Below are 59,665 nucleotides of genomic sequence, written 5' to 3' on the forward strand. Positions count from 1 at the left end.
GTGTGGGGGGGGGGGATGCGTGCTTGTGCGCATGTGCAGAGGCCACAGGAAGATGTGGGTACCTTCCTCTGTCCCTTCTGTTTGTTCCTTTGAGGCAGGGTCTTCCTTTGAACCACAGATTCCCATCTTCTCTTCTATGCTGGACTCCAGCAAGACCCTTCTCGGAGCTGGAGTGGCAGGTGTGCACGGGATTCTCCTGGGGTTGTAATGTCGATGCTGAGCTCTGAACTCCCCTCCCAAAGAGTATCTGGCAAGTGCCCTTATCCAGTGAGCCATCTCTTCCCACCCCCTCATCTTCAATAGTTGGTTGAAAAATCTAAATAGAAGATCTATAAGGAAATAGAACAATAAAGAGACTGAACACTATAAACAACCTGGAGAAGAGATTGTGGGACTTTCTGCTGCTACGCGTGGTTTTCAAGTACATTTGGAACAGGCTATGAGAGAGAGCATAATTTTTTTTTTCTAAACAGCTCAGCAAATATAAAAATACTGAAACTGGAGGCTGGCAAAGGGCCTGCTGCAACACAAGTGTGAGGACCTGAGTTTGGGTCCTTAGCACCCATGTAAAAGCTGGGCTTCGTGGCACATGTCTGTAACTCCAGTGTTGTGGATGGAAACCAGCAGATCCCTGGAACTCATTGGCTGGCTCAGTAAGCTCCGGGTTCGGTTAGACCCTATCTCAAAAAACAAGGTGAAGAGCCAGCAAGATGGCTCAGCAGATAAAGAGCACTTACCTGAATTCCAGAAGCAGCTGTAATTCCAGCACTTCTGTGTGAGACAGGAGGCAGAGAAGGAGAAACATTCAGAAGCTCCGGGTAGCTTGGAGTACACCGTGCAGCAACAGAAAACAAGAGCGGCAAAGACACTGCCTCAGCAGGGTGGAAGGAGAGAACTGAGGTTGTCCTCTGTGCCTGGGCGTTGGTGGCGCACGCCTTTAATCCCAGTACTCGGGAGGCAGAGGCAGACGATCTCTGTGAATTCGAGGCCAGCCTGGTCCCCAGAGCGAGTGCCAGGATAGGCTCTAAAGCTACACAGAGAAACCCTGTCTCGAAAAACAAAACAAAACAAAACAAAACAAACAAACAAAAAAGATTATCCTCTAACTGCCATATAGGCACACAGGAACCTATCACCTGCCCCCATCCCCTCTCTCTCTCTGATACACACACACACACACACACACACACACACACACACAACACTGAAATCAAAATAGGCTCTTTGAACCAGATGGAATGAAGTTAGAAATCAATAGAGACTTGGAAAATTCACAAATAGGTGAAATTTAACACATTTTTAAACAAACAATGGACCAAGGAAACAATCACAGTAGAACTTTAAAATGCTTAAAGATGAATGGAAATGGGGCTGGAGAGATGGCTCAGCAGTTAAAGAGTACAGGCTGCTCTTCCACACGTCCTGAGTTCTATTCCCTGCAGCCCCACAGTGGCTCCCAACCATCTATAGTGGGATCTGATGCCCTCTTCTTAAAGAAGAAAAAGAAATGGATGGAAACAAAACATAATATCCCAAATGTATGGGAGACAAGCAAGGTGCTTCTCAGAAAGATTTCCATCCCTAACCATGTTTTATTCCCTTATAGGACCAGAAAGGGAAAAGAAACAGATAACCAAATAGAGAGGAAGATTAAGACAACCAAGATTAGAGTGGAGATAAATGATGATGGTTTAATTCTTCCAATTCCTTAAAGACTAAAATTGCAAGTTAACATGTACATATGTTTTAAACTTAACAGTTAATGTGCTTACTAAAAACTTACCATCTAAGCTGGGTCTGGAAGCACACACCTTTAATTCTCTGGAGGCAGAGGCAAACAGATCTCTGTGTCATATCTGTGAGTTTGAGGCCAGCCTGGTCTGCATATCTAGTTCCAGGCCAGCCAAGGCTACATAGTGAGACCCTGTCTCAAGAAAAATAATCAAACAAACAAATAAATATGTATTGTCAGTTCTCTCCTTCCACCCTGCTGAGGCAGTGTCTCTGCCGCTCTTGTTTTCTGGATGTGGCAGCCAGTGCCTGTAGTTCCAGCTACTCAGGAGGCTGGCTGGGAAGATCACTGCAGCATGGAAGCTCTGGGGCAACCTGGGCAACATAGCAATGTTCCCAATCAGCAAGGCAGGGCCTTTGCTCTGCCCAGTTCTCGGGGGTGGGGGTACCCTTGTGGTGCTGGCAGCTTTCATATCCACTGGTGCTGACAGTGAGTAGCAGCAGACAGCTAGGAGCAGCAGCAGGTGAGGCCCTCTATTGTCACAGCACTCCCGCAGCCTGGGACACTGGGTCTTACAATGACAAGCACTAGAACCTGTGTAGGCTTAGGAAGTTAGAACTCCTCAGTCCTTGCAGTTCTGAGGCCTCCAGTGTGAAGGAGTACCTGGCCCTCCATGGCAGCCATTGTCACAGCTCTTAGGCCTACATGCCAGGACCCTTAAGACTTGAAAGCTCTTGGAATGCTCCTAGCCACCAAAGCCTGCAGATTCCCCTCTCTGGCTCTTCAGAGCCTTCTATTCTTCTCCAGTTTCAGCTCTGTGCTCACTCTTACCTTGTCATTTTAAGAAAACACATGTGTGTATATGTGCAAGTGTGTAGAACGTGTGTGTGCATATTTGTATTACGCAGGTGCACATGTGTGCAGGTGAAGGACCAAGGACAACTTTGACTATCATCCTCAGAAATGCCACCAAAGGAGGGTTCCAAAGTGAGTTCCAGGGGGATAACAGGAGAACAGGAGAATAGAGGATGAATATGATCAAGATACATTATATATGAGTATGACAGTGTCAGAGAATACATTTTAAATATTTTAAAATCAAATCCTTGTGTTTATGAGGCATACACGTTACCAGCCAAGCCATCTCCCCAGTCCTCTCACACATTCCTTACAAGGTTTAACAGCCTTGGCTGTTCTGAAACTCACTCTGTAGACCAGGCTGGCCTTGAACTCATAGAGGCTCACCTGCCTCTGCCTTCCAAATGTTGGGATTAAAGGCATGCGACATCACTGCCCGGCTCCAACATCCTTCTTGCTCCTACCCTGGTCACTGTCCTGCTCAGTTGTGTCTTGTTGTTAGGGCCACTGTTGTGGCAGCCATCACTGGGTGACAGTCACTGCTGCCCTGCCACTTCTGCCAGTCTCACTGCCAACACCCGGTACTGCTCAGCTGGTAGCTTCTGTCACCTCTCGATTCCTTGGTTCTGCTGCTGCAACTGTGAATGCCACCAGCGTTGTCTGGCTCATCACTTTTTCAATGTAAAAGCCGATTGCTCCTCTGTCACCACTGTCACCTGCTTCCATTCACCAGGTTCAGCCAGTTCTACTAGTGATGGATGTTAAAAGTGGGTGAGGCCAGGCATTGGTAGCGCACGCCTTTAATCCCAGCACTTGGGAGGCAGAGGCAGGCGGATCTCTGTGAGTTCCAGGCCAACCTGCTCTCCAGAGTGAGTGCCAGGATAGGCTCCAAAGCTACATAGAGAAACCCTGTCTCAAAAAAACCAAAAAAAAAAAAAAAAACCAAAAAAAAAAAAGTGGCTGTGAAAAGACCATTCTACAAAGCTTGCTGTTGGGACTCGGGTTGCAACACCAGGGGCTGGGGTAGCTCGGATATGTGTTACATGGCCACAGAATGGGATCATGTGCCACTCAGAGCAGAGCTTCAGGAGAGTGATTTATATCAGCTATGCATTGTTCCTCTCACACCAGTCACAGCGTCCCTCTGCTAGCCCACCAAGAGAAGTGTTCCCGTTTGGCCTGGCTATATAGTTACAGGGAAAGTCTGGTGCAAGCTGTTTGAACTGGTCTTGTCTGGGGATGTACCTTCAAGAACCAGAGGGTTGCTTCAGCAGCAAGTGGCTGTAGTTGTCTTGCAGCTTCCTCAAGACACCTTTGACATATTTAAAGTAGCTGGTGCTGGTGTTAGTGCAGCCCAGCTGGCTGGACTGGCAGTCCTTTGCTTAAGGGAGTCAGATCACTCAATGCCCAACAGTATTCCATATTCATAGAAAATCAAAAGCCAGGAGGGCGTGTTAACACTGACTTTAACATGCCCCATGTCTCAGAGATAGGTAGCCCCAGCATTTGCCTCAATGAGAGACTGTCTCCTCAAACCAAAATCTCATCCAGGGATTGTGGGCACATGGCTGCAGTTCCAGCATTCTAAAGACAGAGGCAGGAGGATCACAAGTTCCAGGCTAGACTGAGTCTCATAGTGAGATCTCATTTCAAAAAACAACAAAAAGGCTGGACATAGTAGCACACATCTTTAATCCCAGCATTTGGAAAGCAGAGTCAGGGAGATCTGTGTGAGTTTGTGGCCAGCCTGGTCTACATAGCAGGTTTAAGGCCAGCTAGGACTACCTAGTAAGACCTTGTCTCAACAAGACACGCCCACACACACACACACACACACACACACACACACACACACACACACACTGTAATGTACATGATGCTGTTTTAAGAATAGAAAGCTCAGTTGGGAGAGTGTTAGACTGAAGAATAGAATGCTATCAGGCAGTGGTGGTACACACCTTTAATCCCTCTCTGAAGGCAAGAGCAGGTGGATCTCTGTGATTTTGAAGCTAGGCTTGTCTACAAAGCAAATTCTAGGACAGCCAGGGTTGTTATTCAGAGAAACCCTGCCTTGAAAGCAAACAACATCAAAGAATAGAAAGCTAAAACTCAGGGCTGGAGAAAGAGCACTGGCTGCTCTTCTAGAGGTCCTGAGTTCAATTCCTAGCAACCACATGGGGACTCACAACCACCTATAGTGAGATCTGGTGCCCTCTTCTGGGGTGCAGCCTGAACACTGCATAAATAATAAATCTTAAAAAAAGAAGAAGAAGAAGAAGAAGAAGAAGAAGAAGAAGAAGAAGAAGAAGAAGAAGAAGAAGAAGAAGAAGGAAACGAACAAAAGAAAGCTGAAATTCAAGTGTGTCCGGCCTCAGGGAACACCATGGTGTCTGTCTTGGTGGAAAAGTGTCCTGGATTTAAACCCCTAACTGCCACCTTCTAGCTCTGGCTTTCCCTGCATTGTTAAGTTCCTTCACCCTTGCTTGATTTATTTTGTATATAAAGCTGAGGTCAAAAGCAAACAAGGGCTGGGAAGGTAGCTCAGTTGATAGAGCACTTCCCTAGCATGCACAAAGCCCTGGGGCTTGATCCCCAGCACGCCTGAGGCACAATGACACATGTCTCTGGAGGCTGGAGGATCAGAAGTTCAAGGTCATCCTCAGATATTTAGAGACCTCATGGCCAGCCTGAACTACATGAGAGGCCCTGACTCAAAAAATAAATAAAAAAATTAAAAACTCACAAACCAAAAAGCATCTTCACCTAGTGGGATAGCTCTAAGTACTATGTAATTTGCTTTATAATAGTCACTAGGGATAATGATAACTTCTGATACAGACATGCTGGTGTAGAAACAGTAGAATGTGTTCTGTAGGGGAAAAAATACATTAATAAGTGTTAGATTTCCTGAGAGAATTTGTTAGCATTTCTTTCATAAAACAAAAGGTTGTTTTCTAAATCCCATTCTACATGACCTGAAAGTAAATGTTCCAAGATACACATTGTTAAAGACCAAAGAATTCAAATTTCATTAGTTATTTTAATGCCAGTGATGAAAAAAAATGCTATCCAAAAATAGCTTCCCCTAGGCTGAGGGATAGAGGCTTTTGTTAACATCTTTTCAATACAATTTGGAGGTTTAAAGATATTAGTTTTTTATTATGTGAAATCAAATAAACCAAAATAAAAACATGAATCAGATGAAGCAATATTTCACACAGCTTTAATCCAATGTGTGCATTGTCTCCACGGAAATAAATGCTCTGACCCACTGTAGGCGAGGTAACAGCTCCTCAGCCACAGATGGGAATTCATTTCCTTTCTGCTTCCTCTTGCTTGACATTCCCAGAACCCTCCCAGAGCTTGGAGCTATAACACTGCTCAGAGCTGTGATGGCTCTCAGCAGACACCAAGTGTCCCACGTCTTGTTTTAGATCCCGCGTAGCACTCCACTTTGTTTTACCCCTTTTTTAGATTGTTAATCCCAATCGGACAATAAAATACCTCCTGCTTGTGCCCTTAGCTGTCTGCCCACTCCATTCTTGAAGGCGAGCATGGCAAGAACCCTGTTGGAGACAGGAGGTGGTTTCCATGGACTACCTCATAATTACACAGCCCTCTCTGAAGCTGCAAGACACAAGGCCACTACTTAGTATCTGTGATGTACTAGACTCCTCGGCTACTCTATCTATCCTTCCAACCATCGCCACCACAAACATGCTTTAACTCACTCTCCACAGGTGGCCTCCTCCCCTTCCTAAAGATGACCTTGAGTTTCTAGTCCTCCTGTATCTAGTTATCAAATATTGAGGTTACAGGTGTGTATATCCTTGAATGGTACCCTCCTCTTTTTTTTTTTTTTTTTCATTTTTCTTTCCTGGCAAACCTACAAGTCCACCTTAAGCAAATCCATTCTTCCTTCCTTTCTGCCTTCCTGTTCCACCCTCCCTGGCCATCTCCATCCTCTCTTTCTCCTGGCTCCTCGCCTTCTGCTGACAGTGACTTGTCTATCCAATAAAAGCTAACATTTTCTCCAAGTCTTGCTTTCAGCTATAGCTGTCACCTCTCTCTGCCTCAGATCTCAGTCATTTGAGAATTTCAAATGCTGTCTTTACATGTTTTGTCTCTAGTTCCCTCAACTCATCCTTTTAATGAGGCTTCCTCTCCAACTCCATCTAAGACCCCATACAATGGGTGACCTTATCTCTAATTTGTTTGGCTCCAGTATTGCAAGTGTCAATTTCTCCACCTTTCCTTGTAAATGATTTTTAATTTAGGTATGTGTGTTTGCCCAAAGAAGGGATCAAATCCCCGGGAGCTAGTTACAGTTGGTTGTGAGTCATCCAACATGGATGTTGACCTATCCTCTCTAGCTCCTCCATAAACCTTTGGCTTCCAAACACATACACACAGACACAGACACACAGACACACAGACACACAGACACACACAGACACACACACACACACACACACACACACACACACACACACCACACCACACACTTATATATACACAAAAATAAACATAAGTGAATTAAGAAAATACAGAGGACGCAAAAACAGCCTAGCAACAATCCAAATGCATGCCAAATCCATACTGGGAAGCGGTGGCACCAGAGGTCATTTTCCCAATAAATAAGTTTCAAGCTTAAAAAAGTAGAAAGGGTTTTTCAATTAAAAGAGTCCAGCCAGGGAATAGCAATGTGTGAACTTTATTTGATCTTGATTCATACAAAGAAACTCCAAATTTCCCATCGTCTAATCACTTTTTAAATTTAAACATCGACTAGATACCATTAACACACCACGTGATGATAATTGTTATGAAACATTTGAAAACCGTTCTTCAAAAGCTTAGAGAGCTGCACACAGTTCAAGCTGGAGATAAAATAATAAAATTCTTGGGGATCCAGTTGAGCATACAGGAAATGGGGGAAGGGGAGAGGTCTAGACACTACTGTCCATCAGAACATGACTGTTCACACTGGATGATGGCCATATACTGTTCCCTGTTGTTGCTCATCTTTGCAGATGCTTAACATTTTTCATAGCAGGCTTAATGTTTTTTTTTTTTTCATAGCAGGTTATTTTAAAAAAAGAAATACAGTGAATCACTTTACAACACAGACCTATGGGGATTTTTGTTTGATCACTTTTATTCCCTCCATCACACCCGTGCCTTTAGCCACTGGTTCTATTTGTTTTACCTTTTAATTGCCACTTCATTCCATCTAATCCAAGCCAAATCTGGCTTGTGTACAGCTCCTAGCTACTTCTGCCTGCCTCTAAAACTGTATGGCCAGAGTGTTGTGTTGTTTTTAAACATACACACACACACACACACACACACACACACACACACACACACACACACACACAAACACATACAAGTGTCAGACAAAAATTTGATCACACCAGGTCCTTTGCTTAAAATCTGAAGATTGCTTCTCGATGACACAGAATAAAGATGAGCTAGTCGACACACACCTTGAGACCTGTAAGCTGTCTTCTGACCTTATGTGCCTGCTCCATGTTGGAGTGTTCTCTCTGGCCTTTCCATACTCCAGGCACTTCCTGACCCTGCCATCCTCACCTTCAGCTCAACATTCACACATGCTCTTCCTCTGCCTGCAACATTCTCCTCCCCCAAGCACATCTCAACTCTCAGACCTCCCCTCAGGTGCCACTTGCTGAGGCTACTCTTCTCAGTATTCTAGATGAGGTTAGACCAGCTACCTCCCATAAGAGCTTGTCCCAACTGAAGATTTAAAACAGATGCATTTTTTCAGAGTCTAGCTTCCCTGTTTTAATCTCAGAGAGGGAAATAGCCCTTTACTCTATCCCCCAAAGTCTATCATTTGATCTACCAGAGGGCCAATAAACATTTATTGATCTATTAATAACTGGCTTGATGAATAAGTACTAAGTAAATGAACTTGACTATAATACTGGTCAAGTCATGAAACAAAACTGCACTTTATTATAATGTTATACAGCTAACTTAACTGGTGTCAAAAGATTTGTAAATCTTTAATGTGTTTGTATGCAAGCAAAGAGAGGGAATTATGAGGATGATGTCATTGTCAGGGTCCCTCATAATGACCCAAGTACTTGACAGCAAAAAAGGACATGTCTCAGTATATCACCCACTTTCCAAGGAAGCAACATACATCCAAATGGAAGTGCTTCTGATACCAGCCTTGACTGTGTGCTCTTCATACAGAAAACCCAGATGGTCCAAAAGTGGACTCAAGACTGCAAGCGATTATTTAAAACTGGCTACATTACACAGTGCAAGCCGTCTCTAAATGCATACTAGCACATCTAGTCAGTAGAACCAAAGCTTAAACATTTTAGAGACTAGCTCTTCACAACCTGTTGAATTAATGAGAAAAAAAAAAAAACTACAAGCTCATGAAGCAAATTTTTATTTTAAAATTGTTAGGTTTTTAGTGCATATGAAAATATCTTATGACATGACACATACGGATGTTAGCACATGGAATAATAATAGAAAATATTTTAGGCAACTTTTGAAATCACTAATATGCTTATTTTCCTGTGAACGAGCCCTTAACTTAAATGAGTTTGATCACGGAATATCAAGGATATTTAGGATTTTCAAATTATTGCTTAACAGCTTCCTAATGAGGTGTTGTATTTCTATCTGATCTACACATAATAGTCTTTTCAACACACCAGTCACAGCAGTGGTCTTTTGTCTCAGCTCTGTTGGTATATGCTTTATATTCAAATACTCCGACAACTTGGACCTGGAATTGTACAGCACGTCGATAACCGTTTCCATGTCATCGGCTGAATCGATCATCTGGTCCTCTGGGAAGATGCGAGATGTGTACATCTGTTGTAACTTGTGCTCAGCGGCTGCGGCCAGGGCCAGGCTCCGTTTCAGATGCTCCCTGGAGGCCTTGATGTACTCCTTGTACTCGGGGTTGTTGCTGTCACCAAGAGGCCCCCGCAGAATCTCTGAGTGAATATCGTAAATTTTTCCCAAAATCTCCTCATATCTCAAATTCTGGGAGCCGTGTTCAGCGATTTCTTCGATGTCCTCGTTTTCCAACAGGCCTGAGAGCTGGGGCACGTCCTCAGTGTCTGTGGAGACATCCATGGTGCTGGCCCTTGTTGTTAAGGTGACACGCGTACTTCCCAGCCACGGATGGATGATCAGGGATGGCATCCTCGAGGACTCCGTTTTCATCCTGTTTTGCCGTGAGTCTGGCTCAAGACTGTCCTCTGCCTCTGAGTGGGACTCAGACTCCGGCTCCGACTCAAACTCAGGCTCAGGTTCAGGTTCAGGCTCAGGCACTATATGTCTAGCTTCTGGCTCCACCTCCAGCTCCGGCTCCGGCTCCGGCTCCGGCTCATCTTTTTCAATATAAGGTTCATCCGAGTGTAAAACAATAGAAACGTTATTTGGCCGGATGGACCAGAACGCCGTGCTTTCGGTTTCTTTTTGCCCGTCCATCCCCAGCGTGAAGCCGCTAGAAGGGAAAGTCGTCTTATCCTCGCTGACTGGCCTGATCAGAACATCGTGTTCAGAGGTAACTTCGTCAGGGGTGTGTATCAACATCAGGTCAGGCGACGACCTCGGTTCTGCGATTTCCACAGTTCTTGAGACCTCTGACTTTTTGTCGGAGCCCTGATCCCTGGTGGGAACACTCATTATCAGGTTCTGTAAAACTTGTACATAATGATTCAGATTCTGCTCTTCATCAGGCGACACAGTTATGGCTGGAGGGGAAAAACCAAACACACAGTGAGTAACGCTTATTATATAGGACGCATGACAGACTTTGCTAACCACAGCTCACTTTCTGTCCTAGCAAGAACAAGCAAGAAGCTCAGCGGCCACTGAAAATGCATGAAGGGACAAGAGTAGGACAGGAGTTACACAAGGATACCCTTTTCTTTTTCTTCTTTCTTTCTTTCTTTCTTTCTTTTATTTATTTATTTTTTTTCGAGACAGGGTTTCTCTGTGTAGCTTTGGAGCCTATCCTGGCACTCACTCTGGAGACCAGGCTGGCCTCAAACTCAGAGAGATCCGCCTGCCTCTGCCTTCCCAGTGCTGGGATTAAAGGCATGCGCCACCAATGTATGTTTGAATCATATACTTTATGATTCAATAGGCAATTTATTAAACCAAAATCCTTGATCATGTTGTCTAAGCCTGCAAGGTATTATGATGGGCTCATATTGGCTCACCAGAGTCAATTATTACATTTTTTAGGAGCCAGATGCTAAGTAAACACAATTAAAAGTTAAATCTTCTGGCTGGGTGATGGCAGTGGCACACACCTCTAATCCCAGTACTGGGGAGACAGAGGCAGGCGGATCTGTGTGAGTGTGCTGAATGTTATCTCTTAGATATGCTTGTACTGCAGTTATGTTCCTTTACATGCTTATACTTTCGTCATCCATACTAAACTGTTTAAACTGTTTACTGGTAGAATTATACAATGTCTATAATTTGCTTCTAAGTAAATTTAGGACAAGAATTCTGGAGGAGGACAGGGAGGCTAGGAGAAGAGGAGTGTGAGTGGATTTACTAACGACAAGAGATGTTAGGGAGACGGAGCCTTTGTGACACTGTTTCCATTTGTATATTTCATTTTTTCTACAAAAAGATGTTTCTAAAATTTTTGAGAAATTTTCTGTTTTGGGCATCTAGAAGCAAACAGTTGAGTTAACCATGCCCTATCTAAAATGTGCAGTCAAAAGATAGGCAGGAATGGCTTTGCAGAGGGCACTGCCTTGAAATTAGTCTAGGGTGCTCTTGATCTTCAGTAAATTAGCTTGTCTCTTAAACTAGCAAATGGGGTATCCAGGTAGCTATTAAATAAGTTAGGAAGCCAAAGGACAGGAAAAGGAGGTACTCACTGGATGTGATTTCTAAAAACATCTCAAGTACTCATTATCCTCCTCTGCAGTTACTCTGGAAACACCAAAAGGCCTGTTTGTGGTTGCCTAGCAACAGAGGCACCCTACCTCCTACCTTGCTTTTCTTCCTTGCAAATGTCTCGGATTATTCTATTCTTGAATCCATCCCCTCCCCGCATGCTTCCTACCTCTTGTTTTTGCCCTTCTAACACATCTATGCATTTCAGACTGGCCTTCCAGGTGCCGCTAATCATGGCCATTCTTGCAAATCAGTTTGAGCCCTGTAAAAATGTTTGCAGGCAAGATAATAGAATTCCAGTGTCCTTACAGACAACCCTGGCCACCATGAAATCCTGTTTTTCTCCATTCTACAGGGAGTTCTAAAGATTGAATAAATTTCTATTTCTTACAATGAACAAGCCAACCCAATAGAAGTTGAGCCACTTATTACACCTGGACTATTTCCTGTGGTTTACCCCAATACAACATAGCTATTTTTGCCGCTTGGATATCTTATCTAAGCTAACAGCATGCCCCAGACCATGGTTAAGGTTAAGAAGTCCTCCAATGCTGTGAAAGCAGATCAGTAGGTAAAGAAAATGCTTGCCTCACAAGCTTGAGGACCAGAGTTCAGATCCCCGGTACCCATGTAAGCTGATGTGGTGGTATCCTCTCGGCCCCAGCTAAGCTTGCAAATCAGTGAGCTCTGGGTTAAGGGAGAGACCCTGTCTCAAAAAAATAAGGTGAAGAAAAGAAAAAGAAGACACCTGATGTTGACCTCTAGCCTCCAAATAGCATGCCCACTGGTACATTACAAAATCATTCACAGACCCACATGTGGACATGCGTGTTGTAGGATATTTGTACACTGTGTGACTGTGCTTTGTGTAATAAAAAACTGAATGACTAATAGCTAGGCAGGTAGTATAGGCAGGATCTCTGGGGAGAGAAAGGAAGAGGAGGAGAATCTAGGCACGCAGGAGACACCAACAAGACATGAAGGGAATCAGACATACAGAATGAAAGAAAGACAAAAAGCCACAAAGTAAAATGTAAATTAATAAAAACAAGTAAATTTAAGCTACAAGAGCTAGTGAGACAAGCCCAAGCTAAGGCTAAGCTTTCATAAATAATAATTCTCTAATAATGTCTCTGTGTCATTGTTTGTGAGCTGGCGACCCAAAGAAAAATCCAATTTTACACACACACACACACACACACACACACACACACACACACGAATTTCTGCAGTGTAAGATGTCAGGATACTGCTCCAGGAACTCTGCTAAGCAGCCTGGAAACCTAGGGTTCTGCTGAAATCTCAGCTCTGAGAATGTCAGCTGAGCTTGAGTTTTTTGCAGTTTTTAAAATAGAACAGAAAAAATGATCACATGACAGAGACAATAGCCAAGAGATGCTAACAACTGTAGGAATGAAAATAGCTGAAATTCTGAAGGGTGCACTGGGAGACAGTAATTAAAAAGATTGCAATCACTCCCATTCATTGAGCCATTAGCGTGTGCAGATGCCACGTGAGTGGTATTTTGGTAAAAAGGAAAAAGAAGCTAGGCGGGGTGCCACACGCCTTTAAAATCCCAACACTTGGCAGGCAGAGGCAGGCAGATCTCTGAGTTCAAAGTCAGTTTGGTCTACAGAGCAAGTTTCAGGACAGCCAGGGCTGGAGAAACTCTATCTCAAACACCAGAGGAGGGGCACTCGGAAAGTAATCTGCCCATGATTATTCAGCTCCTGAGCGGCAAGGATGGGGTGTGAACACAGACTGCTTCACTTCAAAGCTAGCACAATGTTGTCAGAAAGACATGCCACAATGGTGTTGGCAAAGCAGTGGGGACATGGGACAGCATGATCTTGTGGAAACACCTGGATTTCACATGCTAAAGTAAAATACCATAAAGAATACAAATTCTTCTCCTATTTAGTTGTACCAAAATACTTAGAAACATGTACAATAAATAAATACTACAAAATTTTGCTCTACTGCCAAAGGGTTCTCTTTGTACATAAGAGCTATCTATAGACACTGAGGGGAGTCTACATAGAATGTTTTGTTTCTGACGGGCATTGGTGGCGCACGCCTTTAATCCCAGCAGTCGGGAGGCAGAGGCAGGCGGATCTCTGTGAGTTCCAGGCCAGCCTGGTCTCCAGAGCGAGTGCCAGGATAGGCTCCAAAGCTACACAGAGAAACCCTGTCTCAAAAAACCAAAAAGAGAGAGAGAGAGAGAGAGAGAGAGAGAGAGAGAGAGAGAGAGGGAGAGAGAGAGAATGTTTTGTTTCTACAAGGTCTGACTGGGGACTGACAGTCAGTCACTTACAAGATGTTCATGCCACACAAAGATAAAAGCAGTTCATTACCTTTGCGTTTCTCCTGAGCAAAACTGGAGCATAGGTCTTTCTAGATAAACCCAATATCATAAGTAATATAAACTCAGAAATCCTAGTCACTTAGCTTTCTGTACTAGAGCTAAAATATCCACATACATTAAAATATCACACTTATGAAGTAGTCTGGGCTGTACGTATGCCATGCTGGGAACTGAACCAGGAGCCTCGTGTATCCTAAGTGAGCACTCTGCCACTGTACTCTATCCCCAGCCTCATGTTCTGATTGCTGATTTGAATGCTAGTCAGTCAAAGATGTTAATTATAGATTCGTGGAACAGTCAGAACACTTGAGACTGTCTCTTATGTATTTAAAAATGTCATGTTTGTGACTCTTTTACATTATAGTAACTGGACATGACCATATAGGTAAAGCAACAAAAAAAAATCATTTTTCAGAATTAAATTTGGGGGGGGGGATGACTTGATCAAAATCTGTTACATATATGTTAAAATTGCTACAATGAAATTCATTACTTTGTATAATTAATATGTACTAGTTTTAAAAGAACTAAAGTATATAAAAAAAACTTTGGTTTATCAATAGGTATTATTTCTACTTTAGTTACTGAAGCTAATTGTCATTGACAATTTATAAGTCAGAAGTTGTGTTTTCTGCTTTCTTTGTACCTTTTCCCCTTAAGACAGGAGCCCATGCTATTCTGAACTGTTTAGTCAAGGATGACCTTGAACACTTATCAGTCTGCAACTTCCAAAGTGCTGGCATTATAGAAGTGAGACACCAGTTAAACTTAACTTTTTTTAAAAAAAAAAAGTCGTTGTTGCTGGTGTTGGCACAAGCCTTTAACCCCAGCACTCGGCAGGCAGAGGCAGGTGGATCTCTGAGAGTTCCAGGTAAGCCTAGTCTACACAGTGACTACCATGACTGCCAAGGCTACACATAGAAACACTGTCTTAACAAACTAACAAAAAACCAGGGCATGCTAGTGCATGCCTGTACTCCCAGCACTTGGTGGCAGAGGCAAGAAGACCAAAAGCCAACGTCATTCTTGGCTACATATTGCATTTGAGGCCAGAATGGGCTAGATGAGACCCTATCTCAACAACAGGAACAACAAAAGCATCAATAAATAAGTTTGAATGAACCACAATGAAGTCTTAGAATTTACACATATGAAAAACACAATAGTGAACCTGAAAACATCTCAAAGGTGGGGATGGGGGAAGATTTGGTGAGCGGTGAGACAGGCTGATGGAACAATCTAGACAAAGGAAAAGGTAGAAGACATGACCAGAGCCCCTTGTTGCTCTTGTAGAAGACCAGGTTAGGTTCCCAGAACCCTCATAGTGGTTCCCCACCATCCACAACTCTAACTCTAGCAAATCTAAGTCCTCTTCTGACCTCCACAGGTACCAGGAAGTCACATGGTATACATACACATGCAAGCAAAAGACTCACATGTACACAACGAAATATATAAATTAAAACTTGTAATGTTAATAATTATGCAGAGTGAGCAAGGATAGACACCTGACTTCACCTCCACTCCACACACAGGTGTACACATGCCCACATGCACATATGTTCACATACACTGACAAGTGTATACAACACACTCATACATACAGCAAGAGAAAAACGACTTACATTTGGGGGAAACTGAATGACAAGTTTAATTCTAATCTGAAGTCATCAGGTTGGAAGGAAATATTACATATTTTATGAGTGCCAGCAAAAGTAGGAGATGGGGAGTAATCAACCCAGAATTCCACATCCCAGGAAAAGGTCTCTTGGGAATAAAAGGACAACCAAGGAGAAAACAAGAGAAGTGATCAGAAACCTACAAGAAAAATGGCTAGGGCTGGAGAGATGGCTCAGAAGTTAAAAGCATTGACTGCTCTTCCAGAGGTCCTGAGTTCAATTCCCAGCACCCACATTGTGGCTCACAACCATCTGTAATGAAATCTGGTGCCCTCTTCTGGCCTGCAGGCATATTAATAAATAAACAAAAAAAAGAAAAAGAAAAATGGCTAAATGTAGTTCCCCAGGACTGGCAAAGTAGCTCAGCTGGTAAAGGTGTCTGGCAACCTGAGTTCGAAGTCCATGGTCATCCAGGGAAGGTTAGAAGAGAACCAACTTCATATGGCCTCACACACAGGCTGTGGCATTCATACCCATAACACACACACACACACTAAAAATAAAAATAAAATGAAACAATAGATGTATTTCAACCAACAGAGTGGAAATGATAAAAGGAGGAATCATGGAACACCAGGAAAAACACCAGAGAGATTAAGAGAAAGAAGAAGAGAGAAGGCATATGGAAGCCACTGTCCTCTTGAGTTTTCCCACTGCCTGACAGCAGAAGCAAGGTCATCTTGTAATCTGATGGGGCTGCTGGCACATGAAAAGGAAATACTTAAGGCAAGTGTGCTGTGAATATGTACTGGGATATGTAAGGAGGTAAGTTTTTTGTCCTGATTGGTTTTGGTCAACTTGACAAGCTAGAGTCATCTGGGAAAAGGAACCTCAATTGAGAAAATGCCCCCATCAGATTTGCCTGTTGGCGAGCCTATGGAACACTTACTTTATTAATGACTGATATGAAAGGGACCAGTTACTGTGGGTGGTACCATCTTTGAGCTGATAGTCCTTGTGCTATAAGAAAGCAGGGTGAACAAGCCAGTAATCAGCACTCCTCCATGACTTCTGCTTCAGTTCCTGCCTCCAGGTTCCTGCCTCGAGTTCCTGCCCTGACTTCCCTTCATGAAGAGTTGACTGTGAGCTGTAAGATGAAATAAACCCTGTCCTCTCTAAATTGCTTTTGGTCACAGTGTTTATCACAGCAATAGAAAGCAAACTAGGACAGGTTTCTACTGATAACCATATACACACACACACCCTAAACTATACAAAGAAACTATAAAAACACTAAGCCAAAATAGACTTTTAAAAAAGCATATACTTCAATATGAAATGGATGGTATCTGTCTATGTGCTCAAAAAAAATGTTTTAACACTAAAGCTTTAAATCCAAACCATGTTGCTAATTTCAACACATCGTTTGATATAAATGCCTGGTGAGTTTGAGGTTGTAGTAAAATATCATATATAACACTGGGAAATTTGGTAGCTCAATATAAAGAAAAAGATAAATTTTTAAACTCACACAAAGATTAAAAAGTTGAAATTCAACGAAATACACCTGATCTTTGTATTTTATGGTTCATAGGTTGGGGGAATGATTCGAAGGTAAAAGCTCACAAGTAAGTGTGAGGATCTGAGTTCTGATCCCCGGAAACCAAGTAAAGCCTGAGTCCACAATGTGTATCTTTAATCACAGTGTTCCTACAACAAGATGGGAGAGGGAGACAGGAGAATTCCTTGTGTTCACAGTGGCAAACAAGAGCCCCTGCTTTAAAGAGGTGAAAGTTAAAGACAGCTGAGTTTATCTACTGACTTCTACACACACACACACACACACACACACACACACACACACAAAATGAACTCATACATCTTTACTTTGTCCTGCCAGCCTTGACACAGACTCTGTGGATGACACACCCAAAATCTAACCAAAGTTATATATGCTAATTACTAAAAGATTCTTACAACTGCAAGCGCACACACACACACAACATAGGTTAGCCTTATCGTATAAAGAACTGATGTACACAGGACTAAAACCTAAGCATCCATCACTCACTAATGAGCCAGACTGGCCCCAAATCCATAACCTCAGATAACAAGTTGCTTGCATTTTTCCATACATGTCATGCAGTGGACTCACAGAAAACAGACTTCCTGAGTTTAATGGGGGTTAAGTGCTGTATGAACTTGTGCCCCAAAGGAAAAAAAAAACTTAAAAATAACTGAGCTGATGTATTTTCAGCTCTAACTAACCAGGGTGCTGTGCTTCATGACTGAAATAATCTCAGAGTGAATGCAAAAGAAACCACTTTGTTCCTCATCCAGCAGCTTTTCTCTAACTTTTTACTATTAATTCTGAAAAAAAAATGTGGCTTTTTCTGATGGTTGAACAAGTACCTATATTCATATTAATCAGCATTCTAGCTTTAAAAAATCTAATTTAACACCTTTGTGCACCTCATGATTTTATGTTTTTATGTTCTTAGGCTCAAGTCTTCCCACACAGAAGGCTTGCCAATGTCCTTCCTGTAGGACATGGCTATTGCTTGCAAAGCGATTCTTGGAATGGTTTAAAGAAACTTGCCATGGTTTAAAGAAACTTGGAGGCTGAACACAAAGCTCAGTTGGGAGAGTGCTTGCCTAGTATGCATGAGGCTTGGGTTGGGTCCCCAGTGCTGCATTAATTGGGTGTAGTGGCACACACCTGTAATAATTAGCACTGGAGAAGTAAATCAGGAATATCAGAAGTTCAAGGTCAGTGTTGGCTATGTAGTGAGTTCAAGGTCAGCCAGGGCTTCACGAGACCCTGTCTCAAAAGATAAGATGGACCGAAGGAACAACTAGGAATAAATATTCTAAAAGAGAGATCCCATTTACCATGATTGGAGACGAAACCTTTCCCTTTGAATATACCATCTACCTCATTCATAAAACGTATTTTAAATCCACAATTCAGACCCCACTGTGCTGCTATGCCCTTTTGGAGACAGCCCATTCCAATCTCTCTCTGGAGTGCTTTGCTTTGCTTAATACACTTATATTTACTCTTGGCATCGTTGGACTGAATCCTTTCCTCCCAGAAACGCTCAAGAAGACACACCCCTCCCCTCAACACACATTCTCTTTAAATTTTACTGCAGGGGCCAGCCAGGTTTTACTCTCAAGGGCCAGACAGTAAACATATCAGACCTTGCAAGGCAGTATTGTGCAGCAAGTCCTTCTGACGCAGGAAAGCAGTCATGGCCAATAAAGTAATGACCGTGGTTGCATTCCAACAAAACACGAAGTGTTTGAGCCCAGGCTGCAATCTGTCATGCTATGCGTCACCTAAAGGGAGTCCCCGGGCCTAAGGAGGAGTCACCACACCGAACTCAGCTTATGAGCTGAGCATCCTGGGGACAATGGGCAGAGCAGGATGAGGACTGGAATGGCACACCTGGCACCCAGGCCCGCGTCTGGGATAGAGGGCGGGAAGGTGCAGGGAGCGGAAACCCCTGGATCTCGACCCGGCCCATCACTCACTGGGATACGCCAGCAGGGACGAAGGCCATAGCCACAGCACAACTAGGACAACGGGCTTCATGAGCGCCGTTCACAGCACTCCGCCATCCGACGGGAACGTCCTGGGGCCACCAGGCCGGGGTACCTAGGGCCCAAAGGGGTGGATGTCAGCGGCTACCGTCCCACGCCAGGGCCCGGGCGCCCGGCAACGGTTGCCCCAGTGAAAGGGGGCGGGGCGGCCGCGTGCGAGTGACGCATGCGTGCTGAGATTCAACAGGGACCAGGAATGGCTCGATGGCGATCTGCTGCTACAGACGCTTAGGCTAGAGGCTGGAGAAGCTCGGTGAGTGGCACGCTATGGCACTCCCCGGTTGAAAACACAGCTGTTGCACAGAAGTTGTTGTCTAATGGAAGAGATGACCTGGCGATTACACGGAGCCAACGGTGATGGGAATCGCTGCAGGACCCCCCAGTCTGCCCCAAAGGAGATGGAAGTGAGAGTCTATTGCAGGAAGGCTTAGAGAGCAACAAGAGCTAGGTGGTTCAGACTAAGTCGCATGATTGGCTGCCGGGCCGGGGGTGGGAGTGGGGAGTGAAGTGGTGGAGAAGAATGGGAGGAAGAGGTAAGGATATTGCAGACACCTTAAGGGGTTTTGCTTGTTTTGATTTGTAACGATTACATCCGGTACGTCCCATTTCTCCCTTTTTGGTTTTGCAAGACAGGGTTTTTCTGTGTAAAAGTACTGGCTGACCTGGAACTCGCGTTGTAAATCAGACTGGCCTCGAACTCAGAGAGACCTCCCCTCCCCCAGCCTCTACTTCCCAGACCGTGGGCGCTGGGATTAAAGGCATGCGCCAAAGCCAGGCATGATGGCGCACACCTTTAATCCTAGCACTTGGGAGACAGAGACAGGTGGCTCTCTATGAGTTCGAGGCCAGCCTGGTGTACAGAGCGCAGAGAAACCCTGTCTTGAAAAACCAACAAACCAAAGCATTAAAGGCATGCGCCACCACTCGGGGTTACAGCCCGTTTCTTTGACAATAAAGAGTTAGAGTCAGTGGAGAAAGGTGTAATTACAAACAGATAGCATGAGAGGATTATTCAAGGTCTTCTCTGTCCCAGATGGGCCTGGAACTGTACTGCACCCAAGGATGATCTTGAACTAATGATACATCTGTCTCAACATTCCAAGCCCTGAGATTTAACAGGTGCCACCATGTATGGTTTCTGACGTGCTGTGGCTTGAATAGGCTTCATCCAAGGTAGGCAGGCACTCTGCTGACTGAGCTGCTCCCCAGTCTCAGAGAGAGCACTTCTTGGAATAATAGTCGTGTGGCTACTCAAATCTATGTGTGAGTTAAAATCTTTAACACCGTCCTTCTTTTCCTGTATGATTAATCTTTACCAATTCCCATGTGGTCCTATCTCTGGCTCATAAAAAAGAAACTTAGATTTTAGTCTGAGACAATGGGGAGATGCTACAAGGTTCCGATTAGGGAAAGTGTGATTAGATGGGTAGAAAGCTTAGTTTCCTTGCAGAGACCAAATGACGCTGAAGAAAGCTAAAGTAGAAGCAAGACTCTGGTTAGGAGATACTGTTGGGGACCGGGAGTTCTGGTAGCAGAAGATACAGAACATATGGGCATATCTAAGAGATGTTTAGAGTTAAAATCAATAAGATCATGCTGAAGGAGGTGGAGACAGAATCAAGAGTTGAAGGCCAACCTAGGCTACATGAGACCCCCATCTCAAACAAAGATTAGGGGATTGTTTAAATGTAGAGGAAGAGAGAATATGAGATGGTGCCCAGATTTCTAGTAGATCGTTTGGGTATTCGATGTACCTTTACTGAAATGGGGATTGTGGGTGCCTATGGAGGAGAATAAGGAATTTTATGCTCAATACTATGGCAAAGTGAGCTTGAGGTCGGCAGCCAGAGTTGGTCTATCCAGAGAAGAGTTGGCTGTGGGACAGGGAGAAGGCTGAGGTGGAGGCTGGGTTACAGAAGGCTTGGAGTATCTGGAAGCAGGGCTGTCTGAGGTAGATCAAGAAGAGTCTGCAGATGGAGCAGACCATGACCCTAGGATGGAAAGAGGCAGGCTAGAGAGAGCACAATAGAGGGAGTGCAAAGGTGCCCAGAAAGGAGTGGTGGTGGGGAAGAAAGAAGGGTCTTAGATGATTCTGGAAAGACAAATGAGAGAGGAGAGAGAGAGAAAGAGAGAGAGAGAGAGAGAGAGAGAGAGAGAGAGAGAGAGAGAGGTTGGGGCTAGCTTTAGCTACAAGGCCCTTGACAGGAACAGTTTCAGTGAAATGGTTTGGGGAGAAGCCAGACCATGCTGAGTCAGGGGATGAGTAAGAGGTGACAAAGTCGTGACAGCTTGCATGGTACTGTTTCAAGCTTGGTTCGTGAGTCTTCGAGGCACTCCAGCAGTGCTCAACCCAAATATAGCAGCATGCTGGAATCAAACAGTTGGGACTGTTTGGAAAGCAACTTGGAATATGTAACAAAAGCAGAAACATAATATACACACTGTGATATAAAATCTATAATAAATTTAGGGGGAGAATTTAGGTCCCAAGATAACCATAGCTCGCATCACAGAGACAGTCAAATGCAAAGAGAATATGGACTAAAGGTCCTCACTCCTCCCCATTCCCATGTTGAAATCCTAACCCTTGCCACGATGAGAAAGGGGTGGAGCTTTTAAGAGATGACTAGATCATGGGGCAGAGCCTTCAAGCGTGAGATTAGTACCCTAAAACAGAGACCCCGGAGATTCTGTATGAGAGCATGGCAAAGAGTCATCTGTGAAGAAGCAGGCTTCCACCAAACATCAAATCAACTTTCCCACCTCCCAGTATTGAAATAAATTGTTGTTTAAACCACCTGATCTGTGGTGTTATTTGTACAACAGTCTGAACAAACTAAACCAGGTAAGCCACCTTTGTTGGTTAGAATAGTGTTCAACCTGCCGGGTGGTGGTGGCGCATGCCTTTAATCCCAGCACTTGGGAGGCAGAGGCAGGCAGATCTCTGTGAGTTCGAGACCAGCTGGTCTACAAGAGCTCATTCCAGGACAGCCTCCAAAGCCACAGAGAAACCCTGTCTCGAAGGAAAAAAGAAGAAGAAGAAGAAGAAGAAGAAGAAGAAGAAGAAGAAGAAGAAGAAGAAGAAGAAGAAGAAGAGTGTTCAACCAGGGGCTAGGGGAGTGGCATCTAATAAAGGGCTTACCATGTGAACATGAGACCTTTGTTCTGATCCTTAGCATGCATGTAAAGAGCCAGGTGTGGTAACTCAGTGCCCATAACCCCAGCAGCAGGGAGGTGAAGACAGGAGGTTCTTGGAGCTTGCCAGCCAGCCAGTGTAGACAAATCTGACAGCTCCGGGCTCAGTGAGAGACCCTGTCTCAGAAAGTAAGGCTAAGGGTGATTGAGAAAGACACCTGACGGCGACCTTTGGTCTTCATGTGCATGAGCACACATGTGAATGCAACACACACACTTGTGCACACACACACAAATATAAAACACACACAGCTATGGCATGCACTCAACCATTCTACTTCATTTGGGGGGAGTCATGAAGGGTTCTGCCTGCTCTCTGCTGCTGTCTCCTTCCTTTCCTTACTCTCCTTCTTTAGATGGACACAGAGCATCTCAAATTCTTATTTACTGTATTTTATTCTTTCTCTTAACCCAATAGATTGGAGTAAACCTGGTTAGCCAGAGCCAGACATTGGTGGCACAGGCCTTTAATCCCAGCACTCGGGAGGCAGAGGCAGGCGGATCTCTGAGTTCGAGGCCAGCCTGGTCTCCAGAGCGAGTGCCAGGATAGGCTCCAAAGCTACACAGAGAAACCCTGTCTCGGAAAAAACAAAAAAACAAACAAAAAAAAAAACAAAAAAAAAAAAAAGAAAAGAAAAGAAACCTGGTTAGCCAGAAACACATGTCTCTGTAGAGGAAGAAGCACACCCAGGAGATTCTCCTTATCCTCCTGGTACAAGCGGGCTACAAAGTTCCCACTGTCGCCCCACCTACTCAAGACCATTGCATTTCTTTTTCACACCCCAGATCTCAAAAGTCACTTCCAAGCCTCACTTGGTCCAGTGCTTAGAAAAACAATTCAATCTCATTACTTATAAAATGAATCCCTCCATGGCTCAGCAGTTAACTGTTCTTCCTGAGGATCCAAGCTTGGTTCCCAGCACCCATACCCAGTGGCTCACAACCAGCTGTTACTCCGGCTCCAGGCAGAAGGCATGCTGGGCTCTGCAAATGGCTACACAACATGTACGCATATCCACACACAGGCACATATGTAAAAATAAAAATAAACCTTTTTAAAAAAAATGAGTGCATGCATGAATGAATGTGCCCTCTTGTCCTCCTGCCCTCTTATATGACAGACATGTGAGAGGGTGGGTACACCATACCAAAGCCAGAGCAGGTGTCCTAGCTTGCTTTCTATTGAAAACACTGACCACACCTTCAATCCCAGCACTTGGGAGGCAGAGGTGTGCAGGTCTCTGTGAATTCGGGGCCAGCCTGCTCTACAGAGTGAGTTCCAGGACAGTCAGAGCTACACAGAGAAATGCTGTCTCAGAAAACAAAAATAAACTAAAATAAAACACGGGCTAAAAGCAAGTTGGCAAGGAAAGGGCTTATTCGGCTTCTAGGAAAGTCACAGCAGGAACTCAAGGAATACATCTGGAGGCAGGAAGTTAAGCAGAAGCCATGGAGAATACTGCTCACTGGCTTGCTCCCCATGGCTCAGCTTGCTTTCCTATATGTCCCAGAACCACAAGCCAAGGGATGACACCACCCATAAAGGGCTGCCCCCTCCCATCAATCATTAACCAAGAAAATGCCCCGTAGATATGCCCACAGGCAATCTGATGGAGATGGTTCTTTAATTGAGACTCCCAATTTCCAGGTGACCTTAATTTGTGTCAAGTTTACAAAAACTAACCAGAATAGTGTAATGTTTCTCTCTACCACTCTCTGCTGTATTGTTGTTGATAAAGTCACTGAACTGGCATCTCATTGTTTGGACTAGGCTGGCTAGCCAACGAACTCTTAAATCTACCTGTCTCTGTCTCCTCGTTCTGGGGATACAGACATATGCAGCCATACCTGGAGTTTTAAGTGAGTATTGGGGTTTAGGTGAGTATGGTTGAAGAGTAAGTGTTACTACACACTGAGCCATCTACATTTCTAACCTTGTCTCCATTCATCCATCTATCGACCCTGTCAATCTAAACATCTAAAGATATTCTCTAGCCAGGCGGTGGTGGTGCACGCCTTTAATCCTAACACTCGGGAGGCAGAGGTCGGTGGATCTCTGTGAGTTCGAGACCAACCTGCTAGATCCAGCCTCCAATGCCACAGAGAAACCGTCTCAAAAAAACAAACAAACAAAAAAGATATTCTCGAAGACACGTGTGATTCCTTGTGCCTTGTGCCTATAATCCAGCAGTTAAGAAACTGAGGCAGAAAGATTGCCTTGAGTTTGAGACCAGTCTAGGAATTGTAGGGAGAAAAGATGCTCTCTGGAATAAAAACACAGGTTCTGGCAGAGAAGTAATTCTGCCACACGAGGGCAGCAGAGCCTCACCAATAACAGGGATGGCGCTTGTGTTGACTTCCCTGAATCTCCCGCTGAGAATCCAGAAACTGGCTTTTGATTTTGCTACATTGTAGAATGTTTTGCTATTTATTGTGCACTTTGCTTTTGTACTTTACTTTTTTTTTTTTGGTTTTTTCGAGACAGGGTTTCTCTGTGTAGCTTTGGAGCCTATCCTGACACTCGTTCTGGAGACCAGGCTGGCCTCGAACTCACAGCGATCCTCCTGCCTCTGCCTCCTGAGTGCTGGAATTAAAGGCGTGCGCCACCAACGACCGGCTTGTACTTCACATTTTAGATACACAAAATGTCGTGTAGTAATATCTTAAATAATTCAATAAGAAAAGCCACAATGTGCTAAAAAGGTGTCCTGTCCGTCTGCCCCGCCCTCCCTCGCTCTCCCTCCCTCTCCCTCTCCCCCTTCTCCTCCCCCCCTCGTTTTTCTGTAGGCTGGTTTGAGAAAGGTTGCCTGTTGATTCTTTTTCCCAGTTGTCTGTTGATTCTTTTTTTCCAGTTCCGCGCAGCTGCTCTACAGACAGCACTGGGCTGAAATCAACTTGCAAAATGAGACCCACCTGGGAGCTCAGGAAAGTGCTAGGCCGTCTCTGGAAAGTGCCTTCTTTTGTCAGGTTCTGACCCCTAGCTAGACAAATATAATTTTTACTAGCTATGGAGGACTCGAAATTGGGTCTGCTGAAATGTTTTTTGTTTTAAAGAGATTTATTTATATTTCGCCTGCATGTATGTGTGCACCAGAAGAGGGCAAAAGAGGGCATTAGATCTTCTGTAACTGGAGTTGCAGAAGATTGTGAGCCCCCCATGTGGGGTTCTGGGAACTGAACCTGGGTCCTCTGAAAGAGTAGCTAGTGCTCTTAGCCACTGAGTTACCTCTCCAGCTCTTAAACTCTGAGTCCTCTCTCCAGCCCTTAACTGAGTGATCTCTCCAGCTTGTGTGGATGGTTTTAGTGAACAGGATGGCTGTGGCTAGGTTTATAAGCATTGTTCTTGACATGCTTTTAGTTCTGCCCAGGAAGACTCTGCCAGTTTGACTCTTAGTATGAGACCTCATCAAAGTTTGAAAGAAAAGTCCGGTGGTTCACACCAGTTGGGAGTAAGAGGCAGGCAGATCTCTGAGTTTGAAGCCAGCTTGGTCTACACAGCTAGTTCCAGGACAGCCAAGGCTACACAGAGAAACCCTATCTCGCCCGATTAACCAAAAAAGACCTACAGATGTGTCACCAGTCTCCATGAAGCTGTCCACTAAGATGAATTGCAAAGGAGTTCTCAATACAAGTTCACATAGAAACTCATTTAACTTCTTTTTTAATTTATTAATTTTTATTTTATATGCATTGGTGCTTTGCCATGGGTGTCAGGTCCTCTGGAATTGGAATTACAGACAGTTGTGAGCTGCCATGTGTGTGCTAGGAATTGAACCCAGGTCCTCTGAAAGAGCAGTCAGTGTTCTTAACCACTGAGCCAACCCTCCAGACCCCTCATTTAACTTCTGAATGATAAAATGCCCACAGAAAATAGAAAGGTTCTGTTTTGTTGTGTGTTTTTTTGGTGATTTTTTTATTTAAATTAGAAACAAGCTTGTTTTACATGTCAATCCCAGTTCCCTCTCCAGAAGATTCTTAAGATACACACTCTCTGTTTGTCTCATGGTGTGTATATGTGTGTGTTTTGCTGTCCCACGACTTTTGCATATCTGACTTAACTTAGGATCTATACATATGTATTGAAGATTATATGGGATTTTCTGGCAGGTGCCACCAAATCAAATAGAAGATAATTTTATATAAAAAGGACTTTAGGGCTGGGAAGATGAGTCAGTCATCTTACAGCTCAAGCACAAGGACATGAGTTCATTCCCCAACACTCACAAAGGTATGGTGTGTGCACTTGTAACTCCAGCACTGGGGAGATGGAAACAGGCACCTCTGGCCAGCTAGCTTATTTTAATCAAGATGCAGGTCTCAAAGAGAGTGACTATCTTGAAAATAAAGGTGCATGCATGGCTCCCGAGGTATAATAGCCAAGACTAACCACATACACATGTGTACCTCCACACAGAAACTCAGGTACATAAAAGGTGGGGTTGGGTGGGCTATGCTTACCTGATGAAGGGCACTTACAACTACAGAACAGCCAGGAAGCTCAGCGCTTTTATTATGTGCAACACAGGAGGAGGGGTTTGCTAGTCTCAGTGGGAAGTCTCTGTAGGGGAGCAGCCTCAGCTTGCCTGTCATAGAGGAGGAAGCTGTGATTGCACAGTGCCAGCATCTGCACATGGACCAGAGGAAGGTTTTGCCAGTTCCCAATCCTGACCCTGGGGAAGGCTTTGCCATTCCCATGGCTGAGGCCCTGGGGTCTTTGACAATGCTATGCTCGTGTCAATAATATGCATTCACTCAGCACTCCTCCGGTTCTTACACATTCACCCAGGGCTTCCTCTGCTCCCCACAGCTAAGCATGTTATAGAGCCCAGGAAATGGTTCTGCCCACAGTGGACTAGTCATTTCTACATCAATCAACAGTCAAGACAATCGCCTGCAGACATGTCCTCAGGTCCATCTGATCTAGGCATTTCCTCAATGGAAGCGTTCCTCTTGGGTGATTGATTCTAGGCTGTATCAAGCTGTCAATTAAAGCCAAGGATGCCCCACTTGCCGTCATGCAATTCTTCATACTGGCCCAGCCTTCCTCCAGCTCCAGCCAAGCTCCCTTTCATGCCCAAGCCATCATTCTCCAGAGGAACTTCCTCTCCATGGACTTGCTTGGGAAAAACAGAAGACTCGCCATACATCATCTCTAATTACCCACCTCAAACAATCTGTGTGATAAACAACAGCACAGGGCTGGAGAGATGGCTCTGTGGTCTGCAGGTGCACATGCTCGAATAACTAAAAACAAAATTTAAAAAGGCTTTTTAAGATGATGTGTCTGTGTACCTGTATGGAAAGGCCAGAGGTTGACATCCAATGCCTTCCTCGGTTGCCCTCCAGATCTTATCTCTTTGAGACAGAGGCTCTCACTGAACCCAGTGACTGTCCATGACTGGCCAGGGAGCTCCAGGGTTCCAACCATCTCCACCTCCCCAACACGGAGATCACAGGTGCACGCCACCATGCCTGGCCTTTACATAGGTGCTGGGCATCGAAACTCAGCCCCTCAAGTTCTCACTGCAAGCACCTTACCGGCAAAGCCACCTCCTGAGTCCCAAGACATGCACCTTTCTGCTCATAGCATTCTGTTGCTTGCTGGTGCTACTTCTTACCTCCTCCCTGGCTTCCATCACATTTTTCTGTCCTTATAGTCAACACTTTCCTGTTTTAATAATTTCCTATGTTACCCCAGTGTAAGTAGCAGGTAATGCCTTTATCAATCCAGGGATTTCCAAGTCCTTTTGGTCAGGAGACAAGAGTCCTCCAGCTCCAGGGTCCTCTTTTTCGAAGACAAGGGTACCTGGAGCAATTAGTTGGCTATTTTAGAATATCAGCCCAGTCTAGTGAACACAACTCACTCTCTGGCTCTCATTTTAAAGGTGAACTATGAGATGAGTAAATGGCTTAGCTAGTAAGATGCTTGCTGCCAAACCTTAGGATCTGTGTTCAATATCTGGGACCCACATGGTGGTAGGAAAGAACTGACTCCCACAAGTTGTCCTCTGACCTCTACACACAGAGATAGATAGATAGATAGACAGACAGACAGATAGATAATGGATAGATAGATAAGTTATGAAACAATCTTTTTGTACACTGTGAAGATGTGTTGCTCTCATTGGTTTCATAAAGAGCTAAATTGCCAGTATCTAGGCAGAAAGAGGTTAGGCAGAACTTGCAGACAGGGAGAGCCTTCTAGGATGAAGAAGGGTAGAGTTGACAACCAGATGCAGAGTAAGCAGAACATGTACAAGATGAGGTAATAAGCCATGACCATGTGGCAGCAAGTAAATTAATAAAAATGGGTTAATCTAAGTTGTAAGATCTAGTTAGAAGCGAGCCTAAGCTATTGGCTGAGTATAATTAATAATAAGTCTCACTGCACGTTGGTGGCGCACAACTTTAATCCCAGCACTCGGGAGGCAGAGGCAAGCAATCTCTGTGAGTTCGAGGCTAGCCTGGTCTCTAGAGCGAGTGCCAGGATAGGCTCCAAAGCTACACAGAGAAACCCTGTCTCGAAAAACCAAAACAAAAAAAAAAAAAAAAAAAAAAAAAAAAAAAAAAAAAAAAAAAAAGTCTCTGTGCAGCTATTTGGGAGTTGGTTGGTAGGATAGAAAATTATGCCAACACAGATGATAGATAGATGTTAATACTTTTAAGAAGTGAACTCCTCATGAACCTCAAATGAACCTAGGATGTCCCATTTTTAGTTCTTGTGCCTATTCAAAATACATGTTCATTTTACTGAAATCCATAATCTACACAAGGATAGGCTACTGGATCTTCTTGTTGCCTGCCATCTCCTGACCCAGTGCTTAGCGTCTAGAAGAAGCTTTATAAACATTAGTGAAGACACTCTAACTCACACAGAGCCAAGGATGACCTTGACCTCCTGACCCTCCTGTCTCCACTTCCCAGATGCTGAGATCACAGGGTGTGGCACCGCACCCAGCCGATTCTGAAAGAAATCCCTTAACCTTGCCTCTCAGCCTTGGCTGCTCACTAAAATAGCTCCCCTTTATTCTTCCTCTCTCTCCTCTTTTCTTTTTCTTAAACAATGCTAACAAGCATTCTGTCTTAGCACTCTCCTAGCATCTCTAGGCTTCTCTGGTGCCCACAGAGTCTAAGACCCCAAGCTAATTTTCAAGACAGGCTTGTCATAGCCCGCCAGGGGGCACCAAACAACACCAACAGGTTCACTTGCATAATCTCAGTCATGAGTTCCTATATCTTCAGGGACAATTTTAGATCCGGGTCTGGTTTTCTTTCAAGTGTTTCATTTGAAGGACACACACGTGAGTAGCAACTACATCAGAGACCATGATGATTCTCAGTCGGAAGTAAAGAACAGCCTGCATCCTCCAACTAGGATCTGCCTCCATTCACCGTATCTGGAAACGACCTCTCTGCTGATTTAAAGCTTACAGTTTGCAGTCAGGCTGAGGAAGGGATGTCCTACTTAGGTTTGGTTTTGGTTTTTTGAGGCAGGGTCTTGACTGACCTGGAATTTGCTTTGTAGAACAGGTTAGCCTCATGGAGAGGTGGAACTAAAGGTGTGAGCCAACATGCCAGACTGGTACATGAATTTTTAATCCCTCCTGAAGAAGGTTGAAAGACGTTGGGATGAACTGTTCAGCTCCCCCACGTGGACTTTGAGAAAGGCTCAACTAGAGGGTAGCAGAGTAGGTAGGGTGACCTCTGATATCCTAGGGCAGATATTAGAGATTTCAACTTCCTTTATTCTTTTTTTTTCTTCTTCTTACTTCTAATTTTATTTTGGCAGTTATAGTGATATAGGTTCCATTTCCTGTATACAATCAGCACTTTTACTATTAGTGCCATTTAGAATTTCTATTTTTTTATTTTTATTTTATTTTATTAGTTCAAATTAGGAACAAGCTTGCTTCAGATGTCAATCACTTCTCCCTCTCCCTCCCCTCCCCCCCAACATCCCACCTGCCCCTAGCCATCCCCCCTCCACTCCCCAGGCAGGGTAAGGCCCTCAAAAGGGGCTCCCCAAAGTCTACCACATCATCCTGGGCCAGGCCTAGGCCCTTCCCCATGTGTCCAGGTCAAGAGAGCATCCCTTCACATGGGATGGGCTCTCAAAATCCCTTCTTTTTTTTTTTTTAAGACCTTACATATTTAATACAGTGTGTCATTTCTATACATTTCCTATACATTTCCTTAGTACATTCATTTCCATTTCCTATACAAATGTAAAAAAATTAAGTTCAACATTTCTAGACCAATATGGCTGTTAATTTTTGTACAATGCCAACTCAACACTGTAAACTGGGATACTTTTTTCCAAAGTTGACAGCACAGCTAAAGTTTCCAAAAATTCAAATTATATATATATATATATATATATATATATATATAGAGAGAGAGAGAGAGAGAGAGAGAGAGGGAGACCAATAATGGCAGTATGTTATGCATCAATAGCAGCAACAGCTTTTCCAGGTTCTGCAGTTATTTGAACAAAATTGTAGAGACCTCCAGCACTCTTTCCTTTATTCTTGACTATCCCAAAACTATGTCTGTCCTCCCTTCAGCTGCCCTGTCTTAAACATGCAAGGGAATCATTACTCAGTTGTCACCTGTAATAAAGCTCTGCTCCCAAGGACACATGTCCTCAACACTAGCAGTTACTTTACTGGCCTAAGGAACATTCAAGAAGAAGCAACATTTTGCTAAGCCATCTGCCTTTATAGCCTCATGATTTTCCTTTCTTTTTCAATAACAAGGCAGGGTGAACATGGTAGTCCTTGGGTGTCATCCCAGCACAGTGAGGCTAAGTTTGAGGTCTTTAGTTTGAGGCTAGCACAGGCTGCATAGGGATTCTAAGCCAGCCTAGGTGACATAAAAGGACTCTCTCAAAAACAGAAATAAATCAAAATGATAACTAGATCAAAGCATAAAGAATCAATTTCATACAAGCCAATAGAAGTCACATGAACCTTCAGAGATGAAGACCTGAAGATTTAGGAGGAATTCTCTCTTTGCTTATGTTCAGCAAGGCATGGGTGGCAATGTGATTGGACAAAGTGGTAGGAATAACCCTCTGGCAGGGAAAGCCAGCCTGTCTGTTCAGGTCAGTTTTGCCTGGGGTAGGGCAAGGCTGTGTGGAATGAGGGTCCTCAAAGGAAAAGAGATGGGGTGGCCTTCCCAGGTTTTACAGCTTGGTTTGCAGTTCTCTGAATTCTTATTTCTGCCATCCACTTTTAGCAGGAGGATGGGAGACATCAGAGTAGCCCTTATTTGGAGGTTGTGTCTGAGACTTTGCAATGGTTTGAGTTCAAAGTGTTCAGCACCCATAAGTACCATGCTCTGGAATATTGTGCTCCAGGACCCAACATGACCACCCTGTGAAAAGCCAACAACAACCATTCTACAGATGAGAGAGCCTAACTTCAGAGGAGTTCAACTATTGGCCTCGACACCAAAAAACACAGCTCTCACCTTGAAGGGAAGAAGAGATAATTCTTCTGCAGCCAAAAAGGAGTGGCTATGGCCCAGGAACATAGATTTAGGTTACTCCAAATTTCCATGTTTCAATATGGATGAAATTTTATAGTAATAGAACAAAGAAAATCATAAATCAGAACACTTTTCCAACACATTGGTACAAACATCAAAAGGACAGTTATGGGACACACCTCAGCTATGGCCTCAGATGTCATCTGATGACTCAGCCTTTGGTTGATAAAAAAAAATAGGGTTTTGTTAACTTAGTACATTCCAGTGTTAGGTCTGACATGGGGCTTGGCAACAAAGAGTGGCTACTTAGTGGGCTAAAGATAGCCCAAGATAGATTGTAACTGAGCTCTGGAACTACAACATTCCAAACTCTCCACGGTCATTGAACCAGGCTCTGCAGCAACACCTTCTCTTTAGGAATTACCCTTCACAGCCTAGGGTACATACAAGTAATTCTGAGGCAACAGGTACAGCAGAGTCAGACACTGCTGAGATGGACTTCCAGCCATACCACTGCAGGCTGCGTACATTTAGACAAGCCCCATGATCTTCCAGAGACTCCAGTTGACTATAGGATGGATCATCAAGGCAATCAAATGACAGGCACTGAGTCAACTTCTAGAAGGGGCTCTTTAAAAAATGAACAGAGCCAGGTGGTGGTTTCCCACGCCTTTAATCCCAGCAATCAGGAGGCAGAGACAGGCAGATCTCTGTGAATTCGAGGTAAATCTGGTCTACCGAGTGAGTTCCAAGACAGCCAGGGCTGCACAGAGAAACCTTGTCTGGAAAAAAAATGAACAGGAAGAGCCAGATTATCAGGGAGGCTCCAGAAGAGTTTGGTGCTGTCTGGGCTACAGCTGCCTTATCAGCAGATACAGTGGGCTCCTGTTGTGTGGTATTGTGAGCCAGGAAAACAGGATGATCTTACAGTATCCATAGCAGGAGTGGACAGAACAGCAAAGATTTTCCAGACTTGTGATGGGAGATTTTAACAATTCATCTCTAGTTAGCAGAGAAAATAGACCAAAGATCAGTAAGGGATACAAATCTGAACAGTGTAACACACTTTGTCACAACGCACACTGTGTCAGTCACTTTTTTGTTACTGTGACAAGTAATGGAGAGAAATAGTTTGAGGAAGGAGAGAATCATCTTGGCTCATGGTTTCAGAGGTCTCAACCCATAGTCACTAGGCTTCCTTGCCATGGGCCTGTGATAAGTCAGAGAGAGCATCACCATAGAGAGGGCAGAGCCACCCACTTTGTGGGAACAGATAGGAAGGGGCCAGGGCAAGATCAAGGACACCTCCCCTTTAGAACACTTCCTCCAACTAACTAGGCCTTACCAAATGAAGTTTCTAGCACCTCCCAAAATACCACCATGACAATTAGGAACCAGGGCTGGACAGGTGGCTCAGAGGTTAAGAGCACTGACTGCTTTTCCATGTTCCACGTTCTCTCTCTCTCTCTCTCTCTCTCTCTCTCTCTCTCTCTCTCTCTCTCTCTCAAACACACACACACACACACACACACACACACACACACTAATCAGTTATCTAAAATTTCTTTACTATTTCTGCATTAATGATATTTATTGTGTTACTGGTGTCTCTGTGATATATATTTTTTTCCTGTGTGATAGCTTCCAGTTATTGGGTGTCCAAACAACTTTTGTCCATAAACTTCCTCATATTGGTGAGTACCATATTAGAGATTAAGAATCCCAACTTGATGGGGAATGGAGAGATGGCTCAGAGGTTAAGAGCACTGGATGCTCTTCCAGAGGTCCTGAGTTCAATTCCCACCAACCACATGGTGGCTTGCAACCATCTGTAATGAAATCTGGTGTCCTCTTCCCTCTTCTGAAGTGCAGGCAAATGTGCAAGTAGAACATTGTATACATAATAAATAAATAAAATCTTTAAAAAAAAAAGGACTCTCAACTTGAACTGAAAAACAAATATTTGAAAAATTTGCTTTAATGTAAAAGAACCTACCTAATGTTAAGATAAAAATACAGATTTTTATTAGAAACAACTTTATTTTCTTGAAACAAAAAAAATAGCAAATAAACAAAAGCATCACTTCCCTTTTCTTATATTTTTTTTACTTCCCATTTTTACAATTCTTCATGATGTCTGGCTTCATGAGAGTATTTGCTATACTGTGTGAAGGGAATCCAGCCGCACAGATAGGGAATTGAGAGCAGTGGGTGGGATGGTACCTTTCAGGTTAATTTCAAGGTAGTATGTGAAAGCGTATCTGTAAACTCTTCAACTCCATTATGTTGTGGCCAGGGTCTATCCCCAGTTAGAATGGATTTGATGCCCACACAATTTTGTAAGAGTAATACAGACTAGAGAGGAGGGTGACAGTGCCCTGGCAATCACCTTCTCCATCATTGTAATCACTGAGGTTTATGGCACCAAGTCACATGGATTTAGAGTTCATATTGTCTCCTTTTAACTGAAGGAATGCTTTCAAGATGTGCAGATGTTATAAAATTGAACCTTGGAAGGGACCTTGGATCAAAGATGACACTAATAAAGCCAGTAGGAATGAACAGGATAATAGCCGACCCGATGCATCTCCAGTTTACAAGGTTAGAAACAGAAGCATTGAGTAACCAAGTCTGACAGCAAGATTTCCAGAAAGGCCTGGGGTTAGCAGGAGGGGGGCCTGGAGTTAGCAAGAGAGGGGGCTGAAGTTAGCAGGAGAGGAGCCTGGAGGTAGCAGGAGGGAGGTCTGGAGTTAGCAGAAGGGGAACCTGGACTTAGGAGGAGGGGGGCCTGGAGTTAGAAGGAGGGGGGCCTGGGGTTAGCAGGAGGGGGGTCTGGGGTTAGCAGGAAGGGGGACTGCTTACACAGTGCTTACTCCCAATCTTACCACCTTCAGCATCAGCCCCAGGTCTGTACTAAGCTTTAGATAGTAGCCATGAGGGAAGAGAGCAGTCTCAAGATCTCTCTGTGTGGTATTTGTTCCTGTAGGCTTAGAGTGCACATGTGAGTGAGATGTGTCTATGTTTGCATGTGTGGGTTTGAGTGTGCATGTATGAAAGTGCATGTGGAGGCCAGAACTTTCTTCCTCAGTAGCGCGCTATCATTTTTTTATGGTTTTTATTTGTTTTTGTTTTGTGTTGTTGTTGTTGTTGTTGTTGTTGTTGTTTGGATACAGGGTCTCACTATGTAGTCCTTGCTGGCCTGGTACTCACTATATAGATCAGGCTAGCCTCTAACTTTGAGAGATCCATCTGCCTCTGTATTCCAAGTGCTGGGATTAGAGGTGTGCACCCCGATGCCCAGCAACCATCTTGGTAATGAGAATTCAGAATCTTGAATCTAGAACTCAGAAATTCAGCTAGACTGACTGGCCCCACTGAGTCACCAAGAAGCCTCCTATCTCAGACTTCCCAGTACTGGGATTACACCGTGTTCTACCACGAATGGCTTTTTATGTGGATGCTGGGGTCCAAGTTCAGGCCCTCATGTTTATGTGGCAAGCATGTTAGTTACTGAGTATCTCCCCAGCCTCAGAACTCTCTTTATAAAGTCAACAATCGTCTTTGTTGTCAGTAGGAAAGTGAATTATTCAGCCATGTCCATATAGCTCAAGTCTATAGAAGACATCCATAAATTAGCCTCCCAAGTAGCTGAATATTTCCTTAACTGTTTCCAAGACAAGATAAAGCAAAAACACTAGAAATAGTAAACAGAAATTGATATGAAGGTGTCCTGAGTGCCTCCGGTCTAATTAGCAAGAATGGAGGAAGAAAAGGTGTACTGAACTCTCCCAAGTTTGGTGCTGATACCATAAAGCCAGTAATACTCCTAGTGTACCAAACTGAGCTTTCATTTATGATTAACAGTTCATCACTATTCAAGGACAGGCTGCAGCTCAGTGGTATAGGAACTGGGAAGGTGCCCATGCTCTTGTACCCTAATTCAACTCACACACTCTCTCTCACTCACACACTCACACTCACACACACACTCACACACACTCACACTGACATACACTCTCACACATACACTCACACTCACAACACTCTCTCACACACTCATGAACTCTCTCACACACTCACATACTCATACTGACACTGAGACACACACACACACATACACTCAGACACTCACACACACTCACACTGACACTGAATACACTCTCACACATTCACTCACACTCACAACACTCTCTCACACACTCACACATACTCACACTCACACACTCACACTGAAACTGACACACACACACACTCACACAAGCACAGATAGGAATGAGGCACAACTGGGATCAGTGGGAGTGGGTGCAGGGCAGGTGTGAAGGGGGAAAGACAGCCTGTGGGAAGACAGCAGTAATGTGAGTCTAGTGTCTGTCACTGACTTGGACAGCAATCAGGAATATTTGGATTATTTTGTTAATTCCCCATTTACAAAGGAGGGACAACCCATTCTGTTTCACTGGGGTTGGGATCCAACCCTAGAGAAACTGTGTTTGTCCAAGCATTTATAAGTGTTTGTAAGAGTCATGAAATCCTGGAATCAAGGCATATATTTTCATCTTTGTTAATTTTCTTTTAGTTTCAAGAGATATCTTAACACCTTTCATATTGGGCCTGAATACAATATCAAGTTCCGAACTGAGCCATCAGCAGTTAGTTGAACTTGATTAGGTATTGCAGGCTCCTCCAATTTAAGACTGTTGGGCAGAAGTGAAGGGGGAGGCTCATGGTCACCTGACTGGGGAAACACTCTTGGAAGATCCTCAGCCACCTCTCCCCAGTCTGCTGGAGACAGGAGATTCCTGAACTGTCAGCCTGCTAACCCTGAAGAATGTTCCAGGGCTGTAACCTCCAGCTGCACCCAGCTTTGAAGAGCTCAGGGTGTCTTGTGAGCTGGTGTCTGTGCAGAGTTGCGCTTCTCTGCTCCTTGTAAGAAAATGCTCACCCTTCCTCCTGTTAGTAACCCACTCATTGACTCACCAACTTGGACTTCAGTGCAGGTGTTGCTTTGGTCTGTCACAGGCACTCTTTCTGGAGAGAATAGATGTAATGTTGTGTTTTCCCTGAAAAGTCTGTCTGTCACACAACAACTCCACGGACACCTGTAATCACACATATATGTAAATAAATTCTTAAAGAACAATAAGTAAATAATCGATTAAAAGTTTTAAAACATAAGCCCATTTCTCTGGTCTCTGGCCTCTCCCGGAGTGACTGACATACCATAGGCACCACGTGTCTACAGATGTACTGAGTTTTACTGAAGCATCAGAACCACTCCTGAGCTTTGCACTGCATAGGTGATATTGGGCATGACACTCCATCTTATCTACAGAGGAGCCTGGGAAGCTGCTCCCTGTTAAAGGGTGTTCTTGGGCTGGGGTGGCAGCTCAACTCACAAATATGAGGACCTGAGTGGGGTTCTCCAAAACCCATTTTTTTTAAAGCCAGACATGATGGCATGTGTCTGTAATCTTATTCCAGAACTGGGAGGGAGAGACAGGCAAGTTCTGGAGTTCACTGACCAACCTCACTGATAGAGTTGATAAAGGAACATACAAAACTTACTTCTTCTCTTATGTCCGTTTATCATATTATTTAGTAAAAATCATTCATAATCTCACTTCCTACTGACTACAAATAAAATTTATCTGAATGAGGCCAGGTGGTGGTGGCGCACACCTTTAATCCCAGCACTCAGGAGGCAGAGGCAGGTGGATCTCTGTGAGTTCGAGGCCAGCCTGGTCTACAGAGAGAGTTCCAGGACAGCCTCCAAAGCAATACAGAGAAACCCTGTCTCGAAAAACCAAAAAGAAAAAAAAAGAAAAAGAAAAAAGAAAAAAAGAAAAGAAAAAACTTATCTGAATGAACACACAGAAACACACAATTATCATAGTAGGTATAAATCAGGGAAAACTAGAAATGATAGATAACTGTATGTAGCTAGCTATATGTACATAAATATATCCAGATAAGTATACAGAAAAATGGAGTCACACAGCCTCCTGGAGTTCTGCTGATTTTCTTTTTAGATCTATGGCTGCATATTTTCTTTTGCCTTTCTCTCTTTCACTAAAAAAAGTAAAATTCCCTGCATGTTGTTCTTTAACTTTCTTTTAAAGTAAGCTATTAGGAGCTGGAGAGGTAGCTCAAAGGCTAAGGGCATTGCCATGTGATCATGATGGCCCAGCTCCAGGGAATCTGATGCCCTCTTCTTCCCTCTGGGTTGGCACAGGCATGTGTACCTCCCCCACACACACACGTGAAAATATACTCACACAAAAATAAATAAATAAACAGAATAAAATAAAGATGTTAAGTAAGTTAGCTATTATGAGCTGATGAGATGGCTCAGTGGGTAGATGAGACGCTTGCCACCAAACCTGATGACTTCAGCTCTATCCCTGGGACACACATGGTAGAAAGAGAGAACCAACTTCCAAGCATTGTCCTCTGACCTTCACTCATGAGCAACATGTGTGTGCATGCATGCACACACACACTACACAAAAGACAGTAAAGATAATATTAAAATTTAATTTTGTAAAATATTATTATCGTTATTTGGGTTATTAGTATAGAAGTGTGTTTTTAGAAGGGCACCATCAATTCCATTTTTCAGAAGAGGAAACTGGAGATAACAAACTTTACATAAACTGTAGTCTGGGCCATTTTAACCTTTTTTAGTTTTTGAGACAGTGCCTATGTAGCCCTAGTTGGTCTAGAGCTAGCTATGTAGACTAACTTGATCTCAAATTCAGAGATCCACACTCCTCTGACTCCTGACTGTGTGCCACCATGCCCAGTTCAACCCAGTCTTAGACTCCAAACCCATATGTTTAATCAATAAACCCTCATGAGAACATTGACTTAAAATTAATTGTTCAATTTAGTAAAGTCACAGGTACAAAATTTTGTTTAAGTTTAAATTATAAATCATTTTCTTATTCTCCTGATAAAGATTTTAATGATCATTTATAAAGAGCTTGGAATGCTTTGGTCCCATTTACAAATTTAATTAAATGCCTTAATTATTTCAAATTGAAATTTGAAATTTAACACAACCAATATCTTTGTCAGTATCCAAATTATCTCATTAACAGAGACCCTTCCAGTTAAGAAATACTTGTAAACTTAATATGCTCAATATAAATATGTCTTAGATGCTTTTGATTATTCCTCTACTGTTTATAAAATAAATAAGATTTAGATATTAAATAACAGGCTTAAGCCAGTTACTCATTGACATATTAATGGGTAGAATTGCAAATTAAGTCATCAAGTCTATTAGACATTACAAATGCTAAAGTGTTAAACAGAAACAAACTCATTAACACATAAATATTAATGCTATTTGTTGAATTTACTTCATCGTGATATTTAACTCTAAGTATCTTTAATCAAAGCATTTACACAGTCAGTTCATGTAGAAGAGGAGAATCCTGTATTATGCCAATTGTCTCATTAATAGCAATGGTTCTGGACAGAATGTCGGAAACAACTGTGTGAAGGCACTGGATGGAACAGAAACGGTATCATCTACACAGAGGAAAGCCCCCAAGTGTGGTCCAATCGGGTCAGCTTTCCCTGGCACACTTCTGTGCTCATTGCAGCAGCTGGGGCAATCCAGCTGAGGCAGAGGGTGACATCCTCCTAGGCTGAGGAGCTCTAAGACAGAGGCTTGAAATGATCCTGATGCATTAGAAACTGGAGCAGGCAGGGCACAGAACAGAGAAAGGAACAGAGGAAAAAGATTCAAAAAGCTATTTAAAATTCTAAGAGGCTGCTGAGCAGTGGTGACACACACCTTTAGTCCCAGCACTCAGGAGGCAGAGGCAGTAGGATCTCTATGAGTTTGAGACAAGCCTGGCCTACAGAGAGAGTTCCAGGACAGCCAAGCTACAGGGAAACCCTGTCTCCAAAGGGAAAAAAAAAAAAGAAAGAAAGAAAGAAAAAGAAAATTCCTCGAGGTTAAAGAAGATGGCTTAGAAAATAAGGGTACTTACTATGCAAGTACGAGAACCTGTGAATCCCTAGCACCTACATTAAAAACACCATACAAACAAAAAACCCCAAACCCAAAACCCTGGTGTGGTAGCAAGAGGAAAGTGCAATGGTGATAGATAAGAATTTGAGCAATAGAGGATTTTCCCTGAAACTAGAAGCCGGAAGAAATCTATACACTGTCTTTCGAGTGCTGAAAGATAAGACCTGGCAACCAGAATCTTATGTTTGTCCATGGCAGCCTTTAGTCAGGAAAACAAATCAAGATATTTTCAGATGATGAAAACTAACAGAGCATGATGGCAGCAGACCTACACCAACAGAGTGGCCAGAAACCTCTTCACAGCCAAGAAAGGCTAAATGAAACTGGTGAAACGTGGAGGAAGTTAAAGATAAAAGAGGAAAATATGTAAGTGGATATAATAGGCTGTCTTCCCCTTGCGTTTCCTAAATTGCATCTGATAGTTGGAGCTAAAATTATAACATTGTATGACACAGCTCTTGATGTAACTAAGTATTTCAGATAACCGCACTACAAGGAGGGTGAAAGAGTCTGCAGGTTCCTACTTCTTACTCAAGTAGGGAAGTATTGCTATCAGTAAGCAGGACTAAATAATGCACATAGCAAAAGCTAGAGCAGGCACTGAAAAACACATATGAGAGGGCTTCAAACATGTCACAGGTAGGAACTAGAGAGATGGCTCAGCAGGGTAGGTGTGCTTGCTGTGTGTGTGTGTGTGTGTGTGTGTGTGTGTGTGTGTGTGTGTGGATAGCCAAAACAGTATCTGAGATTTACATGTGTATACATATATACATACATATGCATATATATATATACACACACACACAAGAACATGTATGCACACATACAAAAGAAAGGAAAGAAGGAAAGAAGGGAGAAGAAAGGAAGAAAGAAAAGATTGGCTACACATAGGGATTGGCAAGATGGCTCAACAGATAAAGTATTTATACCGAGTGTGACAACCTGAGTTCCATCCCCAGGACCCATGTGACAGAAGGAGAGAAACAGTTCCCACAAGTTGTCTCCTCTGATCTTCACACGTCCAATGTGGCATGTGTGCACACCATCACTTCCTTCATCATAAGATAAACAAATAGATAATATCTTTTTTTTAAAGATTTATTTATTACATATACACTGTTCTACCTGCATGCCAGAAGAGGGCACCAGATTGAATTGTAGATGGTTGTGAGCCACCATGTGGTTGTCGGGAATTGAACTCAGGACCTCTGGAAGAGCAGTTAGTGCTCTTAACCTCTGAGCCATCTCTCCAGCCCCCAAATAGATATATCTTTAAAAGTTTTTAAATTGTAATTACATAGGGTAAAATTCACTCTTTTTTGGAACACAGTTCTGTAAGTTTTGATAAATATACAGAACAATGTCACCACCACTAACAACAAGATGGGGGATGGGTTCTATCTATCTATCTATCTATCTATCTATCTATCTATCTATCTATCTATTTATCTATCTGAGATAAGGTTTCTCTGTGAAGCCCTGGCTGTCCGCAACTCTTCCCATAGAACAAACTGGACTCAAACTTGGAGATCTGCCTGCTTCTGCCTCCCAACTACTGGGTAGTACTAAAAGCATGTGCCACCACCTCCCAGCTAAATTTTTTAGACATCTTTATTTTATTTTTATGTGTATGAGATTTTTCTTGCATGTGTGCACCATTTGCATGCCTGGTGCCCACAGAGAAACTGGAGTTAAGGTAGACAGCTGTAAGCTGCCTTGTGGGTTCTGAGACTTGAACCCAGGTCCTTTGCAAGGACAGCAAGCACTCATAACCACTGAGACACTTCTCCGGCCCTAGAAGACAGGTTTATCTTGCAGAAAAATATTCCTTTGTCCCTCTTCTCTGCAGCCAACCCTCCCCCATCCCTAAGGCCAAAGACACCAACCCATTTGCTATCCCTGCGGTTTGGTCTTTTCCACAGTGTTTTTCTGTTTTGGGGTATAAATGGAATCACACAATATGTAGCTAAAGTATGTATGCAGAGGCACACAGCATGTGAACCTGGGGTGGTAGCCTTAATCCCAGCAATTGGGAGGCTGAAGTATGGAGATCTGGAGATCAAGTCCAGCCTGGGCTACAAGAGATCCCATTGGGGGTGATGAGCTTCCATATTTTTTGCAACTAATAAACGTCTTTGGGAAAATAGATATGATGGTCATGCCTGAAATACCAGTACCAGAAAAGCTGTGGCAGGAAGGTTCTTGGACATCCAGCTGGAATTGCATATTGAATTCCAAGCTTGCTTCAGTAACATAACCAGACCTCCTCTCAATAAACAAATAATCAAATGGCAGGAAAATAATTTAAATTTTGTACACACACACACACACACACACACACACACACACACACACACACGAGTGTCATGGTATGATTGTGAAGGTCAGAGCACAACTTTGGATAATTGTTTTTCTCCTTCTACCATGTAGATATCTAGGACCAAATTCAAACCACCATCAGGTTTGACAGCAAGCCCCTTTAGTCACTGAGCCATCCTGCTGACCAAGAAAAGCGATTGTAAAACTATGTAAATATTCTGCTCCCATGTGAAACTTTCAAGGCACTGGCCCTTTGTACATCAGGGACTCATGGTTTCCTATTTAATTCAGTAGTTACAGTCCTTTATTGTCCCCCATCACACTTTTTGGTTGTTGTTGTGGTGGTGGTGGTGTTTTATTTTGGTTTTGTTTTTTTTGTTTGTTTGTTTGCTTTTTTGAGACAGGGTTTCTCTGTGTAGCCCTGGCTGTCTTGGAATTTGCTCTGTAGGGTCAGATTGCTATCGAACACATGAACATCCACTCTGCCCCAGAGTGCTGGGAGTGTCATCATGCATTTCGATGCTCAGATTTTATATGACTGGGCTACTGGAAGTCCGTGATGTTGGCTTCTCCTATTTTTGAGGCATTATCATTTTGGAGGCGTTCCCTGTGTTCTGGAACATGACACATCAGGCTTTGCTTGTGCTCACACCTAGAGGGATGTCCCTTGTCACAGAGGGTCTTTCAGTTGTCAGAGCAAGGAAGTGTATGCATGCCTATGTATGTAGACAATGAGACACATGACTGCATACACGGTGTGTCTTAAGTATGTAAACATCTATATGATGTCCGAAGGTAATTGCGAAGACACACACACACACACATGTATTTTTACCCATATTTCTGTGTCTATTAATATAACAGGGAGCTATGAGTACACGCCAACATCACCAATTCCATTCCAACACTCAGAGTTCAGGCTATGGTTAACCCTTCCCACATGTGACACCCCTTCTCTGACTGAGGAGCTGGTTCCATCACCCTCCCTAGGTTCACCCTGTAATGTTTTGCATTCTGCCCCTTCCCTACAAAAGGCACATTCAAGTTTAGGCTCTTCTGATGAGCCTCCCAGACCAACACTTTCTCAGCTAAGGCTCCAACCCAGCACCCAGGCTAGCTTTCTTCACTCTCTCTTCCATGTTCAGTTCCAAAGGCCTATCTAAGCCTCCTTGGGCCTTTCCCTCCTGCAGGGATGTCTCCTTGCCTTACCTTGCCTAAGCACCAGGGCCCAGAAAAAGTCGCTCACCTGTGCGTTCTCTCCTTACCTGCTCTGGCTCTCCCTCCCTGTGCCAACCTCTCCCTCTTCCTGCCAAGAGGTTGCCTGTCCTGACCAGGCAACTGTCCCCTCCCATTGTTCTCTCTACATGGCCCCAGACAGGCTCTTGGGTCCCAGATCAGGTGGCCCAGTCAAGCAGGTCAGGCAGATGATCTTGCTCAGTTGTCCGTGCTCTGTCCTGTTTGCCTAGAATGCCTGTCTGGGGTCTCCATGAAAGGCGGAGTCTTGGCTGAGTCCTGTATCTACATGGAATTCTGAACACCACTCTTTGTCTGTTCATAAATAGGAGACTGCCAGCATCTCAGTCTGGCTCTCCAGAAACTGGCTGCCTACTTTTGAGGTGCCAGCAAATGTCTGAAGAGGTTTTTAACAGAACTTCAGGCTGACTGCTCCATAGTTCCTTTGCACAAAGTTTTGACCCCTTGACACTCAGGCTGTGCAAATAGGTCCGAACTGCACTGTCTTCCTAGACCAATAGACTTCCCCATACTCTGCTCAGCATGGAAAGCCAGGTTCTTATTCTTTTTCTTATTCTTACACATGCCCTGACCATTGTCAGGGGGCAGGGCCTGAACCTTTCAGTGGTGGCACACACCTTTAATCCCAGCACTCGGGAGGCATGTGAGTTCAAAGTCAGCCTGGTCTACAAAGCTATCCAGAGAAACGTTGTCTCAGAAAAACAACAACAAAAAGTGTGCATCACACCTCCTGGCTCAGGTTTGTTTGTTTTGAGACTCATAGAGTTTGAGCTAGCCTGGAACTCCATAAGTAGCAGAGAATGACCTTGAACTTCTGGCCCACCACCACACTCCAGTATGCAGTGCTGGGGATGGAAGCCAGAGCTTTCTGTATGTGATAGGGAAGCCCTCCACCAGCTGAGTTGCACCCCAAAATCCAGAAACCTTTAGGACTGAAACCACCTCCCGGTATCTGTCTGGAAGCCCAAGTCAGTCTGTGTTTGCATTTGTTTAAGTATTTCTTTGAGTTGCTAAGTCAACAGATTCACTGTCAAAGTTGAAGAAAGAATAAGTGATTGCCGTTCTAGAACTGCCTGCTTTGCTTCCATAAGAAATTAGACATCTTCTGTTCCTTCCCAAAAGGAGTCAACAATGAAAGCAGTCATCTCTCCATTTAGGGTTCTAGCAGTTTCTTGATGGGGCCAGAAGTGAGTGAAAAATCTCTCTTAGCAGAAGCTAGTGTGAGTTACAAAAATTGGAAACATTTTGAGAGCATACCTTTTGAAAAAGCAGAGGCACCCTTTTGTCCTCCTGACTAGCTAGAGGAGAATAAGAACTAAATTAGAAAAGGACATCCAGGGAGGGGCCCCAGGGTAAAGAGCACCTTTCACCTCCACTCCTTAGTGCTCCTTATGAACAAGCGATAGGACCTCATTTACGTGTAACACTGACAAGCTAAGCACACATGCTACTCTGTGAACTCTAAGCCTCTGACCATGACAAGCTCCAAGTAGGAGAGCTAGCAAAGGGAGCCCTACTTATGGACTCGGCCCAGGACATAAACTCAGAAGGGAGAGAATTAAAGCATAAAATATTATCAGCTTTAGAGGGCTGGAGAGAAGGCTCAACTGTCAATGTCAGTTGCAGCTCTCACAGAGGACCCAGGTTCATTTCCCAGCAGCTACACTGTGGCTCACAACTACCTGTAACTCCATTTCTGAGGGATCCAACACCTTCTTCTGGCCTCCACAGGAATCAGGCACACATGGTGCATGTGTATACATGCAGCTAAAACAAATAAAAATAAATGTTTAAAAAACTACCAGCTTTAGGAGCGGAGCTGGGAAGGCAGCTCAGGCTTGGCATGCTTCCGTCTTGGCCTGCTGAATAATGAAATTGCTGGTGTATCCTGACTGCCTCCATCTTTTTTTTTTTTTTTTTTTTTTTTTTTTTTTTTTTTTTTACATTTTTCACTTTTACACCAAACTGATGTATAGAATTATATGCAGGCTCACAGTTGTATCTTACATATTTCTGTTGGACAGGGTTATTGAAAAAGTGGTATGTCCTCTGGAAATATATTAGTGAGCTGCCTGTACTAAAGCTAATGATATTAGTGGTGTTAGGGGAAGGTTACGAAAATCTGATGAAAGGAAAAGTTGCTCAACACATTTCTGTTTTCCTTGCTGCGAGAAAGCTACGCTTTAGGGATCTTCGCTATGCTATGTTGCTGGCTTTCAAGGACAGTTAGTGATGTGATTGTCTTCTCTTTTCCAGTGGGCGTGGGGAAAGAACACACACAAAGCTTCATTCATTAAAAGCGTCTCATGATAAATATTTTATGTGGTCACCGAAGCCTGACTAATAGGTTTGCATTTAGCATTAATTTACACAACCCCAGACAGTGCAAAGGAAGGCCTTGCTCCATAGTTGTCCGTTGTTAATTGAGTCCCTCTGTTATTGCTTCGTATTGTATTTACATGATTGTGTCAGTGTGTGAGCATGTGTAGTACTGCACCTGTGTGAGGTCAGAGGACAACTCTCAGAGGTCAATTTTCTCCCCTAAACATAAAATAAAAAATAAAGGGGAGAAATCTCTTCTCTCTTCTCTCTCTCTCTCTCTCTCTCTCTCTCTCTCTCTCTCTCTCTCTCCTCTCTCTCTCTCTCTCTCTCTCTCTCTGTGTGTGTGTGTGTGTGTGTGTGTGTGTGTGTGTAGCCCTGGCTGTCCTGGAACTCACTCTGTAGACCAGGCTGGCCTCAAACTCAGAGAGATCCCCCTGCTGTCTCTGTCTCCCGAATGCTGGGATTAAAGGTGAGCACCACTGGTTCCACATGGCAGAAGGAAAGAATTGACTCCCCAAGTTGTCCTCTGACCTCTATACATACACTGCACACTCAAACCACTCCCCTCACTGCCCAGCTGGGGGTGGGGAGAATCTTTTAAAATATCAGATCATCAGGCTTTCCTGGCAAATACTTTTACCCACAGAACCGTTTCTCCAGCCCCCTAGGCTGGCCTCAAACCCAGTATGTACCGGAAGTTGACCTGCATCCATCTCCTGAATGCTGGGATTACAGGCATGTACCACTAAACCCAGTTTATGTGGCACTGGGGACTGAACCCAGGGTGCCACACATGCTTGGGGAGCATTCTACCAACTGAGCTGCACATCAGCCCTTGTGCCCTTCAGAACCTTTGTTACCAGGCCCTCCTCTTTAGTGTGAAATTGGCTTTTCCAAGACTCCATGTCAACTACTTAAATCTCCTACTGGGAGTCTTCCAGCTTGGCCTGCACTCCCAGTACTCCTACATTGGATATTGGATGCAGACAGGAGAATCCTCAGAATACATAATGCAGTCAAGGACCAGTGGCTTGACGCTGTCCTCAGACATGCACTCCACAGCACGTGCGCACCCATATGAGAGCATCAAAAGATCTTACTTTCAAAGGCTAAGATGGCCAGTGAGACAGACCAGTGCATAAGGAAGTTTGCCAGCAGGCCTGATGGACCCTGGGTTCCACATGGCAGAAGGAAAGAATTGACTCCCCAAGTTGTCCTCTGACCTCTATACATACACTGCACACTCAAACCACTCCTCTCACGTTAAATAAAATAGCAAAATAAACAATTTCTTAAAGTTAAATTGGCATATTTTGTAGTGTAGATTTTACAACTATTAGAGATTTCAGTGGTTTATAGTGTGTCCAGAGTTATATGGCAGTCATCACGTCTAATGTGAGCACAACTCACATATAGTTATGTAGTTATTATAGTAACTGTGGTTACTCATCCCAAAACCCTGAACTCACTAGCAATCACCTCCCAATGTCCCTTCCCCACTCTGGTGGCAACAAACCTCTTTACCTTCTACCTATTTGCCTGTTCTAGAGACTTCCTAGAAATGAAATTCTAAGTAGAACATGGTGGCACACACCTGTAAACACAGCACCTGAGACAGTGAAGCAGGAAGATTGTGAGAGCAAAGCCAAGCGGTGGCACACGTCTTTGATCCCGGCAGAGGCAGAGGCAGAGGCAGGCAGATCTCTGGGTTCGAGGCCAGCCTAGCCTAGGTCTACAGAGTGAGTTCCTGGATAGTCAGGGCTACACAGAAAGAGAGAAAGAGAGAGAGAGAGAGAGAGAGAGAGAGAGAGAGAGAGAGAGAGAGAGAGAGATTAAAGCCAGTGGGACATAAATAGCAAGACTGACCCTGTCTCAGATTATCACATTAATTAACTAAGTAATCAATTAACAAATAGTCCCTGTGACTTCGACTTAGCCTATGTTTTAAATATATATCCATGTGGGCTGGGATATGGCTTAGTGGGTAGAGTGTGTTCCTAACATGCACAAAGCCTTGGCTTTAGTCCCAGCACTGCCTAGACCACAGCACTTGGGAGACTTAGGTAAGATCACAAGTTCAAAGTCATCCTCTGCTCCATAGTGAATTAAAGGTTAGTCTGGGCTATGGGAGACCCTGACTCAACAACCAATCAACCATGCTATGTATCATTACTTCATCTTTTCACAGCTAAATAACATTCAAACACACTACATTCATTGGCTTACTTATTAGTTGGTGGGTATTTGGATGGATCCATGACTATCTGAGTAGTACTAGTGTGAACATCAGTGTGAACCAATGTTTATCCTTTTCCTGGGTGCATACTTAGAAATAGAATTGCCTGGCTATGTGATAGCGCCATGTGTCACTTTCTGAGACACTGCCACGCTGTTTCCCACAGTGGCTGAGCACCGTGTCTCCCTTATTCAGCTGAACAGCTTTTGAACTGCTGTCATTTTCTAAACTTCGAGAAGTTACATAACCTTGTTCAGATTGTACATTCGTTTTTTGTATTGCCTTGTCGGGTTAGTAAGAAAACGAGCTGGGAATGGCACATACTTGAAGAATGACTGGTTGGGCTAGGGTGTAGCTTAGTTGGTGGAGTACCTCCCTTGCATGCATAAGGCTCTGGGTTCATTCTCCAGCACCATACACACTACCTAGGGAGACCCACATGGGTAATCTCAGCACCAGTAGGGTGGAGACGGGAGGATCAGAAGTTCAAGGTCATCATCAGATACACAGAGAGTTTGAGGCCACACAGGGATACCTGAGACCTTATCAGGAAGGAAGGAAGTAGGGCTGTTGCTAACATGCATAGCACAACTTATGTTACCCATGATTGAGATTATTTTTCTTCCTGACCTATGGTCTCCTGACTACTTGGCTGGCGAGCAGGTGGAGAGGCAGTGGTTGTCTTCTAAAGGATAGACTGGTGACGCACCCACCCCAGTGCCACACACAGGGTGACAGGAGCTACATTTTCCAGGTTGGAACTCACCTTGAAGGAAACTGGAGAAATCTAGGAAGCAGAAGGGAAGGGGAACCTCTTCGTCCTCAGAGGCAGAAACAGCTAGGAGCAGAGCAGATGTGAAATTAAGGCTTCCCTACAGAGCCCAGCGGACTCCCTCCCTTCCCACCCTCTTCCACCTTCACAGCCCTAGTTCCATTCCCTTGGCTCCTCCTGCAAGCCCCTGGTGCTGTGTTAAACCCTGCCCAGGCCTCCAAAGCCACAGAGAAACCCTGTCTCAAAAAAAAAAAAAACAAAAAACAAAACAAAACAAAAAAAAACACAAAACAAAACAAAACCCCTCCCAAGCCCGGGCACAGAGAATAGTCTGTGTTTTTCTGAACAGACCTGAGTAACACACACACACGCGCACACGCACACACACACACACACACACACACACACACACACACACACACACACGGGTGGGGGCACATATCTAAAAGATAGCAGGGAGAGGAAGAGAAAAGAAGGGGGAAGGAGGAGGGAGGAAGAGTGTGATGTGAATAATAGCTGGGGTTTTTTTTTTTTGTTTGTTTTATTTGAAGTTGATTCTCAGTATTAGAGCTGACATTGTTTTTCTATTTCCTTTCACTTTGATTCCATTTTCTCTTTTGCTAACTTGCTAAATTGAATGTTAATTTCTTAATGTTCAGTCTTTCTTCATTAAAATAAAAAAAAAATGTAAGTTCTAACTCAAGAATCTGTGTAGTCTGCAATTTCAGAACTTGGGATCCTGAGACAGGAGGGTTGCTGTAAGCTTGAAGCTGGCCTTGGCTACAGAGTGAGATGCTGTCTAAAGAAACAAAACAAGTTAGTCATGGTGACACATGGCTTAAATCCCAGAACTTAGGAGGCAGAGGCAGGACATCTCTGTAAGTTTAAGGCCAGCCTGGTCTACATACCGAGTTCCAGGCCATCCGGGGCTACATGATAAAACTCCATCTCACAACAAAACAAATAAAAAAGAAAACAAAAGATTCTCCATGGCTACATTCTACAGTATCTTGTATGTATTATCTTATTATTGAACTTGGTGGTTAATCTTATTTATTGCTTCTTTTTAAAAATCTTATTTTTGAGTGGGTGGGTATGAAGGCGTGTTGGTAATGATGTGTGGGGGGGGCATATGGAGGTCAGAGGATGACTTTGTGCAGTCAGTACTCTTTCTAGCTGTATACATGTGAGCTCTGAGGATTGCATCCAGGTCATCAGGCTTATATGGCAGCAAGCCTAGGGGCCATGTTTTTTAACTACTAAATTTTTTTTTTCAGAATCAAATGGAAGTCCTGCCTTGTTATTCTTAATTTACTTTGAGTGTCTTTAAAGGATTAAAAGTAACATGTCATTAAGAAGTCATCATAAATAGCATTTAATGGTATAATAATAACCCATCAAATGGATATCCCATAATTTAATGACTCAGTCCCACGAGGTTGGCTGTTATTTTTACTATTTTGGATTATTACAAGTAATCCTGCAAAGAGTGACATTTTTATTATTTCCATTGGACAGATTTCAGAAAATAGTATTTCTACTATATAAATGGCCACTAAGACAGCTCAATGGGTGAAGGTGCCGGCTGCCAAGTCTGAAGATCTGAGGTCCAGTCCCTGGGACCTTTTGCAGGATATTTTATAACACTGTGACACACTGTTAATAAAGTTAACTTTGTATCGGGTAGAAGTCAGCAACTTGCTGACCAGAATTAGCAATAGAGAGGCCAGAAATTTAGATAGAGAAGATGAAAAGAAAGAAAAGGGCAAGACTAGAGTTTAGCGCTTCTTTTGGTTTTGGGATGAGCGAAAAGACATGTCCCTTGTGGTGTCTCTGGCCAAAAAGCAAGGTCAGTTGGTTGCTTCTTGGCTTCTCTGATCTATCAGGCTTTCGCCCCCACATCTGTCTTGCGAGTTTTTGTTGATAAATAGAACAATAGAGACTTAGTTTAAACCTACATATCGTCAGTGGCAGAGCCCAGGCCTCAGAACCAGAAGACCCTCAAGTCAAGGCCTGAGTGGCCTTGGAGCACTGACTGGGGGACCATGGGGCCATAAATGATAATGATAATCTCAGTAGATTCATGTTCATCTCGATAAGCCCACAGAAAAACATCAGGGACCCATATGGTAGAAATGGGCCCCAATTCCCATAAGTTGTCCTCTAACTTCCAATGTTCTCTGTGGTAGGTACATGGCACAAGAGTGCGCGCACACGCGCGCGCGCGCGTGCGCGCGCGCACACACACACACACACACACACACACACACACGCATGCGCTTGCTAAAAGTTTATGCATTTACATGCATATCAATACACAAAGGTTCAGGTGTTGAATGAAGGCTTGATCTCTATCTAGTGGAGCTATTAAGAGGAAACTGACTCAAACTTCACTCACAGATCAAGTCACCGATGAGGTCACAGCCAGCGGACGATTAGCAGGTAGGGCTTGACTGGCCACATTGCAGTGCAGAGGGTGTGTTCTGAGGGTGGACCTTGTCGATGACCCTTTCCTGTCTGTGTCTCTCCAGATCTCTGGAAGCCACCTGGTGGTAGGAGAGAACCAACTCCAGTATCTTGTCCTCAGATCTGTACACCGTAAATAAGTGAATAAAACACGAGTGTACTTTTTGTACACCTGCTGCTTAGTCATTTGTATTTACTATTCTTTTCCTGCCCTTCAGTGCCTTCTTTTGCTTTTTCCCTCCTCTCATTTCTTTCTCCTCCCCTCCCCCTCCCCTCTTCTCGCCCTCCTCCCATCATCTAGTCCTCTCTAGAATTCATACCCTTAATTTACAAAACTGGCACATGCTGTCTTTGTGAATCTCCCTAATTCTGGCTGTGTTTAACTTTGTGTGTATTTTATTATATATTGTGACATTCTTGTGTGATATATATTGGTTTATAGTTACCACAAAGCTTTGAACATCTTTTTTGGTATCTGAAATCTAGTAAATATTAATCTCTACTTTCTATTACTTATGACTTGGTTTAAAATGCATGACTTGATTTCATGCTATAATTCTTTTTTTTAGATTTTATTTATTTGTATGTATACAGTTATCTGCATGCATGCTTGCACACCAGAAGAGGGCACCAGATCTCATTACAGATGGTTGTGAGCCACCATGTGGTTGCTGGGAATTGAACTCAGGACCTCTGGAAGAGCAGCTCTTAACCTCTGGGCCATCTCTCCAGCCCCATCACGCTATAATTCTTTAACAGGCTTTATCATGTTGGGGCATATTAAAAGAAGATCTAACTCTATCCTACCCCAGCTCTCCAAACATAAGTAGTTGTCTAATGTTGTGTGGAAGAAACTTTCTACTCTGGGAGAGAGCATGATGCTCCTAGGAGCTGAGAAACAGAGCTTCCCATCTGCACAGCTTCCGGCAAGTGCTGCAGAGAGATTCCGGGTAGAGTCATCACCCACACTGGGGTAGAACTGATGCAGCTGTCCCTCAGACCCCTGTAAATAACCCTCACCATATCCCTGCAAGTAGGCCCAGTAAACTTCTGGTTCTTGGAATGACTTTTGTAGAATCTTTAATTTGGTCTGCCATTGGGTCCTGTTATGGGGTAAGTAGACATGTGTTTGTACACAACACCAAACCTTTTGAACAAACCCTACCTTTTTTTCTTTTTCTTTTTGTTTTTTTGAGACAAGGTTTCTCTGTGGCCTGGAGGCTGTCCTGGAACTAGCTCTTGTAGACCAGGCTGACCTCGAACTCACAGAGATCTGCCTGCCTTTGCCTCCTGAATGCTGGGATTAAAGGTGTGAACCACCACCTGGCTAAAACCCTACCTTTATATAACTAAGACACACTTGTTGAAAACTTCTGAAAGCTTTGGCAATATAAAAGAGGAAAGTAAAGGCTCATCCTGGCTAGGGATGTTACTTAGTTGTTAGACTGCTTGGCTAGCATGTTTGAAGCTGGTTTCATTTCCAGAATAGCATAAAACTAAGTGTGGTCCCCCCCACTTGTAATCCCAGGTCTCAGGAGGTGGAAGCAGGCAAGAGTTCAAAGTCATCCCCACCTAAATATCAAGTTTAAGGCCATCGTGGCCTTTAAAAACAAATAAACAGTGCAGGAAGGAGGGACATGGGGTGTGAGTGTGCTTGCCTCTCAGCACTCGGGAAGAAGAGGCAGGAGGAAGAAGCAGGAGGATCCTTGAGTTTGAGTTTGAAGCCAGACTGGTCTACAGAGAGAGTTCCAGAACCAACCGGGCTACACAGAGAAACCCTGTCTCAAATGAAAAAAAATAAGAAAGAAAGAAAGAAAGAAAGAAAGAAAGAAAGAAAGAAAGAAAGAGAAAACCCCGAGGGTTGTTGAGAAGGCTCACCAAGTAAAGTGCTGGCACTAAGCTTAATTCCCCCTGAAGCCACTTCAAACATTGGGTTCATCCATATGCAACTGTAACCCCAGCATCACCACAGTGAGCTGGGAGATGAAGACAGTCATGGACCAGCTCATCTGGAACATAGAAGAAATGGCCAGAGAAACCCTGTCTCAAGGAGGTGGAAGATGAAAACTAACTCATAAAAGTTAACCTCTGACCTCCACATGCATTTGTGGTGCGAGTGCGCCTGTATGCTCTGGTGGGGTGCAGGGCCTGCTCTCCCTCCCCAGTGTTGCAGCTGGGTGAGAGTCAGGGAGAGCTCTCCCACTCTTTTTTTTTATTATTAAGATTTATTTATTATGTGGAGTGCTCTGCCTTCATGTATGCCTGCAGGCCAGAAGAGGGCACCAGATCTCATTATAGATGGTTGTGAGCCACCATGTGGTTGCTGGGAATTGAACTCAGGACTTCTGGAAGAGCAGCCACCACTCTTAACCTCTGAGCCATCTCTTCAGCCCCCCTGTTTTCTTTATGTGTACGGCTGTTTCGTCTGTGGCACAATATGTGCGTGCGTGCGTGTGTGCGTGCGTGCGTGCGTGCGTGCGTGCGTGCGTGTGTGTGTGTGCGCGCGTGCGTGTGCCCGTGCGTGCGCATGCATCATGTGCAAGCAATGTCCACAGAGCCCAAAGACGGCTTCAGATTTCCTGGGACTAGAATTACAGATGTTGATAAGCCACCTTGTGGGTTCTGGGAACTGAACCTAGGTCCTCTGCAAGAACAGCCAGTGCTCTTGATCACTGAGCCACCTGTCCAATCCCCCTGCCTATTCTCTTAATGATGAACATTCAGCCTCTTGCCAATTTGATACTATGTTAAATAAATCTTCTAAGAGCATTCAAGCCCTTTGTGCATGTTTCTGGGAGTGGGATGAGTGGGTCAGAGGGCAGATGCTACTTCAACTCTTGAGAACATAGTTTCTGGAAGTTGTGCCATTTAGCCACCAACAGCTTGGATGGAATACCTGCTCTGAACCCCACCAACGCTTGCTGTTAAATTTTGTTTTAATTTAGGCCTAGGCACAGATTTACAAAAACTTTCCTTCCTTTCTCCCTCCTTCCCTCCCTCCCTCCCCGCCTCCCTCTCTCTCTCCCTTCCTTTTCTTCCTTCCTTCCTTCCTTCCTTCCTTCCTTCCTTCCTTTCTCTCTTTCTTTCTTTCTTTCTTTGCTTTCTTTTTGTTTTTTGAGACAGGGTCCTTCTGTGTAGCCGTGGCTGTCCTGGAACTTGTTCTGTAGACCAGGCTAGACTTGAACTCACAATTTGCCTGCCTCTGCCTCTGCCTCCTGAGTGCTGGGATTAAAGGCGTGCTCCATCACCACACCTGGCAAATAGACAGACCTGACATCCCAAGAGAAAAAAAAAACACACAAAAAAACCCTTTGGAATGTATTAACAAAACCCTAGTTTTCTACCAGTCAAAGAGCTAATAGTGTTTTTAGACAGCATCTAAGGCCAATAGCAAAGTTCTCTCTACCTGGCTTTACCCGCCTTCCTGATACACCCCCAAAGCACCTTGGTTTATAACTTTTATTTGTCATTACAATAAAAACTTCACAAAACCACTTCCATATCAGAATGTGCCATTTGAGGTAACCTAAATCTATGTTCTGGACTATGGTCACTCATACATGGCTCCACAATAAACCATCTTTTATTTCCTCTGAGGTGAGAGTGGAAGTTTTGTATTATAGAAACTTTGGTGTGGTTGTCAAAGAGAGCACATTACTTCCACCTGTCTCCTCTCTGGTGCAGGTCGCAACTATGTGGGCTGAATTTAGAACTCTGTTATGTTCCCTGATCTTCCTGTCTGAGACGGGGTGGGGAGGGAGAAAGACATAGAGAGAGAGACACAGAGAGAGAGAGAGACAGACAGTCACACACACACACACACAGAGAGAGAGAGAGAGAGAGGGGGGGGGGAGAGAGAGAGGGGGAGAGAGAACATGTTGGGAGCATAAGTCTGTAAGGGCCAGTTTATGTTTAGATAACACTGGTATGAATATTTTATAAGAGTCAGCTAAAACATGGCTGACACTGGACATGGGGGGGGGTCTATGAACCAAGACTAGATATCCAGAGTAAATGGTGGTGCATTCTGTCGTGTAGCTCTTTGGGCAGAATGCCACTTTTGTGTGATTCTGTATAAATATGGCCTTGTGTGTGTTTGTCAGTATATCTATGTGCCTGTAGTCATGTGGCTTGTGTACCAGTCTACATGTGTCCTGGCATGTGTCTGGGTGACTGCTGGTGGCTGTCTGACTAGGGTCTGTGTTGGTGAATAAAATATGTCTTCTCTGCTTATGGGTGTCACAGTCTCTTCAACCTCCTGACCCATGTGACTCTCTCCTTTCCTGGCATCACAACATGGACCTCACAATGACACAGTGCCCGTGTGAAAGTCAGAGGACAACCTTCTGGAGTTGGTTTTCTCATTCCTCCATATGGGTCCTTAGGATTGAACTCAGGTCCTCAGGCTTGGCAGCAATCACCTTTACCCACTGAGCCATCACCTTGTATATCTGTTTTTATGTCCATGCCATGATGTTTTGATTACTGTATCCTTTTAGTCCTGTTCTTTTTGCTCAAGATTGCTTTGGCTATTTGGGGTCTTTCATGCTTCCGTATGAATCTTAGAATTGTTTTTTTTCTAATTCTATAAAGAATGTCACCAACATTTGTAGGTGTTGGGCTGTTTTCTTAAAAGAGACTTCGACTGTGTCTCCCTGCCTGGCCTGGAACTCACTCTTAGAACAGGTTGTCCTAGAATGACTTCAGTTCCTCTGCCTCTGCTTCCCCAATGCTGGGATGACAGTGTGTGCCTAGCAAACCCAGCCTGTCATTGGTATTTTGAGAGTCTATGGATTATTCTGGGTAATGAGCATTTTCTTAAAAAGATTTATTATTTGTTTGTTTGTTTGTTTATTATACAGTGTTCTGCCTGCATGTATGCCTGCAGGCCAGAAGGGGGCACCATATCTCATTACATATAGTTGTGAACTACCATATGGTTGCTGGGAATTGAACTCAGGACTCTGGAAGAGCAGCCAGCACTCTTAACCTCTGAGCCATCTCTCCAGCCCTGTAATGGACATTTTAACAACCTTAATTCTTCTAGTCCATGAACATGGTCTCTTTCTCCTTAGTTTTTAAAAGTTATTATCTATGTATATATGTATGTGTGAGCACACATGCCACAGTGTGTGTTCAGAGGCCAGAGAGCAACTCCATGGACCTGGTTTTCTCTTTCCACCTCTATGTAGCTTATTGGAATGAAACTCGGGTCAGTCGCCAGGACTGCCCTGTTCTTTACTCACTGAGCCATCTCACCAGCCCTAGTTCTTCCATGTTCTCTAATTTCTTTCATTAATTCTTTCTGAGTTGGTGGCAAATCTGGGTGGCTGTATTGACTGACAGTAGCAATGAATAAGACTCCCTGACAAGGGCCACTTAAGACCCAAGCCCAGACCTAGGCTTTGCTGGCTTCTTGGGTACAAACTTCTGTAATTCCTTCCACATGCTTTTATTCATTCCCTGAAAATGTTCCAGGGTAGGTGGACAGTATCAGCTTGTACCCTTCTACCAGCAGGCTACTAAAGCTAGTGTCTCTGGGATGAGGAGACGTGTGCTTGCAGTATTTTTAATGGGGTCTTCATAAACCCTGGTATAGCTGACCACAGCCTTCACAAACTGTAATCTGGGTGTTCCCTCTGGAAAGGCCTGTGCTGCCCTCAAGATACTTATTTTTAGACACTGGAGAGATGGCTTCAGTAGTTAAGAGTCATTGCTGCTCTTTCAGAGGACCAGGGTTTGGATCCAAGCATCTTTATCCAGCAGCTCACAAGCACTTCTAACTCTAACTGAGGGGATAACAGCGGCCTCTTCAGGCTTCCATAGGTATTGACATACCCACCTAGGTACACAAATAAAAATAAACTATTGCTTTAAAAAGATATTTCGTAGCCAGGCGGTGATGGCTCACACCTTTAATCCCAGCACTCAAGAGGGAGAGGCAGACGAATCTCTGAGTTTGAGGCCAGCCTGGTCTACAGAGCAAGTTACAGGACAGCCAGGGCTAGATAATTGTTTTTAAAGATATTAATGTCAGAAAAAAAATTGCATTTTCTCATCTCTATCTATAGTGTAAGGCTAACAGGACAAACCTCCTACCACATGTGTCCTCTACAATTCAGACTTCAAACTCAAAGTCCTACATTTGTGTAGTGTTCTTGTATCTTCAAACCTTCCATAAGATTTCTGCAAGAGCCCTTATTTTAGAGCTTTTGTTCTTTAACTTAATTTAAATGCATTTTATCTTGAGTTATGTGTATATGTACGGGTATGTGCACACAAGTATAGGTATCCCAGAGACCAGAGCTGTTGGATCCCTTGGAGATGGCATGATAGGAAGCTGTAATCTGCCCAATGTGGGTGCTAGGAGTCAGCCTAAGTCCTTTGGAAGAACAGAAGTGCTCTTAACCGCTGAACCATCTCTCTAACCACCTAATTTAATTTATTATTGGTGGTGGTGGTGGTGGTGGTGCTGTGTGTATGCATCTCTGTGTGTGTGTGTGTGTGTGTGTGTGTGTGTGTGTGTGTGTGTGTGTTCGCACGTGCCCGAGGGTGATATACAAGTGGTGTATGTCCATATTACTATGTGTGGTCAGAAGACAATTTTTGAGAGTTTGTGTCCTACTGTGGTGCTGGGGACATAACTCAGGTGGTTAGGCTTGCATGACAAGTGATTTTACTCACTGAGAATTCTTGCTGGCCCCTGGAGCTTTTCCTTTTTATTTGTGGCTGGAACCTAGGGCTTCCCAGAAGGTAGGCAAGTATTGTCCCAACAAGCGATGTCTTGAGTCCCATAAGCCACTTAATAATAAATGCAACACACTGAGCTTCATCTTTGCAAAACTATTATTCATATAATCAGAGTAAAGCTGAAAATTTACACATCAATTTTTATATTGATAGGCCATTTGGGGGAAGAAGAAAACTGCCAGTTCAAAGATAGATGGGTGTGTAAATGCTGAGACCTTCAAACAAGCCAGTGTGATGGCCCACTTCTGTAATCCCAGCACCCGGGAGACAGAGACAGGCAGAGCTCTGTGAGTTCAAGGCCAGCCTGCTCTACAGAGAGTTCCAGTCTATCTAGGGCTACATAGTGAGACCATGCCTCAAAAAGTCAAATCAAAACAAACACACACACACACACACACACACACACACACACACACACACAAAGATTTCTTTCTAATATTAATAAAAGGTGTGGCAAGATGGTCCACACCAATAGTCTCAACACAAGAGAACCCGAGGCAGGAGTATTGCCAATTCAAGGCCAGCCAGAGCTACAGAGTAAGATTGGCTCAAAATAGAAAATAGAATAAAGTAGAAGCAAAGAGGAGTCTGGAGAGATGGCTCAGCAGTTAGAGCATGCGCTGTTCTTTCAGAGGACTGAGGGTCAGTTCCCACCACCCACTGGGTGGCTCACACTGCCTGCAACTCGAGCTCCACTGGAGCCAATGCCTTTTGGCTTCCATTGACACCTACACACACACACACACTCACACACACACACACACACACACACACACACACACACACACACACACACGATAAAATGTAAAAATAAAACAAACCAAAACTGAAGAGTAGTGTTTCACAACTGCAATCTCAGCATGTGAGACTCTGAAGCTGGAGGATAGGAAGGCCAGGGGCAGCCTGAGGGCTACAGATTAAACCCTACCTAAGTAAGTACGTACACAAATAAGTAATAAATAAATACATAAAAATAAAAAAAGAGCCAAGTGGTGGTAACGCACACCTTTGATCCCAGAACTTGGGAGGCAGAGGCAGGTGGATCTCTGTGAGTTTGAGACCAGCCTGGTCTACAAGAGCGAGTTCCAGGGCAGCCTCCAAAGTTCCAGAGAAACCCTGTCTCGAAAAACAAAAACAAAAAAAATAAAAATAAAATAAAAATAATTAATTAAAAGAAAGAAAGATCTGGGGAGATGTCTCAGTAAGTAACAGCATGTGCCCTGAAAACAGAAGGAGCTGGATTCAGATCCCCAGCACTCACTTAAGAGACCAGGCATGCATGCCTTTGACAGGGGGAGAGGATGTCTCCACTGAAGGAATGGAAGCTGTGCACCTGACACTGGCACACACTCTTGGACCACAGCAAACAGCCAAGAAGCCCTGTAATCTCCATTTCGCCTACAAGCTCTTCAGACAGTTCAAATCCTGAGTAGGAGCCTGAAATAAAGACAATTCTCGAGGCACCTAAAATAAAACTTTCATAGTAGGAAGGCCTCTATATTATAGTCCTAGAGACAGGAATTTATTTTTGTTCTCCACATGTTAGAAAGAAGTTACTTAGCAATCCTGTTTATCCAGTATCCTGCTGCTATGTAACTGGCATTGATGAGTAAAGATATTTCTCCCATGCAAATGCTAACCAGGCCTGACCCTGCTTAGCTTCCAAGTACAGAGATATGGCCATATAATATCAAAATTACTTCTAAGGTGGTTTTTATT

General features: G+C 43.8%; 1 protein-coding gene across 1 annotated transcript; it reads right to left on the reverse strand.

The window, feature by feature from the left end:
- Positions 1-9,040: 9,040 nt before the first annotated feature.
- Positions 9,041-36,896, reverse strand: Spesp1 (sperm equatorial segment protein 1). Its single transcript, XM_027415109.2, has 2 exons — positions 36,761-36,896; positions 9,041-10,344 (listed from the first exon to the last, which is right to left on the reverse strand). Exons 1-2 carry the CDS (start codon positions 36,894-36,896, stop codon positions 9,185-9,187), a joined length of 1,296 nt encoding a protein of 431 aa, XP_027270910.1. The 3' UTR covers positions 9,041-9,184.
- Positions 36,897-59,665: the final 22,769 nt, after the last annotated feature.

The sequence above is a fragment of the Cricetulus griseus genome, chromosome 4 (genome assembly GCF_003668045.3).
Source record: "Cricetulus griseus strain 17A/GY chromosome 4, alternate assembly CriGri-PICRH-1.0, whole genome shotgun sequence".
Taxonomy (NCBI): domain Eukaryota; kingdom Metazoa; phylum Chordata; class Mammalia; order Rodentia; family Cricetidae; genus Cricetulus; species Cricetulus griseus.

Coding starts and splice junctions, on each gene's coding strand:
- Spesp1 (XM_027415109.2), bottom strand. CDS start 36,896: ATGTGTGATTACAGGTGTCCGTGGAGTTGTTGTGTGACAGACAGACTT. Junction 10,345..36,760: donor CTGCACTGAAGTCCAAGTTG/GTGAGTCAATGA, acceptor TTTCCCCTCCAG/CCATAACTGTGTCGCCTGAT.